Below are 53,587 nucleotides of genomic sequence, written 5' to 3' on the forward strand. Positions count from 1 at the left end.
ACACACACACATTGCAAAACCTAAGTAAACCAAAAAACTGGCATGGAATGGGGGCACCACACAACCCCTGCACACCATGAGTTAGTTGTCTTCTGACCCCCACGCCATGGAGGCCAGCCTGGGTTGTATAGGAAGATCCTTTTCTGAGGCTGGGAGCATTGCTGGCTCAGCACCAAGACCAAAGATGGGGCCCCCTGAATTTAGTATCAGGCAGATCCCAACCAAAGAGCATCTTCAGAAACCCTAGCTTTCTTTCCTGAGCACCTAACAAGAAATGACCTAAGAAAAACAAAAAACAAAAGAAAAACCAGCATAGATGAATAAAAGCAACTTAGGGTTTTTTTTTAGCTCATAGCTCAGGACACAGTGCACCTTCAAGTTAAGGCAGCAGGTGCTTGAAGCAGCTGACCTGTTTGTTGGGACAATGAAAACACCCTTAGATATCCCCAGATCAACCCAGGATACAGCCAAGTGCTTCCAGACCCTGCTGACAACTGATGCTAATCACTCCTGGCAGAGTTGGACAAAAAGCCCTTTGAGTGGGCCAGAGTTGGGAGCTGGGAGGGCCTATCTCCCTTCCCGTGCAAGTGGGAGGTGTTGGTGTGCTAGGCAATAACAGGCAGTAAAAAGGGAACAATGGGTGAGTACGTTGCAAAAAGGCTGTTCTAGGTAGGGACCTGGAGAAAACACCTGAGCAAATGCTGGAGATGAAGGGAACCAATCCTGATTCCAATTCTAAGATCCTGACACCTGCTCCAACTCTTACATGGGAGGGATGTGGAAGGTGGGGAATATATGGGACCAAGCAGAGAAACTGATCTTACTGTCAGGCTGCTGTGTACAAAAAGGTAGAAACCAGAGGACAAGAGGCTCCAAGGCTTGGGCCTATGCACTATTTGTAGTAGGGACATGACAAGGCAGCCTTACTTCAAGGAGAGCAGGCCAAGGAGAAACTGCAATCTGGTACTAGGAGTGGATCCAAGGCAAAGGGATGAGCCAATCCATCTTCTAGCTCAGGACCAGCTTAAATTAGGCACAATCAGGCTGACCTATATAATCCAAACTGGCATTCAATGGCAACTATTGGACCCAACTTCACAGGGCTGTCCATCTAAGATAGTGACTCACAACTGTCCCACTTGGACGCTCACAGGAAGCAGCTGCAGGCACTACCTAGGAACATGACGCAGGAAATAAATGAAAACAGATACATGGTCAGATTTTTATTTCTACAGATAGGAGGCCAAAGGTTTCCGACTATTTCTGCAGTGCATGCTACACCACACTATGTTAAAAGCTTCTCCGCATTCTGCACAGCCTTCGGGGCAAGTGTGAAAGCCTTGTGGGGCTGGGCAGCAGGAAACAGGGCTGATCTTTTATGTTTGTATTCCACAAGTGCCTAAAAAGAAAGTTAAAAGGTTGACAGTCTTGTCTGGCATGAATCACATCTGGTTGAAATCTTATGCTTTGGCTTATTCCAAGGTACAAAGGCAAAATGCCTGGGAACTTCTCACTTAGAATTTTAATGTATATTTGTAAAGGTCAAAGAAATTCCAATGGAAACCTTTATTGCAACAGAACTGACCACACCTGTTCCTAATGTCTCCAGAACTGGGTGGAAACACTAACAGGACCTCACCTGAAAATCAAGGAAGATCAGACCAACAAATTGGCACCCACGGCTCCCTCATGCCTGCAGAAAGTAAGATGAAGCCAGTAAGTGAAAACAGATCAAAGTCAAAACAAAGAATTATTCCTGGGCCATTGCATCAGGAAAACTGGCTATTAGCTTACGAAATCAACAGGGTCGATCTGATGGGGAAAAAAGTGACGTCATCAGCTGCATTGGCCAAACTTCTATACTGAAAGATGGACATATGGGAACCACTTACCAATCCTCTCCTACTCCTGACTTCTATCCAAACCTGGCCTTGGCGGTCAGTAAACCTGGTAAAAAAAGCAGAAAACCATCGCCATTACCCTCCTGGAATAAGGGGCACAGCAGCAGGTGCTGCTCAAGCAGGCATGTCAGACAAACTGGCTTAGAACAATGCGATCAACATGGTCGATCTGATGGGGAAAAAAGTTCTGTCATCACACATGCCTGCGGGAGCCTAATCCCAGGAGTATCCGGCAGCTAGTTAGCAGGGCTAGATCCCTCCTCTACAGGTAATAATTACTGTAAAATCAAAAGTCTGTGACTAGCAGCCAGCAATGGGCTTGCGGAGACATTCTTAACTAGCTTGTCCAGGAAGCTGTCAGCATTCCTATAAAGCAGACCTTGCACATCCGAGACATGTCCCTCGGGAAAGCAGGTTGTTCCCAACACTGTTATGGAACACGGCACGGTTACAATGGTCCCTGTGGTCAAGGCCCACAATAAGCTGCACAACTGTCTCACCTAAACTCCAAGTCCCACTGGACTGGCACACTGTTCACTCACTTGCAAACAGCCCGTTTGTGCTATCCCATTGTTGTACGGAACACACAGCAGATGGCGGCTTATCATTTGGGGGGGGGGGCGTGAAATGAGCCAACTCACGACAAGCATATAAATGCATTTACTAGGAGTTCTCAGCCCGGCTTGCCGGCCCCAAAGGATGGGCAGAGAAATCAGGATGCAGAAAGAACCAAATGTCTGGGTTATGCAGTGAAAGGGGAGGGGAAGCCCCTGAGCTGCAAAGCTCAGGGTAGAGGGCAGGGGTATTGCCAGGAACAACCTTTAAGAGGTAGGGATTGAGGGATGCTACAAGAACCTGGCGGTCAGGTCAGCTTTGGTTGTAAAGTCAGCTGCTTGTCCAGGTCTGAAGCCCAACGGTTGAGATGAAAATAGACATTATGCCAAGAGGCATTGTAGTAACAGAAAAAACGTTCCTCTTAAACCTGTCCATTCATTAGGACCCACGGGTAATAAATATGAAAAGCTCATAGGCAGGACACATGCTTACTCTAACAAAGCAGGCTAAAACCGTTAATCTCAACATTAATCCTTGCAATTGATTTCAAATCACAGCCCACTTTTAGGCTCTTCACAGCACGTGTTCCCTCCCTACATTAGGCCAGAACACATTGAGTACTTACGAGATTAGGAAACCGAAGACGATGGGCGACTTCTCATCTTCCTGGATACGCAAAGGCGATGTCTCCTCCTCTCTCTCCAGCCTCCATTCTGTACCGATCGGCCAGGCCAACCTACAAAAAAAAAAAAAAGCGTCAATCGCCACATTCTTTCGACCCAGAACAAAGCAGCCTAGGGTCTTTTGGAACTGGTGTATCAGGACTAACTGGCAAGTATTTTAAGAAATCAGCACTGTCGATATGACGGGGAAAAAAGTGAGGTCATCATTTACACCAGGCCAAAGCTTTACAAGCTAACCCAAAAAGTGTGTTCTTTCTCCTCCCCGAAGGTCAATCTGGGGCTGGCGCTTAACACGCCACACAGTTACGGAGAGTAAAAGGAGAAGAGAAAAATGTGCTATGGAGGCCTCAACTCACCATCTGCAAACGATTCCCGCAGGGACAAGGCATATAACACCTACAAGAAGGCCTCATGGCGTCCGAGGAACGAAAGGGTGAAGGCGGCCGCGAACCTTCCTTATATAGACCAAAGCGGCACTTGCGCGTGCGCACTGGGCCTAAGGCGCGCAGCTTCCTGCGGCGGCCGCTATGCCCCCTGGGAAATGTAGTCCCCACGCCATAAGGCCACAGCTCCCTAATGGTTGTCCGGCCCGCGTCGAGCCCCTCCCCGTGCTCACTGGGCCACCGGGGCTGCTCGGCTTCCGCGCCATGTCGCACTTGGCACCCACGAGCCGCCCGCCGCGTACCCCCGGCTCCGGAGTGGGCCGAGACCTGCGGCTACCCGGGGCGCAATCAGCCCGCCCCCCGCCGCGCCCTCCCATCAGCCGCGCCCGCGGGAGCCGCCAGTCCAGCCGCCGCCGCGGGGGCTGAGGCGACGCCGCCCTTCCGCCCGCCCCGAGGGCGGGGGCGAGGCGAGCTCGGCCCAGCCTCTCGCTGGCGCCCCGGGCACCGCCTCCTCGTCCTGCGCGGCCTCCTCCTCCTCCTCCTCCGGGCCGCCCACCCGGCTCCTCGCTCCGCCCAGGGGCTGCGGGGACTGGAAACCGAAAGTGCGCGGCGCCGGGCGGGGCCGCGACCTGCCAGGGCCGGAGCTGAGCGCTAGCTAGCCCTGTCGAGGACGCGCCCGAGCCGGTGAGTGGCCTCCGCCCTATCCCGCACCTGCTTCTGCGGCGCTGCGACCACCGGCACCCTGCTCTGCTGGGGCTGGGTGTCAGGTTAGCCTTGGAGTCCCTCTCTGCCCCGCTCAGCGACCCCATCACCCCTGGAGTCCCTTTCCACTTCCCTCAGTTTTTCTAAATCCCCCAGAGTCCCTATCCCCTTCCCTCAGTTCCCCTATAGCCCCCGGAGCCCCTGTCCCCTTCCCTCAGTTCCCTTATAGCCCCCGGAGCCCCTGTCCCCTTCCCTCAGTTCCCCTATAGCCCCCGGAGCCCCTGTCCCCTTCCCTCAGTTCCCCTACAACCCCCTGGAGTTGCAGTCTGCCCCCTCAGTTTCCATATATTTCCCCCAGAATCCCATGTCTGCTCTTGTCAATTCCCCTATAGCCCTGGAGTCCCTGTCTAACCCCCTTAGTTCCCCCAGCATGCCCGGAGTACCTGCTCCTTTTCCTCAGCTCCCATCTACCCCTAGGATCTTTTTCCACTCTCCTTGCCACCCCTAGAGTCCTGCTTTCCCCACCTCCACCATCACCCGCTATCTTTCCCTTCAGTATAGTATACGTGGTTATCAGCAGCCCCCCACCTCCCACTCCCTGTTCCCTCTCCTCAGCAGCCTCACCACCCCTAAATCCCTGTACCTTCCCGTCAACGTCACCCCAGAGTTGCTGTCTCCTCTCCTTAGCAGCCCCCATCACCTCCAGAGTCAGTGTCTCCTGAGCCCCTAGCACTGCCATTACCTCCTCCCCTCTCTTGAGCTCACCCATCGCCACCCTGATCATTCCCTCTAGTGCCCCATCCTTCCTGGGAGCCTGCTTCAGCATCCCCTGTGGCTGTCATCCCCACAGTCCCCATCCTGCCTGTGGTCCCAGCCTCCTCGGAGCCTCACCATCTCCATTTCCCATCCCTATCTCTGTCCCGTTTCTGCCACAACCACCGCTCCCTCTGGCTTCACTCCCTTTGCTTCACTCACCCAGCCTCTACAGAGCACCTGGGCTCCCCGTTTCCTAAGCCCCCCACAGCCCCCCAGATCACTCTTGCTTTCTGTTAACCTTACTGTGTTTCTCTAAGGAATGTATGGTGTTGAGACTTTAGCTTTGGACTTGAAACTTACCCTGCAACCCAGCTGCCACCTCTTGCTCCATCCTCTTCCATCTCACCCTGTAATTATAGCTCTCTAAATGTTATCCCTGCAACTTCTTAACCATTGCTATCTTCTTCCTGCCCTCCCTGCCTTGATTCCCTCAAAACTCTAAACAAAGCATTACCCCTGCCATGTGCCTCTCCCTCTCCTTCCTTGCCTTTCTAGCACTTACGGTTTTTTCTTCTTCTCTTTTTTAATAATCCCAACTTGCTGGCATTTTATTTTAGTGTTTTTCAAAATGAGGAAGGAATTTCTTCTAAGAAAAAAAATTAAAAGCAAACACTAACCATTGAGCCTGCAGCATGAGAATGGGGTTTGGTAAAAATGAGAAAAAAAAAGACACCACAGAAATATTCCCAGGGGGAAGAAAAGAGACTGTTTTTCCTGATAAGAATAAAAGCTACCTCTCATACAATGCCAAATCTATTCACAGTTTCCAACTATGAATATTTTAAAACTGTGAGGACGGTCTCAAAAATCCGTTTGCTCAGAACTGAGTCACCACCACCCCACCCCACCCCCTGCACCCACATGATGTGCATGAGTTATATTGAGAAGTTCCCCGAAGGGGCTTCCTCTACACCCAGCAACAGAAGTTATCAAGATGGAAGAAAGGCAGGAACTGCTGACTTCTAGCTGGTCCCAAGGAAATGGCACTAATAGCTCACTTATTTTCACGTGCTAGAGAGTGCGGACCTGTAGGCTGCTGTGTCACAGGAATGCCTGGTAGTGTGGTGAGCGCCTGGGCAGTTTGGTGGTTTGTGGAAGCAGGGTCTCATGTAGTCCTTGTTGGCCTCAGACTCAGTGAAGGCTGTCTTTGGATTTCTGCCCTTCCTGCTTCTAGTTCCCAAGGGTTCTTCCAATTCCTGACCCCTCAACCGCCACCTCCCAGGGGCTGAGGGGAGATGACAGGCATGCACGCTGCAGCCACCTGGCACCTAATTCTGGAGTGACACATGTGGACTCCTTTTGCCCCAGCAGTCATTTTGTAAGAAAGGAAACGAAACCTAAGCAATGGATTAAGTAACTTGGCTGAAGGCAAGCCAAATAGTAGTTCGGGAGTTGATGATACTGTTTCTGTCCCCAAGCAAGTGACCAATCCCAGGAATGGGGAATTGGGTCCCTGGGAATTGCCTACATTGTGAGCTTAGTTTAGAGTTTGTATCATGGTTGGCGATCCACAAGGTTGAGTGCCTGTGCCTGTGATTAAAATCTGCATGTTACTCTTTGTTAATAAATCATTGACATGTAAAGGCAGAAGGCTGGCTGTTAGTAAACAAGCCACCCCAAAAGGCCCTGATGGCCGTGGAAAACAAGTCAACACCAAAGCCACCCCAGAAACTTGTCAGCTGAAACATGTCACCACCAGGTCCCCTAAGCCATGTGTGTGTACTTTCTGTAAATGTGATAAGTCGACTTAAAAAGGGAATTCCTCCCATCCCCCTACACGTGTACACCTTCTGTGCATGTGTGCACTTACTATGCATACACTAGGTTCACTTAGCAAGGGAATTCATCCCATCCCCCCCTCCCTCCTCCTTCCTTTATGTGTCTCTGTCTCTGTATTCCCTTCCCTTAATAAACCACTCACGTGGATCTGCCCAAGTGTGATTTCTGTTTCACTATACAGCCCCACCTCATACATCCTAATACGGGCTTTGTGGTGTTTGGGCATTTGCTGTGTTTGAAGGGTACTTGTGACTCTCACCCTGTGCAGTTACAGATAACTAAGTCAGGTGAATGTGGAAGAATTTCTGGGACTAAGACATGGAAGACAGAAGACCACATCTGGAGGGCAGGCCCAGGAATCCCCCTACCAACCACAGAGGTAAGCAGGGTTTCTACCCAGTGAAAGCGAGAAGCCTACTTAAGATGGCCTGTGTTTTTCAATTAATTAATACCTCCAAGCCTGGTGCAGTGGTGCACACCTCTAATCCCAGCACTCGGGAGGCAGAGGCAGGCGGATCGCTGTGAGTTCAAGGCCAGCCTGGTCTACAAAGCAAGTTCCAGGACAGCCAGAGCTACACAGAGAAACCCTGACTCAAAACAAACAAACAACAAAGGACTTCTTAGCTATAGTACGAATGGCATGAAAAGCAGCCTGTTCTCCACAGGAGAGCTGTGAATGGTGCTGTGATAGCAGGCCTGTCACTGCAGCAGAGAAGCCAGAGGCTGAAGAGTGAGATTAAGGCCATCCTGAGCTCCGTAGTGAAACCTCATCTCAAAAACAAGGGCTGGGCAGCATAGCTCAGTGGTAGAGCGTTTGCCTCAATGCCTGCCATGTGTAAGGCTCTTATTTGGACCCTGGCACTATGAGGGTGAGAAAAAAAATCAAAAACAAAACAAAACAAAAGATGGGATGTGAGAAACAAAATGACTTGCTTTGCCACGGGGCTATCCAATAGAAACTTGGGACAGCTAAAAACGACTTTCTAACATCATCATTGGGAAATTTAAAAGATACCCAGTAACATTTAGTTTTATGGTGTGTGTGTGTGTGTGTGTGTGTGTGTGTGTGTGTGTAAATCAGAGGACATCTCACAAGAGTTGGTTGTTTTCTTCCACCATGTGGGTGGGTCTTGAGGACTGAACTCAGATCATCAGGATAGGTAGCAAGTACTCTTATTAACTGAGCCATTGCACTTACCTTGAAATTTTAATTTAATGGCATCTTAATAAAATGTAGTGGTCTGATTTCTAAATTTAATCATACCCAAAATATTAACATTTTGAGAGAATTAATGCACATATAGACATACATGGGCCAAAACATTATATCATGTATCATAATAATGTTTTTAAACTTAGAGACCAACTTGGGTTACAGGATTAGACCTTATCTCCCCTGACCGCCCCCCGCAAAAAAAAGGCGAGGTGTGGTGGCACACGCCTTTAAATCCCAGCACCTGAGAGGCAGAGGCAGGCAGATCTCTGAGTTACAGGTCAGCCTGGTCTACAAAGAGAGTTCCAGGATAGCCAGGGCTATTACACAAAGAAACTCTGTCTCAAAAAACAAAATAAAAACAAACAACAAAAAAGGACCTAGCCGGGTGGCATGCATTTTTAATCCCAGCAATAAGAAGGCAGAGGCAGATCAATTTCTGTGTTTTAAAGCCGGCCTTGTCTACATAGTGAATTGCAGGCCAGCCAGTATTACACAGTGACCCAGCCTCAACCAACCAAACACTTCAGTGTTTTTGCTTCTGATGTAATGAAGTGGTCCTTCCAATCATCTTTGTTTTCAAGACAGGGTTTCTCTGTATAGCCCTGGCTGTATTGGAACTCACTTTGTAGACTAGGCTGTCCTTGAACTCGCAGAGAGAGCTGCCTGCCTCTGCCTCTCAAGTGCTGGAATTAAAGGCTTATGACACCACTGCCTGGCTAGTCCAGTCATCTTAAATCTTAATATTACATATATTGGTAGCTTTGCTAACTTTGTTTTATTTTGGTTTTTTGTTTTTTAAGACAGAGTTTCTCTTACAGTCTTGGTGATCCACCTGCCTCTGCCTCCCAAGTGCTGGGATTAAAGGCATGTGCCACCCTGCCTGGCAGCTTTCCTAACTTTTATTGTCAAATTGTACACAGTCTATGTTTTGCAAATCTCCACACCACTTTGCTAAGATCAACTCTAGAATCATCTTAGAGGAAAGGAAAGTGTTTGAGTGAGCGCGCACAGGGTGCTGGCTCCCAGGGGTGCTGTTGCGCCCCCCCTCCCTAGCTTCCCCTGTGAGGGGGGCTGTTGGTAAGTTGAGTACTGCGGGACAACTGTAGTTTCGATTTTCAGTTTCCTGAATCAAAGTTTGAGTTTCAGTTTTCATTTTTCTACAAGGAAACTAGATGTGCATGGTTTATTCTCTCCAGTCTGTTGGTTAGCCACAGAAAAACAAAACAAAACAAAAAAAAACCATCTTGGAAAGGGAAGCCTGCCTTTTTCCCATTCAAGCTGTATTTCCTGTTGCAAGGCAAAGGTCAAGTAATGCTTCCTACTTGGTTTTATTCCACTGGCCTTGTAGCCTATGATAACTGTTTAGCAGAGTAACTGCAGAAATCACAAGTCAGTCCCAGGAATAGCTTGGAGCATTTTATAATTTTTATATGTGTTAAAGTAATTTCCCTCTGTTTGTGTCTACAGGGCTTCATGCATTCAAGGCATGTGTCCTACCACTGCCTATACCCCATAGCCCCTCCAGGTTCTGCCATGTAGCTCAAGCTAGCTTCTAAGAAATTATGCTGTCCAAGTAGGCCTCTGTCTCTGAGGATAACAGATAGGAGCCACCACACCTGGTTCTTTTATTTGTTAAAAAAAAAAAAAAACTTAATAAGCTGGATATGGGAGCACATACCTTTAACCCCAGCACTAGGGAGGCAGAGGCAGGTGGATCTCTGTTTCTACAGAGTGAGTTCCAGGAATGTCAGGGGTACATCCTCGGGCTGTCTTAAAAACAACAACCAAAAAAGCCTTTTTTTTTTTTTTTTTTTTTTTTTGGTTTTTTGAGACAGGGTTTCTTGGTGTAGCCCTGGCTGTCCTAGACTCCCTGGCCTTGAAACTTACTATTTTTAACTCTATCTGTGTTTTGTGACATGTGTGCAGGTGCTTGCAGAAGCCAGAGACATTGAATCCCCCTGGAGCTGGAGTGCCAGCAGTTTAGTACTGCCCAGTGTGGGTGCTGGGAACTGAACTCAGGAAAAGCAGTGGATGCTCTTGCCTGCTGAGACATCACTCAGCCCTTAGCAGGAAACTTTTCACATTTCTCCAAGCAAAATCTGAGCTGCTTGTTTGTTCAGGAGGATGAAAGTTTGTTTGTTGTTCTCTCATTGGACTTCATTACCCCTTGACTCCATGCTTACGCAATGTCTCCATTGTGTTTAGGTCCTGTAGATGGAGAAGTGCCACCAAGAGCTAGAAATCAAACCAATAACCCAGCAGCCAGTGCGCTCCGAGGTGGATTCCACCATGCTGGACGGCATCCTAGGGCCAGCAACCATCCAGTTCCTTTCCGGCAGAGGGAAGAGAGATTTAGGGCTATGGGCAGGAACCCACATCAGGGAAGAAGAAACCAGGAGGATCATACCAGTGATGAAGCCAGAGACCAGAGACAAAGCCAGAATGACACCAGGATGAGAAATGACAACCAGGAGGGTAGGAACCACAGACCGCCATGGTCCAATGACAATTTCCAGCAGTGGCGGACACCACTGCAGAAGCCAGCAGAGCAGCCACAGCAGACGAAGAGACTAGGCTACAAGTTCCTGGAGAATCTCCTGCAGAAAGAGCCCTCCGAGGTGGCCATCACACTTGCCACAAGTATAGGGCTCAAGGAGCTGCTTTCTCATTCTTCCATGAAGCCCAGCTTCCTCCAGCTGCTCTGCCAAGTTCTCCGAAAGGCTTGCAGCTCCAGGATAGATCGTCAGAGCATCCTGCATGTGCTGGGCATCTTGAACAACTCCAAGTTCCTCAGAGTCTGCCTGCCAGCCTATGTGGTGGGAATGATCACGGAGCCCATCCCTGACATCCGGAACCAGTATCCAGAGCACATAAGCAACATCATCGCCCTCCTCCAGGACCTCGTCAGTGTCTTCCCGGCCAGCTCCATGCAGGAGACCTCCATGCTCATCTCGCTCCTGCCAGCTTCCCTTAATGCTTTGAGAGCCTCTGGGGTTGATATAGAAGAGGAGACAGAGAAGAATCTGGAAAAGGTGCAGACCATCATTGAACATCTGCAGGAAAAGAGGCGAAGGGGCACTTTGAGGGTGGACACCTACACTCTAGTGCAGTCTGAGGTAGAAGGCCAGGTTGAGAGCTACCGGGACATGCCCATCTATCCCACCTACAACGAAGTTCACTTGGATGAGAGGCCCTTCCTTCGCCCCAACATCATTTCTGGGAAATATGAGAGCACTGCCGTCTACCTAGACACTCACTTCCGACTCCTGCGAGAGGATTTTGTCAGGCCCCTTCGAGAAGGCATTTTGGAGCTCCTACAGAGCTTCGAGGACCAGGGTCTGAGGAAGAGGAAGTTCGATGACATCCGGGTCTACTTTGATGCCAGGATTATCACCCCCATGTGCTCAGCAACAGGCATCGTATACAAAGTGCAGTTTGACACAAAACCATTGAAGTTCGTCCGTTGGCAGAATTCCAAGCGACTGCTGTATGGGTCATTAGTGTGCATGTCTAAGGACAACTTCGAGACGTTCCTTTTTGCCACTGTTTCAAACCGAGAGCAGGAAGATCTGTGCCGAGGAATTGTCCAGCTGTGCTTCAATGAGCAGAGCCAGCAGCTGCTTGCAGACGTCCAGCCCTCCGACTCCTTCCTCATGGTGGAGACGACAGCCTACTTTGAGGCTTACCGGCATGTCCTGGAAGGACTGCAGGAGGTCCAGGAGGAAGATGTCCCCTTCCAGAGGAACATTGTGGAGTGTGACTCCCATGTGAAGGAGCCAAGTTACTTGCTAATGGGTGGCAGATATGATTTCACCCCCCTAATGGAGAATCCCTCAGGCACTGGGAAGTCTCTGAGGGCTGCCAAGGTCTTGCGTCGTCTTGGAGTTAATGTCTTAGACTTTAGCCAATGGCCCTCAAAAGAAGCCCTGAACCTGGATGACTCCCAGATGAAAGCCTTACAGTTTGCCCTCACAAGGGAGCTGGCTATCATTCAAGGACCTCCTGGAACAGGTAAGAGAATATCTCAGAGCCTGTGGTTTTGCAGTAGGTGTCTAGAATGCCTCATCTAGAAGATTTCCGTGAAATGCAATGAATACCATGCAGGCCATAACCACTCCTAGTGACTCCCACTAGAGACCATAGGCAAGCATAGTGATGAGTCAAGATCTCAAGCTCACAAGAAGACCACTGGGGTCAAAGAGAGGTACATCTTCTTGTCCAAAGGTTTGTTGGATTTGTGCTATTTAAATTAGTTAGTATAAAATATATAACCATAGCATGGTGTGCCAAGCACCACTTGACCTGCTCCACGTGCGTTAGCTCTCTGTATCGTCACACTAGCCCTGCTTGGTAAATACAGTCAAGGAAAGGTTAAACCTCCTCCCACTTCAGAGCCGTGAGGTGTTGGAAGCTCACACTGGTGAGCAGACCTAGGACTGGGACTTGAACTTAGGCAGCCCAGATGGGAAGCCTTGGCTCCTCTCTCTGCTGCCCTTCAGGATTCTCACTCACAGATGACTCCTGCTCTGGGATAGTACCTGTGGTTAGCAATCATCTGACCTGTACCTAGCTCTGTGTTTATGTGTACATTTTTATCTAACAACAAATGTAAGACCATGCTTGTATACATGGACTTCTATGTAATATACTCTGAGCATATTTATGCTAGCAGATATGCAAAAGCTCCTAAGTTAAATCCCCCCACAGCATATGCAAAACTAGGTAAGGAGGCAGAAGCAGGTCTTCAAAGTATTAATGATGTAAAGGCCAGGCGTAATAGGTTTTTTCTGCTTTTTTGAGACGGTTTCTCTGTGTTGCCTTAGCTGTCCTGGACTCACTTTGTAGTCCAGGCTGGCTTGGAACTCACAGCGATCCCCCTGCCTCTGCCTCCCAAGTGCTGGAATTAAAGGCTTGTGCCACCACGCCCAGCTTGTCTTTTCTCCATGTAGGTAAAATTCAGATGAATGTGTTTATTTAATAAGATTTGAAGTACACAGTTACTCACCTTTTAAGTTAATGAATAAAAATATTAAACTGAAACAAGTATACATTTTGTAACTTGTTTTTTCCTTATTTTCTAGGCAAAACATACGTGGGTCTAAAAATCATTCAAGCCCTTCTGACCAACAAGTCTGTTTGGCAGATTAGTGCCCAGAAGTTCCCCATCTTGGTCGTGTGCTATACTAACCATGCTTTGGACCAGTTTCTGGAAGGTAATGAATGTCTTCAGGCAAAATTGCTTTCTACTGGGGCTGGAGATGTAGCTCAGTGCTGGAGTACTTTCTCCTGTGTCACATGGCCCAGGCTCCATCCTCAGTACCACTCAAGCACAGGCAAGCAGGCACACGCACAGCGCACATGCACACAGTCAGCAACTTCAGTGGCTTTCTCATCTTTGTATACAGTCTTTTTTTTTTTTTTTTTTTTTTTTTTTGGTTTTTCGAGACAAGGTTTCTCTGTGTTGCCTTGACTGTCCTGGACTCACTTTGTAGACCAGGCTGGCCTCAGACTCACTGAGATCCACCTGCCTCTGCCTCCCAAGTGCTGGGATTAAAGGCGTGCGCCACCACTGCCAGGCTCTTGTACACAGTCTTTATCTTGACACAGCAGGGCTCGCTGATCTGCCCTGCTCTGCACCCTGAGCACCCTCTATCCTTCTGCTTCCCAAACCCAGGGGCACCAGTCACTTTCAGTCCCTGAGTTCTTCTCCTTTGACTGTCCCCTTTTTCCCTCCCCACCTCAGCGTAAGCGCATCTAACCCAGCTTGTACCAACTCATTCATGAAACCTTACCTTAAATATCTCACGTAGACTGGTCCCATTGCCAAGTTCCCTTTCTCCATTTTCTTTTTGTATTTTTTAAATTTTAAGTTTTTGAAGATTCATTTATTTTTATTTTATGTGTTTGGGCATTTGCCTGCATATGTGCCACATGCATTCCTAGTGTTATCAGAGACTAAAAGAGTCCAATCCCCTGGACTAAAGTTGCAGGTGTTTGTGTGGGTGCTGGGAACCAGACTCAGTCCTCTAGAAGAGCAGCAGTGATCTTAAATGCTGAGCCATCTCTGCCGCCCCTGTAAATTTGGGACAGGGGGTGGCAATCTGTGCCATGGACCATAAACATCAAGGGCTAGAGAAATTGCTGTATTTATTTAATCACTCAAAAAAATACTCATTAGGTACTGGAGAGATGGCTGAGTGGTTAAGAGTGCCTGGTGCTCTTCCACAGGACCTGAGCTCAGTTCCTAGTACCCACACTGAACACCTCTCAATCTACTTGTAATACCAACTCCAGCAGATTGGACACCATCTTCCGTCCCCCATGGGCCCCTATTGACAGTTACATATATATATATATATATAAAGATAAAATAAATCCTTGTAATGCTGTTTGGCCCAATGAATAAATAAGTATGCACTCCTCCTTTTGTTGAACCATGGCTCTGCATTTCTCTGTGCTTTTTCCACATACAGAAGCCCTTGTAGACTCTACCCCGCAGCCAGCTCCAGTCTCTTCTGTGTGTTTGCAGCAGCAGGTCCTTCAGTATTAGAGCTGTGGCTGTTGGAGTAAGTGGTTTAATGAGCCAAGATTGAAACAGGAAAGCAAATCAAAGCTGTGTCTCCAACATATAAGCAGCCGTTCCGTGTGTGGAATGGGTCACATGTCTGGCTGCTTGCTTGGGCCATGCTTGGAGCTGCAGAGATAGGCTTTTGCTTATCCAGACTGTAACTACACAGGGCCGTCACATAGAGTAAGCCACCAGTTCCATGCCTCACTACCTTTCTTGTGCTGTTACACATTATTAGAGCCAAGAGTTCTCTCTTCACTTGTCTAAGTCCATGTCCCTGCTCTTAAGCACTACACTTTTCAGCTTGGCAGCTCACATTATATTTGTAGCCTTCTCACACAAAATGAGGTGAGTGCCGGGCAGTGGTGGTGCACGCCTTTAATCCCAGCACTAAGGAGGCAGAGGCAGGCAGATCTCTGTGTGTTCAAGGCCAGCCTCGTCTACAGAGTGAGTCCAGGACAGCCAGGGCCATACAGAGAAACCCTGTTTCGAAAAACAAAAACAAAATGGGGTGAGTATCCTATAAGCTCAAGTTTATTCCCTTAAGCGACCAATTGAAGTAAGGTCCTGACATGCACAACTCTCACCTGAGCAAACTCAGCATCACTCTTCTGAGCTCTGGAATACTGCACATTGCTTTACAGGCATCTACAGGTGCCAGAAGACCAGCATTGTGCGAGTGGGCGGAAGGAGCAACAGTGAAATCCTGAAGCAGTTCACCCTGAGGGAGCTGAGGAACAAGCGGGAATTCCGCCGCAGCCTGCCCATGCACCTTCGAAGGGCCTATATGAGTGTAAGTCCTAATTCCAGAATAGGCAAGGGGCTTGAGGACCTCACAGAGCATAGCAGCTGCTTTCTGGCAGGCTCCTCAAGCCCTCTGAAGGGCCCAGCCTCCTTCTAGCATTTCATTCTGCTAATCCTTTGGTGCCCAAGACAAAGAGAGAAAAAGCTCCACTCCTGCCAGGACCTTCAGTCTTCTTCCCCCAAACCACCCACATTCTTAGCCAGTGACTGGAAGTGTCTTGATTTTTCAAGACAGGGTTTCTCTGTGTACTGTCTGCTATCGTGGAAGTAGACCAGGCTGGCCTCAACTCAGAGATCTGCCTGCCTTTGCTTCCAGAGTGCTAGGATTTAAGGTGTGCTCCATCAAGCCTGGCTTGGGAAGTAGCTCTTTTATGATCAGGGTTCCCACTCAAAATCACAACTGGATGGGATGGCACATACTTTTATTCCCAGCTATTAGGGAAACTGAGGCAGGAGGGATTGGTTAAGCTAAAAGTTTAGGAACAGCCTGGGCAATGTAGCAAGAACCTGTGTCTTGTGGAGAAAAAGATCCCAGGTCTTCTTATCAAGGAAGAAGAGGAGGCTATGGGGCGTGAAATTTGACCAGAGTGCCTCAGGTCTGTTTTCCCTGTTTCTTCCACCATGTCCTTTGCTCATCTTGCTTACTGCCAGGTTAGGCCGTTAAACACTAGTCCTTGGGTTTCAAGACCACATGATGTACTTGAGAAACTGGTTTGTTGGCTGGAGTGTTTACTTATTACTCACTCTTGTTTTTCCTTTCTTGACTTTATTTTCTCTCAGGGCAGAGGCTGGATTTGGGAGAGAATGTTTCTTCATTGCCTCTTTCTTTCTGTTCTTGGCAGATTGTGACAGAGATGAAGGAGTCAGAGCAAGTACTTCAGGAAGGGGCCCAGACCCTGGAGTGCACTATGCTTGGTGTCCTGCGGGAGCAGCACCTGGAGAAGTACATCTCTCCTCAGCACTGGGACAGCCTCATGAATGGACCCATGCAGGTAGGGCTGCCCAGAGGATGCTCAGCACATGGAGGCAGCTCCAGCATAGCCAGATCTGTCTGTAGACCTGATGCTGCAGGAGTGAAGCACTCCCTCCTGTGATGAGAAACAGTTGAGGGTCCTGGTTAGGAACAAGGCTGCGCAGTGGACCTGCTGGCTTTGTACCTGCATGAGTTTTGCTCTAAACAAGTGAATTCTTTTTATGTGCCTGTTTATTCTCTACAAAATGGGGTAACATTAAGTTGGAGTTTGGGGTTTACTGAGTAGAAGAGTACTTAACTAACAAGAGCAAGGTCCTGTGTTTGGTCCCTAGCACAAGCACACAGACAGACTGATTGACTGACTAACTGACATACACACACAGGAGCACACACATGGAAAACAGTAGCATTAGGTTGAGAACTGTGAAATTGCTAGCGCTTACAATTTTGGCTTAGGAAAACATGGCAATTTGAGTAGATACAGTAGCACATGCCTAACACCCAGCAGCAGAGACAAGAGGATGGCTGCAAGCTCTAGGCCAGCCTGGGTAGCACAGTGAGTTCTAAGGATGCACATTGAAGTGCTGTCCCAAAGCTGGGTGTGGTGGCACACTCCTTTAATCCCAGCACTCGGGAGGCAGAGGCAGGCAGGCAGATCACTGTGAGTTCAAGGCCAGCCTGGTCTACAAAGTGAATCTAGGACAGCCAGGGCTACACAGAGAAACCTTGTCTCCAAAAAAAGTGTCATATAGAAAAATTCATAGTCCATCTCAGAGACTTGGGAGTCGACAGGTGTGGAGCATATAGACTGAATGTGGGTTTGTATCAGAGTGATCCCAAGTAGGCAGGTGTGTGATTACACTGCAAGGAGTCATTAAGCCCCTCTCTGTCCTTGTCTCACTGGGCTGGTGAGAAGCAGTGGGACAGAGAGCTGGTGGCCACATGGATGGTGCAGCTGAGCTCCACCTGCCTGGTGCCATTTGGTACAAAGGCTTCTTGTTGCCCTGGTCCTCTTGACTTTGTCAAGACAGGCTAGATGTTTGGATTTGAGCATTTTGTGTAAATAGTATTAAATGTTCCAGTTTTGTAGCCCCAGAATTTAATTTTAAGACAGAGGTAGTGGTGGCTTCATGCCCTTTAATCCCAGCAGTCAGGAGGTAGAGACAGGCAGATCCTTGTGAGTTTGAGGCCCTCCTGGTCTATAAATTGAGTTCTAGGACAACCAGGGCTACACAGAGAAACCCTGTCTCCAATAAACAAACAAACAAGCAAACAAGGGCCCATGCTGGTCTCAAATTCACTATATACCTGAAGCTATCTTTCAGACCTCTGATCCCCCTGCCTCTACTCCCCAGGTGCTAGGATTACAAGCATGTACGACTAACTCAGCAGCCTCTGTTTGTCTGTCTGTTTGTTTTCAGAGACAGAGTTTCTCTGTATAGCTCTGGCTGTCCTGGAACCAGCTCTGTAGACCAGGCTGGCCTCAAACCCAGAGATCCACCTGCCTCTGCCTCCCAAGTTCTGGGACTAATGGTGTGTCCCTCTGCCACCCTGCTGCAGCCTCTGAACTGTAAGGTTTGGGGGTTAGATTTTCTGTGTGCTTGGGTTAGAACCCAGTGCTTCACACAAACCAAGCAAGAACCTGCTCTTGATATTTATCCTCAGGAAAGATTTTCATCTTTCTTGTTTTTGTTTTTCAAGACAGGGTTTCTCTGTGTAGCCTTGGCTGTCCTGGACTCGCTTTGTAGACCAAGCTGCCCTTGAACTCACAGTGATCCGCCTGCCTCTGCCTCCCAAGTGCTGGGACTAAAGACGTGCGCCACCATACCTGGCTAGGAAAGAATTTTAAATCCTTTGAGAAGACACTGTCTTCATACTGGCTGTCACAGAATTCTCATGACAATTCGTCTTTCACAGGATGCTGACTGGGTCTGTGTCCAGCCCTCGAAGCATTCCATGATGCTTGAATGGCTGGGGCTTGGTGTGGGCTCTTTTGCTCAGAGTGCTCCAGCAGGACCTGAGAACACAGGTAAGATGACACCATCAGATGGAGTGCAGTGGAAGCCAGAACAATACGGCTCAACTGCAGTGCCCATCTTGACAAATCTGAGTCAGTCAGCAAAAGACTTAGCAGGAAAGTGAGTCGCAAACTGATGGGGAGCACTGCAAATTAGAGAGTATTGTTCAGCATGCATGGAAAGTACTGTTTAGAAACTGAAGAGTCAGAGCGGTGGGTGCAGCTCAGTAGACTGCTGGCCTGGCAGGCACAAAGCTGTGGATTCCATCCTCAGCACCCTGAAGCCAGGCAGCGGGGCACATGCATGTAATCCCAGGATTCAGGAGGTAGAGGCAGGAGGACCAGAAGTCAAGATCTCCCTTAACTGTGTGTAACAACTACAAGGGAGGCATGGTGACACACACCTTTGGTTCCAGCACTAGGTAGGCAAAGGCAGACAGAACTCTGTGTCTTCAAAGCCAGCTTGGTCTACATAATGAGCTTCAGGAAAATTAGGGCTGTTGAGAGACCCTGTCTCGTGGCTGGAGAGATGGCTCAGTGGCTAAGGGTGCCACTTGCTCTTCCAAAGGTCCTGAGTTCAGTTCTCAGCAACCACATGGTAATTCACAACCATCTCTAATGTGATCTGATGCCCTCTTCTGGCCTACAGGTGTACATGCAGGCAGAACACTGTCTACATAATAAATAAATTAATTAATTTTAAAAAAGAGAGAGAGACCCTGTCTCAAAAAACCAGGCAGTGGTGGCACATGCCTGTAATCCCAGCACTTGGGGAGGCAGAGGCAAGTAGATCTCTGTGAGTTCCAGATCAGCCTGGTCTACAAACTGAGTCCAGGACAGCCAGGGCTATATAGAAACGCTGTCTGAAGAAAAACAATAAAACAATAACAAGGCTGGGCGTGGTGGTGCATGCCTTTAACCCCACCACTTAGGAGGCAGAGGCAGGTGGACCTCTGAGTTTGAAGCCACCTTAGTCTACAGAAAGAGTCCAGCACAGCCAGGGCTCTGTAATACAGAAAAACCTTGTCTGGAAAAAAAAAAAAACCCAACAATAAAAAAGAGCCTTCTTTTATTATGATTTTAAAAAAAGGTTTATTTATCATTTATACAATACTCTGCCCACATGTGTGCCTGCCCACCACAAGAAGGCACCAGATCTCAATACAGGTAGCTGTCAGCCACCATGTGGTTGCTGAGAACTTGGGATTTTTTAAAAATTATTTATTTATTTATTTATTATGTATACAGCATTCTGCCTGCAGGCCAGAAGAGATGGTTGTGAGCCACCATGTGGTTGCTGGGAATTGAACTCATGACCTTTGGAAGGGCAGTCAGTGCTCTTAACCTCTGAGCCATCTCTCCAGCCCCTGAACTTGGGGTCTTTGGAACAGCAGATGGTGCTCTTAACCTCTGAGCCACATCTCCAGCCGCCTTATTATTATTTTTAAACCATCATAAAGTATAAGAAGCAAACAGACAAACTGTTAAGTCTGTCCCTGGCATTCCTCCCACTTTCCCTTCCCAGGACTACTTAGGGCCATGAGACAGCTTAGTGTGTGAGCTTTTATAGCTGCCCTGTCCCACCTGCTTCCTCTCTTAGCCCAGGCAGAAGGGGAAGAGGAGGAGGAAGGGGAAGAGGAGGGTTCCCTAATCGAGATTGCAGAGGAAGCTGACCTGATTCAAGCGGACCGAGTGATTGAAGAGGAAGAGGTGGTGAGACCCCGGAGAAGGAAGAAGGAGGAGAATGGGGCAGACCAAGAGTTGGCTAAAATGCTTTTGGCCATGAGACTAGACCAGTATGGACCTGGAACTGCAGCTACACAGGAGCAAGCTACAGAAGAATGGGAGGTAAACTAACTTCCTTTCCTAAAAGCCCCAACAGAATGGAGAAGAGGATTCTGTCTTACCAGGCAGACCTGGGTTAGACCAGGCTCTGGAGGGTTTGGCCACTGCTGTTACCACTGTTAAGTGGTCACTTCATCGTCACAGCTGGCTGCTGTACCATTCATGCCTAGCCCGAGGGTAGAAACCCTATGATGTTGCCTAGCAAAACCAGCAGCTTAGATGAGAAGCAGGTGCCAGGATGCTCCTTTGGGTGGGGCTTTCAGAAGCACGTGGCATGTGGGCGTCACCCCACGTCCTGTCCCTGCTCATTATTTCACCTGCCTTGTCAGTCACGTTGTCTGTGAGCAGCCAGTGCAGGTATAGAGGATGAAAGTAAAACCAGAAAGCAGATGCCATGCTTGAGTCAGCCTGGGATCGCACTTATCTTATCTTAGACCTAGAGTGGTGTGAGTTAGTCTCCTGTAAACTTTCTTCTGCTTTTGGTCAATCATTTACTATGACAACAGGAGACTGGCTATGCCAAGTACCATTTGTAACCCTTACTGAGGGTGAAGGTCTCTCTCTCTCTCTTTTTTTTTCAAGACAGGGTCTCTCTGTATAGCCTTGGCTATCCTGGACTTGCTTAGTAGACCAGGTTGGCCTCGAACTCACAGCGATCCACCTGCCTCTGCCTCCCCCTAACCCTAACCATAACCCTAACCCTGAGTGCTGGGATTAAAGGTGTGCGCCACGACCGCCCCGCTGAGTCTAGTTCTTAAAACTGTGAATTGGTCTTCTCTCTGTTGTGTCACCTGGGGTTGAGAGCTTTAGGGTGGTGACATCTGTTTCACATGACAGTCTTCATAAAATCTTGACGCCTCATTCAGTGGCAGATCCAGACAATAGTACTTTCTCTTAAGATATTGTGAGTGCCCTGGACCATTGTAGAGGCCTGTATTAAGTACCTGCTCCTAAGCAATGGCCCAGAGAGCATTCACCAAGAGCCCACTCTCCTCTACTTTAATGACACACCTCATTTTAGAAAGATAAATAGATGGTAGCCAAAGTGAGTTCAGAGGGAAGCAGTAGGGAAAGGGGCAGAGCACAAACACATTTGTTAGAAAATGTCATGATGAGCCAGGCATGGTGGCACATCCCTTTATTCCCCACACTAGGGAGGCAGAAGCAGGCAGATCTCTGTGAGTTCGAGGCCAGCCTGGTCTACAAAGTGAGTCCAGGACAGCCAAGGGTACACAGAGAAACTCTGTGTCGAAAAACAAACAAACATCATGATGGTATCTGGGACATTGTGTGTGATTTTAAAAGGCAAACAATAAGCTGGCCAGTGTCAGCCGTGTCTGGCCAGTGTGTGTCAGCCATGTCTGGCCAGTGGGGTCATTCCCAGTGCTCTTCACATTGCCAAGCTGGCCCCCGGGTCATACTGCCTGAAAAGAGACAGGACAGGCTTGGGCCCGGGCAGCTCTTGGGAGCTTTGTGTAGCTTCTCATGAGGGAGAAGCTGTTGGAAGAGTGAGACAGAGTTCACTGGGTTGGCAGCCCCTTAGCATCTGTGTTGGGGCCTCTGCTCACCGCCTCTTGCTTGGTGTTGATGTCTGCAGATCCCGCGTGAACAGAAAAAGAAAATGAAGAAGAAAGTGAAGGTTGAGCTTGGCAAACTGAACACCATGACTGAGGCCGAAGCCAATGCCATCCATGACGTCTGGCAGCTGGACCTGAACTCCCGCTGGCAGCTCTATAGGTACGGGTGTGGTGCCCAGCCAGCCTGTATCACGTGCTGTGGGATTTCTGCTCGGTTCCTAGGATGGGTCACACTAGGCAGGACCTCATGCAGCTCAGGAGAGGCAGATTAGGCCGTTGGGAAGCTCTGATAACAAAGCTGTGTCTCTATTCTGTGTCCTCACCTCCTCCTGACCTCTGAATGACCTTGCACGTCTTTTAAGGGACATTTTAGTCTCTTGGTTTCTGTAATTCTGGGTCTCTGAGTCTCTCTATCTGGCCTATAAACCCGGTAGGGTTTTAGCATTCACTTCTGGAACTGGCACATCACTTACTAAAGAAAGGCTTCCTTTCCCTGCTTCTTCATTCTCCAGGCTGTGGCTGCAGATGTACCAAGCTGACACACGCCGGAAGATCCTCAGCTATGAACGCCAGTACCGCACATCAGCAGAAAGAATGGCCGAGCTAAGACTCCAGGAAGACCTGCACATCCTTAAAGATGCCCAGGTTGTGGGCATGACAACCACAGGTAGGAGGGTATGGGGGATTACCTGTTGAAGCCAAGTTCACCTTGCAGCCAGATCCCATCAGATGAAGAAAAACATGGTGAGAGCTGTTTCAAGCTGCCCTTCCTTATCTTGGGAACTCTTGGTGATATTTTCCTACTTGTTGCAGAGCTTAAGACTCAACCAACAAGCATAAAGCTCAAGACCACTCAGTGCCCTTGGTGCCCATTCTCTCATTCAGTGCCCACCTCTCACTCGGTGCCCACCTCTCACTCGGTGCCCGCCTCTCACTCGGTGCCCACCTCTCACTCGGTGCCCGCCTCTCACTCGGTGCCCGCCTCTCACTCGGTGCCCGCCTCTCACTCGGTGCCCACTCCAGCCCCAGATGAGCAGGAGGGCTTAGTTTCTACAAGCGCAGGAAAGATGCAAAAGAGGTGGCCCTTTGGGTCTTGTGCCACTAGTTCAAGGGAGCCTCTCCCATCTTTCCTGATTTGAGGTGCTGCCAAGTACCGCCAGATCCTGCAGCAGGTCGAGCCTCGGATCGTCATTGTAGAAGAGGCTGCTGAGGTTCTTGAGGCCCACACCATTGCCACGCTAAGCAAAGCTTGCCAGCATCTCATTCTGATTGGGGACCACCAGCAGGTAAAAGCAAGAATTCTTAGAAGATGGTGTGTTCTCTGGGGGATAGGACAAGCAGAAGACCCTGGCCTCTCCACTTAGCAGTGCGTAAGCTTACTGGTAACTCTTTGTGCTTGCTTGCTTCTTTCCTTTCATCCATGTTCTTTCCTCCTCAGCCCCATGACTAGAGATGCCAGGCAGGCATTCCACCTTACCCCTGAACTCTCCCTAGCCATACAGACCAGGTTGGCTTCAAATTTTAATCCTCCTGCATTAGACCACTGGGTTATAGAACTGTACCACCAGCCGGGCGTGGTGGCGCACACCTTTAATCCCAGCACTCGGGAGGCAAAGGCAGGCTACAAGGTGAGTCCAGGACAGCCAAGGCTACACAGAGAAACCCTGTCTCCAAAACCAAAAATAAGAAAAAAAGAACTATACCACCTTGCTTACTTCAATATGCCTTGGGGGGAAAAAAACTTGAGCGTGGTGGTGGTGGTATATGCCTTTAATCTCAGCACTTGGGAGGCAGAGTAGGTGAGTTTGAGGCTAGCCAGGGCTACACAAAGAAACTCTGTCTTGAAAAAAAAACAATAATAATATTAGTAACTTATTTAAACTGTGTCTTTTTAAATTTCATGTGTATGGGTGTTTTGCCTATATGTCTGTGTCCCACATACCTGCAGTGCCTTTAGAAGCCAGAAGAGAATATCAGATCCCCTTAGACTGGAACTACAAACAGTGAGCTGTTACATGGGTGCTGAGAATTGAACTTGGGACCCGGCAGGAGCAACCAATGCTCTTTACTATAGAGCCATCTCTCCAGCCCTCACATAGTTCCTTAAGTCTTTTGTTGTATTTTTCTTTTTTTTCTTTCTTTTTTTTTTTTGTTGTTGTATTTTTCTTTTTTCTTTTCTTTTTTTTTTCTTTTTCTTTTTTTCTTTCTTTCTTTCTTTTTTTTTTTTTTTGTTTGTTTGTTTCCTGACAGGGTTTCTCTGTATGTGTCCCTGGCTGTCTTGGCCTCACTTTGTAGACCAGGCGGGCCTCAAACTCACAGGAATCCACCTGCTTCTGCCTGCTGAGTGCTGAGATTAAAGGCACGCACCACCACGCCCAGCTTGAGCATGTCACTCTTAAAGCCCTCCAGGGGCTTCTCACTGTTCTTGATGTTAAAAATCAATCTCCTTTGGTTTTGAGATGGTCTCATGTAGCCCAGGCTAGCCTCAAACTCACTTTGTAGCTGAGGATAGCTTTATACAACTGACCCTTGCCTCCACCTCCCAAATGTGGGATTACAGGGACATGCACATACCTGGCCTAGAAGCTGCTAATAGGAAGACCCTCTCAAAAGCCAGAGTGGGCCTTGTCCTGTGTCTCTGGCTTACCTCATCTGCTCAGGGCTTTCCTTCATTGTCCTTCCTGTCCCTTATCATGGCTTTGCAACTTCCTTCATGCTGTTGTCAACTCAGATGCCACTGTTCAGAGGTCTAGCCAAAGAATTGCCACCCTCAGGCTCAGGCTCTCTGTTACATCATCTTGAATTCTTCATGGTCCTCCTCACTATTAATGCTCAACCTGTCAGCATCTAGACTAGTCCTGAACCTTCAACAGAAGGTGCTTGAAATACATGCTGCTGGGTGATCAGTGTGTTTCCAGCCAAGAGTTCTCAGACATGTTTCTTTCCACAGCTGTGCCCCAGTGCTAATGTGTATGATCTGGCCAAGAACTTCAACCTTGAGGTGTCCCTGTTTGAACGGCTGGTAAAAGTGAACATCCCCTTCGTCCATCTGAATCACCAGGTGAGAGGCTGAGCTTGTGTTACTATATAGACTTGCAGAACGCACCTGGGTACATGCCAGCTGCCAGCAGCTAGAACTGGTTCATCGCTGAAATAGTACATCAGCAATACTGTCTGAAACCATTGCAGGGTCCCCTGCTTCTCGGATGAAGCCACTGGCTCTCTGCTAGTGCTCTTGAGTGTTACCTCCCCTGCGGGAACTGTAGCCTCCAGAGAAATGGCCCTTTGCCTAAGACTTGTTGCTAATAACATGTGTTGTTTCAGCACCGCATGCGTCCTGAAATCGCCCGCCTTTTGACCCCCCACATTTACCGGGATCTGGAGAACCATCCCTCTGTTCTCAAGTATGAGCAGATTAAGGTCAGTCTGTCCTTTCTGGTCATCTCTGATGGTGTCAGCAGCCTAGGAGGTTTCTGTTCCTCAGGAGAGGAAAAAAAAAGGCTTTTGAAAGTAGTAGAGGGGGCCTGGAGAAGGCTCAGCACTTGAGAGTGTGTACTGAGCCACGTGGTGGCAGCGCACGCCTTCAATCCCAGCACTCCGGAGGCACAGGCAGGTGGGTCCCTGTGAGTTCCAGGCTAGCCTGGTCTACAAAGTGAGTCCAGGACAGCCAAGGCTACACAGAGAAACCCTGTCTTGAAAGAGTGTGTATTGAAAAGAAAAAAAAGTGCATACTGTCTTGTAGAGGACCCAAGTTCAGTTCCTAGCACCCACACTGGGTCCTCCAAACTGGGTCCCTTAGCTGCCTCTAATCCAGGAGGGGATCCAACACTGATCATCTCTTGGCCTCTCAGCATCTTTCAGTCTTTATGGGTACCCACACTCAGGTGCACATACCCACACATGGACATACACACATATTAAAATTAAAACAGAGGGGGCTGGAAAGATAACTTAGTGGGTGAGAACGCTGGCTGCTCTTCCAGAAGTCCTGAATTCAATTCCTAACACCCACATATTGCCTCACAACCATCTGTGATGGGATCTGATGCCCTCTTCTGGCCTGCTGGCACCTATGTACAGATAGAACACTCATACATATAAATTTTTAAAAATCTGTGATAAAAAGCAGGGGAGAGCCAGGTGTGGTGGCGCACGCCTTTAATCTCAGCACTTGGGAGGCAGAGGCAGGCAGATTGCTGTGAGTTCGAGGCCAGCCTGTTCTACAAAGCAAGTCCAGGACAGCCAAGGCTACACAGAGAAACCCTGTCTCAAAAAAAAAAAAAGGGTGGGGAGGCTGGAGGATAGAGCCAGCTCAGGATTGCTGAGCCTTAGGAGGAACACTTGGCAGCTGTTACCTTGAGCAAGTCAGGCAAGAGAGCCAGGTGCTGTGCAGTGAGAACGATGGCTCCTGCCCTGTCCCCAGCCCTGCAGAGGAGCCCGTGTGCAGCAGTCAACAGTGGAGTGCTCAGCACAGCACCAGCTACTGCTTGTTCCCTTGGCCATGACAGCTGATCAGCTACTTGGAAAGCTGAAGTAGGCCTGAGGATTCTCCATCTCAGTGCCATGGCCTAAGATAAAGCACAGGGTGACTCACTTCAAAGTTAAAGATTGTGAGGTGGAGGGCACAAAAAGCACAAAGTCAGCCAGGCGTGGTGGTGCACGCCGTAATCCCAGAACTTTAGAGGCAGAGGCAGACAGATGGTTGTGAGTTTGAGACACCCAGGGCTACACAGAGAAACCCTGTCTCGAGGGGGGTGGGGGAAAGCACAAAGTCTCTTCCTGTGGGTCAGTGTCCATGAGATGAGAAAAACAAGTGCCAAGACCTGGGGTGTAGCTCCGCGGTATAGCACCTGCTTAGCATATATATGAGGCTCTGGGTTCAGTCCCCAGTGTTGAAGGGAAGGGGAAAAGTGTTACAAGGGAGTCTCTGATGTGTTGCCGCCTTGCTTTTCAGGGGGTCTCCTCCAACCTTTTCTTTGTGGAGCACAACTTTCCTGAACAGGAGATCCAGGAAGGCAAAAGCCACCAGAACCAGCACGAGGCACACTTTGTGGTGGAACTGTGCCAGTACTTGCTGTGCCAGGAGTACCTGCCCTCCCAGATCACCATCCTCACCACCTACACTGGGCAGCTCTTCTGTTTGCGCAAACTTATGCCTGCCAAGAGATTTGCTGGCATCAGGGTCCATGTGGTGGACAAGTACCAAGGGGAAGAGAATGACATCATCCTCCTCTCCCTCGTGCGGAGCAACCAAGAGGGCAAGGCAGGCTTCCTCCAGATCCCCAACCGCATCTGCGTAGCCTTGTCCCGGGCCAAGAAGGGCATGTACTGCATTGGGAACATGCAAATGCTTGGCAGGGTGCCCTTGTGGAGCAAGATCATCCACACACTTCGAGAGAACAACCAAATAGGCCCATCACTCCGCCTCTGTTGCCAGAACCACCCTGATACCCACACTCTTGTATCCAAAGCTTCTGACTTCCAGAAAGTGCCGGAAGGAGGCTGCAGCCTACCCTGTGAGTTCCGGTTGGCCTGTGGGCACGTATGCACACGTGCCTGCCACCCCTACGACTCTTCCCATACGGAGTTCCAGTGCATGAAGCCATGCCAAAAAGTCATATGCCAGGATGGGCACCGGTGCCCACTTGTTTGCTTCCAGGAGTGTCAGCCTTGTCAGGTGAAAGTGCCCAAAACCATTCTTCAGTGTGGTCACCAACAGATGGTCCCTTGTTCAATGTCAGAGTCAGATTTTTGTTGCCAGGAGCCTTGCCCCAAGGTACTAAGATGTGGCCACAGATGCAGCCACCTGTGCGGTGAGGATTGTGTGCGTCTGTGTTCAGAAAAGGTCACCGTGAGACTTAACTGTGGGCACAATCAACTGGTGAAGTGCGGCAATGTGGAAGATATAAAATATGGTCTGCCAGTCAAGTGCACCACCAAGTGCGACACTATCCTAGACTGCGGCCATCCTTGCCCAGGCTCCTGCCACAGCTGCTTTGAAGGGCGATTCCATGAGCGCTGTCAAGAGCCCTGCAAGCGCCTGCTCATCTGCTCACACAAGTGCCAGGAGCCCTGCATTGGTGAGTGTCCACCCTGCCAGCGGACATGTCAGAATCGCTGTGTGCATAGCCAGTGCAAGAAGAAGTGTGGGGAGCTGTGCAGCCCCTGTGTGGAGCCCTGTGTCTGGCGCTGCCAGCACTACCAGTGTACTAAACTCTGCTCAGAGCCCTGCAACCGGCGCCCATGCTATGTGCCTTGTACTAAGCTGCTGGCTTGTGGCCACCCTTGCATTGGTCTGTGTGGGGAGCCATGTCCCAAGAAGTGCCGTGTCTGCCATCTGGATGAGGTTACCCAAATCTTTTTTGGCTTTGAGGATGAGCCTGATGCCCGTTTTGTGCAGCTTGAAGACTGCAACCATATCTTTGAGGTACAAGCCCTTGACCGCTACATGAATGAGCAGAAGGATGACAAAGTTGCCATCAAGCTGAAGGTCTGCCCCATCTGCCAGGTTCCCATCCGCAAAAACCTGAGGTACGGAAGCAGCATCAAACAGCGGCTGGAGGAGATAGAAATGGTGAAGGAGAAGATCCAGGGCTCTGCAGGGGAGATTGCAGCCAGCCAGGAGCAGCTTCAGGCCCTGCTGGAGAGCAAGACCCTCTTCTGCCAGCTGCGTCCTCAAGAATTCCTGGGCCTCCAAGAGAAGCTAGCCCAGAACAACCTATCCATGAAGGACCTGGGCCACGTGGAGAATTCCATCAGCTTCTATGACCGCTTGGCCAACCTCGAGGGGTCCCTGGAAAAGGTGCATCCCTTAGAACGGCAGAGTGTCAGGACTCGTCTGGAACAGGTTCATGGGTGGCTGGCCAAGAAGCGCTTGAGCTTCAGCAGCCAGGAACTGAGCGACCTCCAGAGTGAAATCCAGAGGCTCACCTACTTAGTGAACCTCCTGATGCGCTGCAAGATGGCAGAGAAGGTGAAAGGCAGCACAGCAGAAGAGGTCTCCAGCATCCGGAATATTCTCGAAAAAACATGTAAGTTTACCCAGGAAGATGACCAGCTTGTGCAGAAAAAGATGGATGCTCTGAAAACCATCCTTCCCTGCTCTGGCCTGGGCATCTCAGAGGAAGAACGGGTGCAGATTGTCACCGCCTTAGGTGTCCCTCGTGGCCATTGGTTCAAGTGCCCCAATGGCCACATCTATGTCATCACTGAGTGTGGTGGAGCCATGCAGAGGGCCACCTGTCCCGAGTGCCAGGAGGTGATTGGTGGTGAAAATCATACTCTGGAGAGAAGCAACCAGCTTGCCTCCGAGATGGATGGAGCCCAGCACCCTGCCTGGTCAGACACAGCCAACAACCTGATGAACTTTGAGGAGATCCACAGGATGATGTAGAAGTTGACACCCCAAGCCTTTTGCCCTGCCACCTCAGAGCCAGGGTTGGCTCCCTGTGGGAGAACCAGCTTATTAGTGCCCTGTGTAGTCTTCGCACTTGTTCAAGGATCCACTTCCAGGGCTTGCCCACGTGATTCTAGGTATACCCCTGCACTAGAGTAAGTCACCTCCAGCACTGAACAGAGCCCGCAGCTCGCAGCTCCTCTCTTGCAGCAAGTAGGACTCCTGGGAGCATCTGGCCTCCACCCAGGGCTATTAGGATAATTGGGTCCTAGTGTGGACAGCACTTCTGTGTGTTCCCAGGGTGCACTGCTTCACATGGCCAGTCCCTAACTTGCTGACTAACTTCCATTGTAATAACAGCAGCCCAGAGCTTTAGGAACCACTTACCCTTCAAGGAGCACAAGATCCCTAGCATCCCATTCCATGGGCTCCCGCCCTCCTGGAGACGGAGGCCTGTGACAGGCACTTTACCAACTCTTGACCCAGTTACATAGTCATAGACATCCCAGTGGGGTGGGGCTCTCACAGCAGGCACAGGCTGAGTGACCCCTGCACCCTCTTGAAACTTGCACTCAAATAACGGGGTGGGGTGGTGGGTGGGAGGGTGTCTCTGTAGGAGAGACTCTGGTGGTGCTGCCTGCGGGTTCAGTGTCTGCAGCACCTCCTGTGAGTCTTGTCCTGGCACCCTCCCTTGCAGCCTTTGCCTGGGTAGGGTTAGCATGCCAGCAGCTTCTGCAGGCCCCAGGCCCACTACCTGCATCCGCATCTCTTTCCATGTTCCTTAGAACAGAGTTAGGCATCTCAGGTCCTTTCTAATGTTGACCAGGAAAGCCCCTTTCTTATGTATGCATCTCCTTTTTTTGTCTTTACTATGCACTTTAGCCTATAAAGCAAATTAATAAAAAAAACAATGATTTTAAAAAGTCTGTGGTCTGTATGTGTGCTTGTCTTTTTGCTGTACTGGTTAACTGATGAGCATAGGGCTTCAGCTTTGTTCTACAACCATCACCATCCTAGCCCAGTGGTTTGTCTACTTTCCTAACTTTGAGTAGCAACATGGGTGGCCAGAGAATTGTGGGTGATACATGCCTATGTCGAGGCATCATTTTTTTTGTAGTGGGGGTCATTTAGCTATTGAGCCAAATTTTACTCATGGTAAGACATTTTATGACATTCTACAGGGCTGGAGAGATGGCTCAGTGGGTAAGAGCACTGGCTGCTCTTTCAGAGGTCCTGAGTTCAATTCCCAGCAACCACATGGTGGCTCACAACCATCTATACTCAGATCTGGTGCCCTCTTCTGGCTTGCAGGTATACATGAAGACATAGCACTCAATTAGGAGGGGAAAAAAAAAAAAGACATTCTACAATGTCTTACCATGAGCAGAAATGTCTCAGGAGTGCCCTGAAACAATCTGTACACCACTGCATATCCCTAATGAGTTCTGCACTTGGCTATTTAGACCACATCTATTGTTTGTTTGTGGTTGCATGTGTGGTCCAACAGTAAGACCTTGTTTTCTTCCTTCCACTATGTGGGTCCCCAGGAAGTAGTCCAGGCCAGACTTTGCCTTTATTGGCTAAGCCTTCTTGTTGGCCCCTGCCTTTTAACATGGAGATCTTTCTGCCAAAGACATAACCTGGTCTGAATCACACTCTGGCACCAAATGAGCCTCGACTTCCTAAACAGAAGCCTATGTTGACAAGTGTGGGTGAGCTTAGAGTTTCTGAGCAGACCAAACCGAGGTGAGGGAATTTGAGCTTACAAATAGACTTCTTGCATAAGATATGTCGAAGCAAAGCTAGTCAGGAAGGGAGACACAGCCTGGCACAGCAGGTACATTTGTAATCCCACTAATCTATTGTGCCACAAACTTGAGACCTAAATCATAGGTTCCAAGCTAGCCTGGGCTGCACAGTGAGACACTGTCTCAAAATTTAAACAGCACCTAGATACTAAATCCCTAAGACAAAAACAACAGTTGCACACGTAGATAGCAGGTTTGTTAAACAAGGTTTATTGTTGTTTTACAAATGGAAAAGAACCAGACCAAGACAAGATGACTTCCCACAGGGAAGGGATATAAATCCGTCCCACCAGCTTCTTCACGCCACTGGAGTTACTTCTTCCTCTTGTACCTATTTTTAAAATGGACAAAATTAACAACAGAGAGGAGGAACAGTGCTGCCTCGACAGCTTGCTTCTCCAGCCCGGTGAGTACCACCTCTGCCCTCCACAGTGCAACATTACCTGGACTTGGATTTGAAGTTCCCTCTTCTCTGGAGGGGCAGACCCAACTGCTTCCTCTCTTCAAACGAAGGGCTGTAAGAGAGGGGAAATTTAAGATGGGCAGGCTGTGGGGCATGCGAGTGGCATCACTACATCTCGGCTTCATAGAAAGGGCAGCATGGGCAGGATGGGTGCAGCCATGTGAGGTTCAGTGTCTGGGATTCAGGCTCCTATGAGCTTGTATAAAGCAATATCCATTTCTGGAATCCAGCCACCAGCTTTTTTTTTTTTTTTTTTTTTTTTTTTTGGTTTTTCGAGACAGGGTTTCTCTGTGTAGCCTTGGCCATCCTGGACTCACTTTGTAGACCAGGCTGGCCTCGAACTCACAGCGATCCACCTGCCTCTGCCTCCCGAGTGCTGGGATTAAAGGCGTGCGCCACCACACCCGGCTTTCCAGCAACCAGCTTTAAGGACAGTGGGTAGAGGCCTTTCCCAAGAAGCCACATGGAGAGGTCTAGATCAGGCAAGCTTATACAAGGGCACACTTAACGCCTCTCCTGCTTTTGCACACAAGGCCGAGTCACAGCACTGTGAAGCTCTAGGTAAGAGCGGGCAAGGACACACATACACCGAGGGCTGAGCAGCACTTAAAACCCACCCAGCTCGATACTGTTTCAGGGCCTTCTTGCTCGTGTTGGTGAGCTCTTCATCAAACACAGACCTCTTCTGCTGCTTTTGTTTCTTGGCTGCACACAGAAAAACATGGGTCAGAGGCTACTAAGTCACCTGACGTTCTGGGCGAGGATCCCAAAGTCAGTGGAAGGCGAGAACACTGGTATGCCCCACTTCCTCCAAAGCTTGGCCACTGCCATCCTCATGGATTTCTGCTATGGTGCAGGCATCAGGGTGGACTCCCCATCCCTTACCAGGGCCTGCTGCAGGCTCTTCCTCAGGCATTGCCCGTGCTCGCTTGGTTCTGCGGTTCCTCTTGGCCAGCCGCTCTGCAAACATCTGTGCCTTGAGGATTTCAAACTGGGACCTCTCCTCTGCCTAGGGGCAGAGAGAAGGATGAGCAAAGAACAGCAGGGCTCCATGGGACCTAACTCCAGAAGGAGGCCACTCACCGTCATCTCCCCCTTTTTCTTAGCATCCTTCATAAACTTCTTTCTTTTCTTCTTCCCTCTTAAGGCCAAGTCAAACTCCTGCAGAGCCTTAGCAACTGGAGTGAGAGCAGAGCATGGTGTTTCAGTATGTCTTTAAAGATGAAAAGTTAACTGGGGGAGTGACGGCTCACTTAGGAAACTGCCTGTCGGGTAAGAACGAGGCCAAGGGCTGCCCAGTTAATAGTTGTGGGAAGAGGGGAGTCACATTCCTCAGGAGTGCAGCCCTGGCAAGCTGCCCTTGTTCAATAACCCCCACCCATGTTCATGGCAGACTTAATTAAATGCAGCGGCCATGAAAAGTGACCTTCAAAGCAGGAGGGAACTTGTTGGAAAGGGGTTCAGTACAGAGTGGGGGGGGCAGCATGAGATGTGGGGGTATGATCAATGTATACTACTAATACATGATCAAATTGTTCAGAATAAATATACAAAGTTTTAAAAGAGTAAGGACCTGAATTTCATACCCAAAACCAACTTGGTTTTTTGTTTGTTTTAAAGATTTATTATGTATACAGTGTGCATCAGATCACATTATAGATGGTTGTGAACCATCATGTGGTTGCTGGGAATTGAGCTCATGACCTCTGGAAGAGTAGTCAGTGCTTTTAACTGCTGAGCCATCTCTCTAGTCCCCTAACTTGTTTTTTAAACTGGCTTTTGACACCGGGTCTCTTGTAGCCCTGGCTTGCTTGGAACTCAAAGAGATCCACCCACGTCTGCCACCAGAGTGCAGGGGTTAAAGGTAAACCCAGGCACCTAGAACCCATTAAAAAAAAAAAGGAAAGAAAGAAAGAAGAGTGGGTGGTGGTAATCTGTTTATAATCCCAGGTCTGGGGTAGCAGGGACAGGCTGATCCCTAGGGTTCAAAGGCCAGCCCAACTAGGCCATTTGCTGAGTTCTAGACCAATGGGAGACTCTTGTCTCACAACATAAAACAGGGTGGATGACACACGCCACCTGAGAAAGACAGCTGAGGCTGCCTCTCCCCTGCTGAGCACCTGCAGCTCACTAAGCCCAGCTGCCTCAGGACTCAGGAGGTGCACATTGTCTCAATACCTGCTACCAAGGACAAAGACAGCTTTACCTTGTGCTCAAGACCCTCCACCAGCAGCCATGCCCCCTCTACAGGAGAAGCAAGCCTAACACGCTCGCCCTTCCTGCCTACCATCAAATAGTGGCAGGGTCTCTGAAATTGCAGCCATTGCCTACATGGAAGATTATTTTGAAATTGCCACTAGAATTAGAAGTATGTATACTTTTTCACCCTCAGGAGTTTGTCCTATGAAGCAAACATGCCTGCTTAACTAAGGGACATATGTTCAAATATGACATCCCTACCCCTTCTGCCTAACAGCAGAAGGTGGAAAAACCTTCCCTATCCCTCAATAGGGAAAAGTTACATCTACTCATGATAAAGAAACATGCTGCCATTTTAATTTCTTAAAGCTGTGAGGCAGGTTCTGGAAATTCAAAGTCAGGTCCTTAGGTTTGCACAGCAAATACTTTACCCACTAAGCCTGGATGGTCAGCTGTTGGTCTGATGTATTTTGATGCTAATTAATAAAAGGCTGTTACAGCGGGCAGGACAAATGGATAGGGTGTGGCTAAGGCTCCCAGGTGTGGGAAGACAGAGAGAATCTTGGGAAGGAGGAGAGACCGGAGAAGGGAGGAAGAAGGAAGCTCGCCATCATGGGTTAGGTGGAAGAGAAGCACAAGGCTGGCATGGACGGGGATTTGGCCCAGATGAAGAGCATTAGCAAGTATATGGGATTATGGATGGGAGGTAGCTTGATAGGAATTATTAGAAGCAGATGGCGTGGGATTGGGCAAGTATCCCATACCTGCCCCACTACGGTAAGTAGTCTAGGGTATTAATATCTGCCCTGCCCCAGGTTAACTAAGGCCAATTTAAAATATAACAGGTGTCCGTGTCTTGATTGATCGCTAGCGGGTTATACTGCCATAATACTAACTCCAGGCCTAGTGATAAACATTTTTAGGCCACACTGATGACTTAACGACAACAGTCAGTCTGATGAGACCCTCCAGGACGTACTCTTTTCCTTCTTCCTCTCTTCCTTGGTCTGGAACCAGCTCCTCTCAGGCTCCTGGTCCGCTTTCTCCTTTCCCTTCTCTAAGAGCCGCTTTGCTGTGTCAATCTGTGGGGACAGTGACTGCCAGGTGAGCACTACAGCTGTCTCGGAGCAGCACGAGCGGGGAGATGGCCACAGAGCCTCACCTGGGCTTCCGACTGCTGCATCTCCTTCTCCTCAGCCTCCAGCTGCAGCACTGCATACACATCTTTCTCCATTTTCTCAATTTTGTCCCGGAATTTGAGGATAACATCTTACAGGAAACAAATAGAGAATAAAACTGAGGGTGAGTACTAGGGAGTTAATGAAAATAATGCAGACACAGGCCAGTGTGCTTCCTTCCTGAATACTTCGCTAGCCTATCACCCTGGTTACTCAGGAGGCAGAGAGCGCTGCTTCCTGGAGCACAACAGCGGCAGAACTCATCTCAAAAGCAAAGAAAGGCTGGGAGATGCCAAGCAAGAATGAAGGCACACATTCAGATCTCCAGACCCCACATCAAGGCAAGCACAGCAGCACACACCTGTGATTCCAGCTGCTCCAAAGCCAGCTGGGAAGTAAAAACAGAATCAGCAGCTTTTTTGTTTTTGGTTTTGTTTGTTTTGTTTTCCGAGACAGGGTTTCTCTGTGTAGCCTTGACTGTCCTGGACTCACTCTGTAGACCAGGCTGGCCTCGAACTCACAGCGATCCGCCTGCCTCTGCCTCCCAAGTGCTGGGATTAAAGGCGTGCGCCACCACGCCCGGCCTTCAGCAGCTTTTTTAACCTAGCTCCTCTCCTCCTCTCACTCAGTCACACTGAGTCATTGACTCTCACACCACACCACCAGCTGTTCTGTACCCTGCTCCATCCCAGCTGCTAGGACAGTAGCACTGAAACAAGGCATACAGAAGGAGCTATTCCCTGACTCACAACCTGAAATGAAAATGGGGGAAGGGGCGGCTGGCAGAGCACTGGCTGTTCTTCCAGGACCTAGTCTCAGTTCTCAGCACCCACTACCATCTGTAACTCCAGCTCTAGATGATCTGATGCCCTCTTCTGGCCTCAGAGCATCACACACATCTATTACATGGACATTCAGATAGACAGAATAAAGTAAGTAGACGCTCAAAACCGAAAGAAACTAGAAAACTTCTACAAGTAGAAGAGACACAGCAGGATGAGCTCTTTGATTACAGACTTTTTGTTTGTTTGTTTCAAGACAGGGTTTCTCTGTGTTCCCTTGGCTGTCCTGGACTCACTTTGTAGACCAGGCTGGCCTCAAACTCACTGAGATCCACCTGCCTCTGCCTCCCAAGTGATGGGATTATAGGTGTGTGCCACCTCACCCGGCTACAGACTTCATTTTTATCATCACTAATGCCAACGAGTAGACTCAACTTGGCAACATTAAAACAGGTAAGCCAAAGCCAGGCATGGTGGTGCACACCTTTAATCCTAGCACCCAGGAGGCAGAGGCAGGCAGACCTCTGAGTTTGAGGCCAGCCTGGTTTACATAGCATAGCAAGACCCTGTCTCAGAAAAGAGAAAGAGAGAAAGGGAGAAAAGAAGGAAGGAGGGAAGGGAAGAAGGGAGGGAGGGAGGGAGGAAAAAGGGAAAGAAGGAAGAGGAAATTAGTAAATGGGTAAATCCATATTGAGCTACAGAACCAGGGCAGCCTGGATAACTGAGGCGACCCTGTCTCAAAATAAAACAAGGTCTGGGGATAAAGCCCAGTGGCAGAGTACTTGCCTAGCATGCCAGGCCCTAGGTTTCATCTCTAATATTGGTTTTTAAAATAAGAGGAGGAAGGAAGAAAGGGTGGATACCCACATGAACAGAATAAAAAGAGCCAAGAATGAGTGTCAGCCTCACCTTTTTACCCACCAGCAGAAAGGGGGTGGGGGAGGGAGTTGACAAGAAGTTCTGATGAGCTGGACCCTACCTTTACCTTCTCTCATCACTGCTTGGTACATAGCTGGACACATAGGTGGGGAGGGAGGCCTGTCCAAGGGTCTCAGGAGGCAGTAGCGCTCAAGCGCCTGACCACCCTGTGCTGCTTACCCTGGGGAAGGATCCGTGCCTTCACTGGAGCCTTGGCAGACTTTACAATCTCCTTCAGCATCTTCCGCTCCTCTTCTCCCACCAGAGAGACAGAGCGTCCAGCCCTACCAGCACGTGCAGTTCGCCCTACCCGGTGCACATAGTGTTTGACAGTGTTGGGCATGGTGAAGTTGATCACCTGAGCATCAGACAAAGAATCAGCGAGGTGCAGCAGGCAGGCACAGGGAGGCAAAGGGACAGAAGAGTCACTCACTGTTTTCACTCCTTCAATGTCAAGCCCACGGGCTGCCACATCTGTGGCCACCAGGATGTCAATCTGTTCATCCTTAAACCGCCTAGAAAGAGTCAGAGATGTTTGATAAGATACCTCAATCAGGGGGCTGGAGAGATGGCTCAGTGGTTATAAGAGCACTGTCTGCTCTTGCAGAGGTCCTGAGTTCAATTCCCAGCAACCACATGGTGGCTCATGACCATCTATAATGAGATCTGGTGCCCTCTAGTGGTATATAGGCATACATGCAGGCAGAATGCTGTATATGCTATAAACAAATCAATCTTTAAAAAAAAAGATACCTCAATCCAAAACCAGGCATGGTGGCGCACGCCTTTAATCCCAGCACTCAGGAGGCAGAGGCAGGTGGATTGCTGTGAGTTCAAAACCAGGCTGGTCTACAAAATGAGTCCAGGACAACCAAGACTACACAGAGAAACCCTGTCTTGAAAAACAAACAAACAAACAAACAAAACAAAACAAAAAAGATACCTCAGCCCAACACCATGAAATGGCTCAGCAGGTAAAGGCACTTGGTACCAAGCCTGAGGACCTGAGTTCAATCCCTGGGATACACATGGTGGAAGGAAAGAACTGATTCCAGCACGTTGTCCTCTGATCTCTACATTCACACCACACACCCAAGCACACTGAATAAGCAAAAATAAAAAACAAACAAACCATAACAACAATGATAATGATAAAGCACCATACATTCTCTTAAGAGTGCAGGCAGCAGGGTATGGTTCATCAGCGTGTATACTTTTTAATTTATGCTGGTAGATGAACAAGGTTGAGCTAGGGGTGTAACACTGGGTCTCGTGTAAGCCCTCTAGCAGAGCCACATTCCCACCACCACACCCAGCCTTAACAGTACCTGAGCACGTCACCTCAGGTGTCCACTCTCTCACACAGCAACTGCCATCACACTCAAGTCTCTCTAGACTAAAGAGCAGGGGTTGGAGCGTCCCTGCTTCACAGCTCTCAGCTTGTGATGAACAGGAGCAGGAGTGAAGGAGCGTCCTGATGGGTCCCTATCCTGTAGCTCTCCTCTGCTCTATGAAAATTAAATGACAAATCCTACAGAAACCATGTAGCACAGTGGTGGCAGTGTAAAAGTAATTTTATTCTCCTGGCTTTATTGTCGTCTGGAAGGCTTACTGCCTCCTTCTGCAATCTAGGCCTAGTCCTGGAAGCTTTTGTTTGTTTGTTTTGGCTTTTTTGGTTTTTCTAGACAGGGTTTCTCTGTGTTCTCTTGGCTGTCCTGGACTCATTCTGTAGACCAGGCTGGCCCTGAACTCAGTGATCCACCTGCCTCTGCCTCCCAAGTGCTAGGATTAAAGATGTGCGCAACCACACGCGGCCCAAGTGTGAGTTTTAACCAACTTAATCAAGCATGCTGATTAAGACGTTGAGAGCTGCTCTGCGAAAGCCCACACAGACCATGTATGTTTCCTGATGTGGATCCAGAGGAAAGCAGTGAGGACAACAGGTGAGTTCTAACTACATGCAACCATAAGGTACTCAGGTTAACTGTCAGTGATTCCCACTTCAGTTTTCCAAGCTGCTGGGATTACAGGTGTAGTGGCAGACACTGGCGCAGATCAAGTGTCCCCCACCACTAAAGCACAACTCCCAGGATCCTATCTTCTCTCCACCCTGAGTATTACCGGAGGGCCTCCAGCCGCTGTGTCTGTGACAAGTTGCCATGGAGCTCACCCACTTGCAGGCCCAGTAGTCCCAGGAGGATGTGCATGCGGTGGGCCTGTTTCTTGGTCTGAGTGAAGAGCATCACATGGTCGGTGAAGGTTCTCATCAGTAGAGCTGCAGGGAGAGGAGTGGCTCATATGCCAAGGCAAAGACAGAGAAGCCAACCCCAACGAGTAGTTAACACCATGGAGCAAGGAAAACGGGAGGCCGCAGGACAGCTGGCCTCTCTGAAGAGGTGACGTGGGCCAGGTAACGAGCAGTGCCACTGTTTGAGCTAGGGGACAATGGATGGAAGCAGCTAGAGGACACAAAAGCAGGAAGGAGCTTGACTGCAGATGCCACCCTGTCCAGCACAGCCCTGGGCCTTCACCTGCCACAATGGCTTCCCGGTCCCCTTCCCTGTTAGGCCGGATCCGTATGAACTCTTGCCGCAGGAAGGGAGCTACGTCCGTGTTGCTGTTCACAAATATCCGCACAGGGTTCTTTAAGGAGACCGAAGCCAGATCTTTCACCTGCCGAGCACAGGATCAGGGACGCTTGGCTATGTGAGACGGAGAACAAGAAAAGAGGGCTTGCCCAGCGGGGGTCCTCTGCATCCCTGTAGGTACACCCACCTCATCTGTCATGGTGGCCGAGAAGAGCATAGTCTGGCGGTGGTGGGAACACATTCGGATAATCTCCTTCATCTGTTCCTCAAAATACTCATCCAGCATCCTGGAAGAAGGGGGCAGACAAGCTGAGGAAGAGCTCTGCTTCAAGCATGAGGGCCAGGGAACCACACAGGCCAAGGCTGTCCTGACACTCACGTTTACCCAGTGACTGCATCATCCTGCCCTCACAGAGTTATCGCTGAGCCACAAGGTCTCTGCCCGCCCATCTATTCTGCAAGGCCTTGAGGTCCCGGCAGCTTGTCCCCCTGTGTCCCCACATGTACTTCTGACAGATAACAACCTGCTCCTACAGAACCACAGTGTTAAACAACCTGGCAGACACTGCAGTGTCTGGACAGGACCAAATCTCCTCCTCTGTTCCATGCTTGTGCTGCAGCTGCTGGTGAGGCTGCTTTAGTCTCTGTCTAGAATACCCCCTTAGCCTTGCTCTCTGCATATGTCGAGTTGTGTCGTGGTGCCTGGACTGATCAGCCATCCTAGGGACAAGGCTGCTGGTAAGGGCTTGCACAAGTGTGAAGCAGGTTAAGGAGATGGTGCTGTGCTGAGAAAGGGGTGCATGGTGGCTGCTAACAGGTGCACCACAGATATGAAACACAGAGCTAACAACTGGAAGGACCGGGCTGCCGTTAGCTGAGCTGAGGAGAGAGCTCATGTGAGGCACTGCTCAGTTCTTCCATACTCCATGAGAGAGAACCAGCTTCCTAAGTGACCTTGTCAGTGGTCCACTTGGGACATAATGAGCAAGAGAAGGGCAGTATGGAGGGGGTGGGATGTGTGGAGGGGACAGGAAGTATGGAGGGGGAGGGATGTGTGGAGGGGACAGGAAGTATGGAGAGGGTGGGATGTGTGGAGGGACAGGAAGTATGGAGGGGGTGGGATGTGTGGAGGGGACAGGAAGTATGGAGGGGGTGGGATGTGTGGAGGGGACAGGAAGTATGGAGGGGGAGGGATGTGTGGAGGGGACAGGAAGTATGGAGGGGGTGGGATGTGTGGAGGGACAGGAAGTATGGAGGGGGTGGGATGTGTGGAGGGGACAGGAAGTATGGAGGGGGTGGGATGTGTGGAGGGACAGGAAGTATGGAGGGGGTGGGATGTGTGGAGGGACAGGAAGTATGGAGGGGGTGGGATGTGTGGAGGGGACAGGAAGTGTGGAGGGGACAGGAAGTGTGGAGGGGCAGTCCTGGAGATGGCCTGTGGAAGCCCTACTGCCTTGCCTGCATGAACTGCTCCCTCTTGAGTACCCAGCCTGAGATGGGCACATTTCTTATTTCCATGTACAGACAAGAAAAAGATTTTTTCTAAGGATCTCAGTAGTAGTTTCAAATCTTGGGAAATGGTAGAGCTCACATTATTTGAGCTTTTTTTTGGAAACACAGTTTCACTGTGTGCCCAGGCTGGTCTGGAACCTGCTACACCCTGTGAGCTAGACTCACACTCTGGGCACTCTTCCTGCCTCTGCCTCCCGGCCTTCCATTGCTGGGATTACAGGCCTGCAGCACTGTTCCTGAACGACCCCTCCTATCTCTTAAGCAGCCCACTCCAGGGGGAGGAGGAAGGGAGGAGGAGGAAAGAAGAGGTGCGGGGGGCGTGCGTGCACATGCATACCCAGGGGAACCTGACCTAACCCTGGACAGAGATCCAATGCGAACAACAGATGCTTTATACACCAGTGACCAAGGGCTTAGAGAGCACACAACCCTGGCCCTGCACCTCAGGCACACCTGTCAGCCTCATCCAGGATGAGCACCTCAATGCTGCTCAGGTGGAAGGAGGGGCAGTTGTGGAGGTGGTCAATGAGCCGGCCGGGGGTGGCGATGAGGATATCTGGTGCTGCCCGAAGAGCGGCTTCTTGGGACTTCACATCCAGGCCACCTGCAGACAGGAGACACCCGAGTGGATGGTCGGGTCTAGTCAGCACTCCTCAGTGGCGCCACCTACCTGGGGCTCTGGCCAATGCAGAACACACACAGGGAACAAGAGCCCGAGGCCCTGGCAATACTATTTCTCAATGAGCATTGAGACAGATGCATTCATTACAGCTGGCTGAGGGCAGACACCAAAACTTCGAAGGTCTCAGAGAAGCACCTACACTACTGATGTCCCTGTGCGTGAGGACCAAGATCATCCCCGACTCTCACCTCTGTCTAAAGGGTAAAGACAGACTAGATGGACACTGTGACTTCACCAAGAAGTCTTCCCAAAACACGGTTACTCACAGTAAGTAGAAATTCTATCCTCAATTGATTCAGTACCAAGAAAAAGTCTGCTTTCTTTCTGGTTTGTTTTTGTTGTTGTTGCTTTTGAGACAGGGTTTCTGTGTAGCCCTGGCTGTCCTAGACTTACTTTGTAGACCAGACTGGCCTCGAACTCATAGATTCATCTGCCTCTGCCTCCCAAGTGCTGGGATTACAGGTGTGCGCCACTGTGCCCAGCTTCCTCATCTTTTTTATTGGCTTGAGTCAGGTCTCACAATGTAGCCCAGGCTAGCAATGAGGCCTACCCCATCTTCCCAAGTGCTAGGATTACAGAAGTTTTTATGAAATATAACACCATTTTTGTGTGTTAGTAGGAACTGAACCCAAAGACTGGCAGAAGCAACCCAGCACAAATCCTCTACCATGGAACCACATCCCCACACCTAAATTTTCTTTTTCAAGGTTAAATCTTTAGATTTTTTTTTTTAATTTATTCTTATTATATCTCAGTGGTTATCCTATCCCTTGTATCCTCCCATTTTCCCCTTACTCCCCTCCCCTATGACTGTGACTGAGGGGGACTTCCCCTTTATATGCTCATAGGGTATCGTCTCTTCTTGGTGTTTTTTGTTTTGTTTTTGGTTTTCTTTTTTCTTTTTTCTTTTTAGACAAGGTTTCTCTATGTTATCTTGGCCATCCTGGACTCACTCTATAGACCAGGCTAGCCTGGAACTCACAGCGATCCACCTGCCTCAGCCTCTCGAGTGCTGGGATTAAAGGCATGCGCCACCATGCCCAGCTCAAATCTTTGGATTTTTGAACAGTATCTCACTGTACAGTCCTGGCTAGTCTAGAACTCACTATGTACACCAAGCTGGCCTCCAACTCAGAGATCAGACTACCTCTGCCTCCTCAGTGCTGAAAAGGCATGCACCACAACGCCAGGCTTTTTTGTAAAGGTCTGTATCATTTTAATATGTGTATGAGGCTTGCCTCCATGTATGATGTACACCACGTGTATGCCTGGGGCTGGTGCCCCAGAGGTCAGCCTCGGTGTGCACACCTGGGGCTGGTGCCTCAGAGATCAGAAGAAAATGTCAGATCCCCTGGATCTGAAGTTATAGACAGGTCTGAGTTGCCACATGGGTGCTGAGAACTAAAGCCTAGTCCTTTTGTAGAATAGCACATGTCCTGAACCACTGGACCAAATCGCCAGCCCCAAGGTCAATTTTCTGAGTAGAAATGCAATGCAGGAATACAGTATCATGAAAAAGCCCTAGATCCAATCCCCAGTAACAAAATCAAACAGGTCAAGTCCTACTGAGTGTGCTGGCTCATACCTGCAATCTCTCTCAAGCAGGAGGGTAAGGCAGGAGAACTGGTGTATTTGAGGACAACCTAAGCTACACTGTTAAATTCCAAGGCAATCTGGGATACAGAGTGAACCCTTACCTCAAAAAATATAAAACAAAGCAAAAAGAGTTAAGACTTAATGAAATCTTTCCCCTTGCCTCCAGTATCCACTATGAAAGTGTCAACTGTTTTTTAGGAGGATTCAATCAACACCAGGCCTTTCCTGACATCTGTGGGTGGAGGAAGCACACACCATCCTCTATCTGTCACATCTTATCTCCCAAAGGCCGGTGCCTCTCAACTCACCCACAGCCAGGCAGGTAGTGATGTTGCAGAACTGGGCCAGCTGCTTGGTGACGGAGTGCACCTGGATGCCCAGCTCTCTGGTGGGGACCAGCACCAGCACTCGGGTGACCGCAGCCTGGCGGGGCTTGTAGATCAGACGCTCCAAGACAGGCAACGCAAAGGCTGCAGTTTTGCCTACAGGAAGAAGAGCAGGAGACCAGAGAGCAGGCTCAGCAACTTCCATGCTTTGGTTCCACCTGAGTACAGGCCCCCGTACCTCTGCCTACAGAACACACAACTTAGGCGTGAAAGTGCTTTCTTGCTGCCAAACAATGCCAAATGTAAGCTTAAAAAGAAAGCATCAAGACAATAACTAGGCCGGAGCGCTGGCTCAGCAGTGCCCACGCCAGCTGCTCTGTCAGGGACCCAGCTGTCATCCTACTCCCAGCCCAACACCAGTGGATGCCAGAAACAAAACTTAACATTCTTAGAGACTTAGTTATTATTTGGAAGATTTTTTATTTTACATGTACGTATATGTCTGTGAATGTATGCCATATGTGTGCCCACAGAGACCAGCAAGGGCATTGTCTGGAACTGGAGTTAGAGACAGCTATGAATGGCTATGTGGGAATTGAGAATTGAACCCGGGTCCCATTGACAAGCAGCCAGTACTCTTAACCACTAGGCTATCTCTCTAGCCCCAATACTTATTTATTTTTATATTCTTTATGTATATGACTATTTTGCCTGTATGTATGTATGCCTGATACCCATTAAGGCCAGCAAAGATCTGGTGTCTGATCCTCTGGAACTGAAGTTATAGATGGTTGTTAAGCTGCCAAGTGTGTGCTGGGAACCAACCTTTGGTCCTCTGCAAAAACAGCCAGTGGTCTTTACTTCTTAGCCATCTCCCCAGTCCCAAAGTTCAATGTTCTATAACATGCAGCTATAAAGACAAACTGGCATCCCCATAGAGTTAAAAGCTGTTAAAAAAAATCACCAACTGAGGGGCTAGAGAGATGGCTAAGTGGTTAAGAGCACTGACTGCTCTTCCAAAGGTCCTGAGTTTATTCCCAGCAACCACATAGTGTTGCCCTCTTCTGGACTACTGGCATACAAGCAGACAGAATATTGTATAAATAATAAATAAATAAATAAATAAATAAATAAATAAATAAATAAATAAATCTTTTAAAGCAAAAATCACCAACTGAGGGGCTAGGGAGATGGCTCAATGGTTAAAAATGAGTGCTATTTTTCTAGAGGACAAATGCAGCTCCCAACACCCATACCACGCAGCTCCAAACTGCCTGTAACACCAGCTCCAGGGGACCTGTCATCCTCTTCTGGTCTGAAGAAACATCAGCACGCACACATACACATAACCCATATAAGACATATACATATATAGATAATTAAAAATAAAATAAATATTTTACTTTCTTTTATTTATTTATCTTTTGGTTTTTCGAGACAGGGCTTCTCTGTGTAGCCCTGGCAGTAAAAAGAAAAAAAAAAAAACTTTTTTTTTTTTCCGAGACAAAGTTTCTCTGTGTACCCTTAGCTGTTCTGGACTCACTCTGTAGACCAGGCTGGCCTCAAACTCACAGTGATCCACCTGCCTCTGCCTCCCCAGTGCTGGGATTAAAGGTGTGTGCCACCATAACCGGCTTATAAAATAAATCTTTAAAAAAGACAAAAGTCACCAACTGAGTACAGACTTCTACAGACTTTTTTCTATTTATTTATTTCATTTTTATTTTGCTTTTTGTTTGTTTCTTGAGACAGGGTTTCTCTGTATAGCCTTGGTTGTGCTGGACTCACTTTGTAGACCAAGCTGGCCTTGAACTCAGAGATCTGCCTGTGTCTGCCTCCCAAGTGCTGGGATTACAGGCATGCACCACCACACCCAGTCAGACTTTTTCCTTTTTAAGATAGTCCTTTCTACCCGGCACAGTGGTGCATGCCTATAATCCCAGCACTCAGGAGGCCGAGGCAAAGGCAGGCGGATCTCTGTGAGTTCAAGGCCAGCCTGGTCTACAAAGCAAGTCCAAGCTACACAGAGAAACCCTGTCTCAAACAAACAAAACAAAAAAAACCCAAAGACTTTTCTATAGCACTAGGCTGAGCAATAATTTACAATCTTTCTGTCTACATCCTGGGATAGAGGAATACACCAACACATCTAGCTTTATCAACTCTTTCTGAAGTTGAAAAAGCCAAGTCGAGAGGCTGAAGAGGGGCTCGGTGGTTACGAGAGCCTGCTGCTCTTGCGGAGGACCTGAGTTGGGTTCTCAGCGCACACACGGCAGTTCACAGTCAACTCCAGCTACAGTTACACAACGCCCTGTGCCATGCCTGCACACATACGGGATTTACACATACATGCAAACAAAATACTCATAATCTTTATTTTAGGGTTTTCAAGACAGGCTATCGCCGTGTAGCCAAAACTGTCCTGGAACTCTCTCTGTAGACCAGGCTGGCCTCAAACTTAGAGATCCATCTGCCTCTGCCTCCCAAATGCTGAGATTAAAGGCTTGCACCACCACCCCAGGCTCACAAACAGATCTTTAAAAAGCCAAGTGTGGTTAGCAAACTGGAGCCCTAGTATGCTCTGGCCTCCTAGTCCCGCGCATCCTTTCACCTGTTCCAGTGGCTGCGCAGGCGCAGATGTCTTTCCCCAGCAGACCCACAGGGATGCACGCCTTCTGGATTGGGGTGGGCTGCTTGAACCCCATGGCTGTAATGGCCTGAAAAGAAAAGTTACAGTCAGACGGCAGGTGGGCAGGGAGTGAGTGTCAGCAAGCAACAAGGTAACTACACCATGCCTCCCGGGGCACACAACCTCCTGAGTGCCTTCCCTCCAGAGTCTAAGGCACCAACTGCACTCTAGACAGCAGGAGACAAAAAAAAAAAAAGCCTTGCTCTGGGAACCGGCAGAAAGAAACAACCCAAAAGACAAGCACCCATTCTAGAGAGATAAATGCAGCCATGAAGGAGCTGGAGACAGCCAGGAAGGACGGGTCAGTCACAACAGGCATGTCAGGGAATGACTCCCTGAACCCTGGTGGGATGAGGAAGCACCCCAATAGACTTCTGGAAGAAGAATCTTCCAAGCAGAGGGAACAGAAAGTGCAAAGGAGAAAAGTGCTACAACTATCCTCAAAAGGGCACAGAAGGGAAAAAGTCTGTAAGCCACTGTAAGGACTCCGGCTTTATCCGAAGTGAGAGTGGGAGCCATGAGAGTCCTAGGACTTACTGCTCAAGAGGGCTCTCTGGAAACTGAGCAGACAGCAGCGTTGAGGTCAAAGAGGGAATGAAAGGCGCCTAGATGGAGCCTACAGCAAGAATCAACTCTTGTCAGCTGGTTGTGGTGATGCACACCTGTATCCCAGCCCTTGGGAGATGAAAGTAGGAGGACCAGTTCAAGGCTGTCCTCGGCGACACAGCAAGTTCACAGCAAGTCTGGACTACCTGAGACCCTGTCTAAAATGAGCAGGCTGTAGCGATGGCTCAGCAATTAAGAGTACTTTCTACTCTTGCAGAAGATCTGAATTTGGCTCCCAGCACCCAAGGCAGCTCACAATCACTTGTAACTCGAGCTCCAGGGAATTCAATGGCCTCTTCAGGCTTCCACAGGCACCAGCACACATACATGCACATGTTTTACATGAATACATGCATGAACTCACACATATAGACACACAAAGAAGAAAATCACTAAGAATCAACCCTTGTTGCCAGAGCTTGTACCTTGAGGAGGGGCCGGGACAGATTCATATCCTGGAAGGAGAGGTTTTTGTCGTAGTCAGATGCATCTTCAAAGAATCCTCCTGCTTCCTGTACCAGATCAGACGACAGACGAGAACTAAGCAAAGCAACCTGAGCCTGCACATCCTTTTAGCTGCCCAGCACCCTCACACCCCTGCTCACCTGGCCCCCCTTTTTCTTCTTCTTCTTCTCCTTCACTTTGAGTGTGTCTATGGGGAAAATATAGCAGTGAGCATAGTCCTTACCCAGCCTCTGCTTCACACATCCTCAGCGCTGCCATCTATACCCAGGGAGGCCACTCTCCCAGCCTCCTTTCACAGATAAGGACAAGTGCAGACAGGACACTAGCCTGGCAAGTACAATGTAGACAGTAGGTTCTCAACAGAACACAACACTGTGACACGTTAGTGAATTCTACCAAAATACTCATTGAGCCCCTGACTGCAGAGGTAAACTTGCTGCAACTGAGTCACCCCAAGTAAGTAAGCAGTAGAAGAGCCAACACTTTATGGAGCTGAGGAGAAAGAAAGAGGCAGCCAGCTGCAAAGAATAAGCACCTGACACAGTGACAATGTAGCACATCCCAGCACTATTAGAGACAGCAGAGGCCAGCACAGAAGACTGCACAATTGGGCTGGAGAGATGGCTCAGAGGTTAAGAGCACTGTCTGCTCTTCCAGAGGTCCTGAGTTCAGTTCCCAGCAACCACATGGTGGCTCATAACCATCTATCATGAGATCTGGTTCCCTCTTCTGATGTGTAGGCGTACATGCAGGAAGAACACTGTATATGTAACAAATAAATAAATCTTTAAAAAAAAAAAAAAGACTGCACAATCTCTTACAGAGCCTAGGTCCACCCATTTCCTGCCCCATCTGGAATGTTCAGCATTGACCTACCTGCTTTGGTGAGGATCTCCTCATCCTCAGAGGAGTAGTCAGTTTCAGAGTCTTCCTCCTTGGAACCTGCCTCATTCCCTCCCAGACGCTCCTGCCCCTTCAGATCACAGCCTGCACTGCCTTCTTTCTCCTCCACCTTGCCAGACTTGGCTTCCTTATCCTGAGGAAAAATACAATCAATTAGGAGTGACTACACACACCAGGAAATTCAGAACCTAAGAGAAACCGCACTGAGCTCCACAGCCACCACCAGGCTGTGTGGCCAAGGAGTAACAAGTAAGGAACACCCAGACTGCAGCACCTTTTCCTGCCACCCACTACTCTCAGACAGTGAGGCGGAAAGGCACAGCCCAGGGTGTGGCTTCAATTCTTACCTCTGCTTTCCTTTTCTTCCGAACTTTCTCAATCTTCTCATCTAGGGTGGTGGCTGCCCTCTACAATAAAATCAAGACAGGAAAAAGACACGTATAATGCAGAAGGACAACAAACAGGCTCAGGACTCAAAGGTTAGCATAAATAAGGTTTGTCAGAGCGAGGCATATGGGCTCGCACCCATAATCTAGCATTTGGGAGGCTAAGGCAAGAGACCATGAAGCCAAAGCCAGCCTGGCCTGTAAAGTGTCAACACTATCTAAGGTTGGCTCAAAGGCCATTAGAGAAGCCTGTCTAAGACTTAGTCTAATTTTGGAAAATTTTTTAAAACTTTTTTAAAAAAAGATTTATTTTATTATTATGTATACAGTGTTGTCTGCTTGTTTACCTGCAGGCCAGAAGAGGGCACCAGGCTACATTATAGATGGTTGTGAGCCACCATGTGGTTGCTGGGAATTAAACTCAGGACCTTTAGAAGAGCAGGCGGTGCTCTTAACCACTGAGCCATCTCTCCAGCCCTAATTTTGGAAATTTTAACCAATTTGCAAACTATTCAAAACCGAAAGAGGCAGAGAGTGGTGGTGCAAGCCTGTAATCCCAGCACTCAGGAGGCAGAGGCAGGCGGATCGCTGTGAGTTTGAGGCCAGCCTGGTCTACAAAGTGAGTCCAGAAAAGCCAAGGATACACAGAGAAACCCTGTCCCGAAAAAAAAAGGAAAAAAAAAAAGGATTTGATCCGAATACATTACATGTACATAGGATCATTAAAAATTTAAAGATATTAAATAATTTTTAAAAATAAAAACAAAAGCTGGACGTGACGGCACACACCTGTAATTCCCCAGCACTCGAGGCAGGAAGATTTCTGTGAGTTTGACGCCAGCCTGGTTTACAAAATGAATTCAGGACAGCCAAGACGACACAGAAAAACCCTGTCTCAGGGAAAATAGTAGCAGTAGCAGTAGTAGTAGTAGTAGCAGCAATAATTATAATAATAATAACTAGATTAGTAAGAACCAATACAAACACATTTTTTTGTTTGTTTCTTTGTTTTGTTTTTTTTGAGACAGGATTTCTCTTGTAGTCCTGGCTGTCCTGGACTCACTTTGTAGACCAGGCTGGCCTCGAACTCACAGAGATCTGCCTGCCTCTGCCTCCCAAGTGCTGGGATTAAAGGCATGTGCCACCATGCCCAGTGTACAAACACATTTTTTTTAAGACTACTTTAAAAGGGCTAGAGAGATGGCTCAGCAGTTGGGAGCACTGGCTGCTCTTCCAGAGGTCCTGAGTTCAATTCCCAGCACCCACACGGCAGCTCACAACTGTCTGTAACTCCAGTTCCAGATGATCTGACACCCTCACACAGACATACATGCAGGCAAACGCCAATGTAAATAAAATAAATAAATTAAAAAAAAATAAAAGACTACTTTAGAGGCTAAAGAGATGGCTCAGCAGTTAAGATCGTTTGCTTCTTAAATCATAGGGCCTTTTCCAGCAACCACATTGGGCGGCCCACAAACATCTTTAACTCCAGTTCCAAAAGATCCAGCTCCCTGTTCTGGCCTCTGTGAGCATCTGTATGCACCTGGCAGATACACACACACACACACACACACACACACACAAATAAAATAAATCAATCTTGGTGCTATTGCTAGAGACATGGGTCATCATTTCAGAACACCGGGAGCCCTTCTAGAGGACCCTGGTTCCATTCCAGCACCCACAAGGCAGGTCAAACATCCGCAATTCCAGCTCAAGGGGACCTCACACCCTGTAGCCCACATGGGCACTGCATGCACTTACATAGGCAACTCCACCTGTGTTGTGCCAGGATGACAGGCATGTGCCACCATGCCCAGGGGTGGGCATTTAGTAAATAAATGCATAAAATGTACTTATTTGTTGAAGGTATGGTGGAGCCACAGAGGGCATGTGGAGGTCAGAGGACAACCAGTGGGACTCCGTTCTCTCCTTCTACCATGTGGGTTCCAGGGGTTAACATAGGTCATCAGGTGACAAATGCGCTTACCATCTCACTAACTGATACTTCAACCCATTTCACAGGCACCCCAAAAGCTGCTGAACACAACGCGAAGGCAAAGGCCATGAGATAAGGGTTGTCCTAATACCCACTCACTGTCCACCCTTAACAGCCCATCACCTGAACTGCTTCCCTGTCAGTCTCACCTTCTTCTTGAGCTGGCTCATGACGTCAGCCATGGCCCAGCTGCCATCATACATGCCCTCCTTCTCAGTGAAGACAAAGTCAGGGTTGAAGTCGGCACTGCGGTTCTTCTGCAAGGCTTTCTGCTTGCGGCCCACCACAATGGGTCCCTGCAGAGAGGAAAGGTGAGAGTGGCAGGCTGAGGTGGGGGAACAGCAGAGCAGGAAGAGGGGAAGGGACAGGGCCTGATAGGAGAAACCTACACGTGGGAGCATGGGTCAGTGAGGAGAGCCTGCCTAGCGAGCATGAGGCCCTGGGTTCAAATCAACGCACAGAATGCCGAAGAAACATATCAGGCAAATATAGACAGACAGCTTCCAACTGTCTGGGAAGGTCTGTTTTTGTTTTTTGAGACAGGGTCTCTCTGTGTAGCCTTGGCTACTCAGCTGGCCTGGTCTCACTTTGTAGACCAGGTTGGTCTTAAACTCAGAGATCTGCCTGCCTATGCCTCCCCCAGTACTGGGATTACAGGCCTATGTCACCACGCCTAGCATCCTGGGAGGTTTTGAATACACCTGTCAGTGGATAGTCACAGTCTATAAAGGCGGCAAGTAAGTCCACAGAAAATCTGATCAAACACCTAACAAGCTTCTTTCCAAATATCTGTCCAGTAGCCGAGCACAGTGGCGCATGCCTATAATTGCAGCACTTGGGAGGCAGAGGCAGGTGGATCTCTGTGAGTTCGAGGCTAGCTTGGTCTACAAAGTGAGTCCAGGACAGCCAAGCCTACACAGAGAAACCCTGTCTTGAAAAACCAAAACCAAAACCAAAACAAAACAAAAATAAAAAACACACATCTGTCCAGCATTTTCTTGATTAATGATTGACCTGGTTTGGCCCAAGCCACCATGGGACCACCCCTGGGCAGGCGGCCCTGAGTTGTATAAGGAAGCAGGCTGAACAAGCCAGTAGGAATTCCTCCATAGCTTCCGCTTCAGTTCCTGATTCTAGGCTGCTGCCCTGACTTGCTCTGATGATGGACTATGATGCAGAACTACGAGCTGAAATAAACCCTTTCCTCCCCACAGCATCAAGACCCAACTAAGACACATGGGCTGGGGACTATAGTTTAGTTATACGGTATTTGCCTAGCATGCATGAGGCCCCAGGTTCAATTCCCAGTTCTGCCAGAAGGAAAAAAAAAGACTAATTTCACAATAAAACTATAAATATATACATATACATACACACTGTCCAGGCACAGTGGCACACACTTTTTTAAAAAAAGATTTATTTATTTATTACTATGTATACAGTGCTCTGCCTGCATATATATTTGCAGGCCAGAGGAGGGCATCAGATCATATTATGGATGGTTGTGAGCCACCATGTGGTTGCTGGGAACTGAACTCAGGACCTCTGGAAGAGCAGTCAGTGCTCTTAACCGCTGAGCCATCTCTCCAGCCCTGGCACACACTTTTAATCTCAGCACTTGGAGCCAGAGGCAGGTAGATCTCTGTGGGCTTGAGGCCAGCTCGTCTACAAAATGAGCTCCAGGACAGGTAGAGCTGTACAGCCCTAACTCAATAACGATGATGATGGTAACAATTCTATCAAATCATCATATTATATGCCTTATATTTACAAAATCACATTAATATACCTCAATAAAGCTGAGAAAAAAAATCATAGCTATTAAGTACCAAATGTACACAAGGTTCCCCACTAGGTGCTAAAGATAAGTCATCATCTGGGCGAGAGAGATGGCTTCGTGGTTAAGAGCACTGGCTGCTCTTCCAGAGGGACTGTTTGGTTCCCAGTACCAACATGACAGCTAACAACTGTAATTGCAGTTGCAGAGGATTCAACACTCTCTTCTGGCTCCTCAGACGCTGCAAACATGTGGTACACACCATACCATACAGACAAAACATCCATACACATAACATAAAAATAAATAAATCTTAAGCTGGCTGTGCTGACACACACCTTTAATGCCAGCCCTTGGGAGGCAGAGGTGGCAGGCAAATCTCTGAGTTAGAGGCCAGCCTGGTTTGTTCCAGGATAGCCAAGGCTACAGGGAAAGGCTTTCGATAGATAGATAGATAGATAGATAGATAGATAGATAGATAGACAGACAGACAGACAGACAGACAGACAGACAGACAGACAGACAGATATGGGACGACAGGACCTGACCCACTCTGAAAGGGTTGGAACTGCATCAAGGTCACTCCGCTGCTAGGTGAGGACACCACTAAAATGGGATGGGACAAAGTTGGAAATGGAAGTCCGTGAGGGCTGCAGGTGACTGGAGCCTTAGAGTTTAGCTTTCTCGGCATTGGACTACGGAGGACGGGGGGGGGGGGGGGGGGGGACATCCGAAGGGCCGGGTCAAGCAGGCAGATGACAGCTTGATGCACGCACGATTTCTTGCTCAAGGCTACATCCCCATCACCCAACACCACGACTACCGCCTCGGAGGCCTGATGGATAGATGAGACTATGTAACCCACTGGGCAGGAAGCAAGGCTGACTTGGCCTGCGGAGGCCGACTTCGCAAAGCCTGAGTGGAACGAGCTGCACGGGGACACAACTCTCAGGCTGAGGAGGTCAGTGGCTCCGCAGCTCGTTCCCGGCCGCTCCCGCCCACGGCTCCTTCCCCGTCGCTCCCACCTCCTCCTCGTCGTCTCCGGAATCAGACTCGGGCTCAACCGGCACCTCGTCATTTTCGCCGATGGTCCCGATGAACCCGAGCTCCGCAAGCATGCTGAAGAGGTAGCCACTTCCGGAAGCGACGCGGCGTGCCGGAACGACCCGCCTTTTCCGCCTCTAGGTCGTGCCCACGTGAAATACGTCACTTCCGCTATCGAGGCACTGTAAGAATACGCCAGCTTGGTTTCAGTTGATGAAGTTAAATCGGTGGGGTTTTGTTTAAGTTAGAAAACTAGGTAGTCAGTTTTTGAGAAATGAAAGTCAGAGTGTGCAAGAGTGAGGGAAAAGTTAGAAGAGAAGTATGTGTATACTTGGGAACAAAACAGCAAGGGCCGCTGAGATGGTTCAGAATGACAAAGGCATTTGCCACACTACACTAAGGACCTCAGACAGGGGGGCTGGAGAGATGGCTCAGAGGTTAAGAGCAC

The 53,587-nt window shown here is 49.0% G+C and overlaps 2 protein-coding genes and 1 long non-coding RNA gene across 4 annotated transcripts; 1 reads left to right on the forward strand and 2 right to left on the reverse strand.

Moving 5' to 3' along the window:
* Positions 1 to 1,210: 1,210 nt before the first annotated feature.
* LOC311594956 lies at positions 1,211 to 3,645 on the reverse strand. Its single transcript, XR_014778255.1, has 5 exons — positions 3,496 to 3,645; positions 3,082 to 3,192; positions 1,893 to 1,947; positions 1,640 to 1,693; positions 1,211 to 1,399 (listed from the first exon to the last, which is right to left on the reverse strand). It is a non-coding gene; the product is annotated as an uncharacterized lncRNA (long non-coding RNA).
* A 342-nt stretch (positions 3,646 to 3,987) lies between these two features.
* On the forward strand, positions 3,988 to 30,141 carry ZNFX1 (zinc finger NFX1-type containing 1). 2 transcript variants are annotated; one of them, XM_084777168.1, is made up of 14 exons: positions 3,988 to 4,289; positions 7,088 to 7,198; positions 10,241 to 12,046; positions 13,117 to 13,248; positions 15,248 to 15,396; positions 16,250 to 16,399; positions 18,298 to 18,409; positions 19,998 to 20,245; positions 21,840 to 21,979; positions 22,332 to 22,486; positions 22,960 to 23,105; positions 24,770 to 24,880; positions 25,144 to 25,239; positions 26,774 to 30,141. In XM_084777168.1, the coding sequence occupies exons 2-14, from the start codon at positions 7,138 to 7,140 to the stop codon at positions 29,210 to 29,212; spliced, it is 5,745 nt and encodes a 1,914-aa protein (XP_084633294.1). In that variant the 5' UTR covers positions 3,988 to 4,289; positions 7,088 to 7,137; the 3' UTR covers positions 29,213 to 30,141. The 2 variants fall into 2 exon arrangements, with proteins under 2 accessions (XP_084633294.1, XP_084633293.1); XM_084777167.1 differs by having other exon boundaries at positions 3,988 to 4,206.
* Positions 30,142 to 31,210: 1,069 nt separating this feature from the next.
* DDX27 (DEAD-box helicase 27) lies at positions 31,211 to 53,274 on the reverse strand. Its single transcript, XM_084777175.1, has 21 exons — positions 53,121 to 53,274; positions 50,468 to 50,614; positions 48,278 to 48,337; positions 47,904 to 48,063; positions 47,168 to 47,214; positions 46,988 to 47,074; positions 45,879 to 45,984; positions 43,250 to 43,423; positions 41,117 to 41,267; positions 39,339 to 39,438; positions 39,095 to 39,236; positions 38,685 to 38,838; positions 36,997 to 37,078; positions 36,744 to 36,921; positions 34,848 to 34,954; positions 34,665 to 34,767; positions 32,570 to 32,664; positions 32,372 to 32,495; positions 32,104 to 32,191; positions 31,467 to 31,538; positions 31,211 to 31,354 (listed from the first exon to the last, which is right to left on the reverse strand). Exons 1-21 carry the CDS (start codon positions 53,211 to 53,213, stop codon positions 31,336 to 31,338), a joined length of 2,289 nt encoding a protein of 762 aa, XP_084633301.1. The 5' UTR covers positions 53,214 to 53,274; the 3' UTR covers positions 31,211 to 31,335.
* Between the last annotated feature and the right edge of the window lie 313 nt (positions 53,275 to 53,587).

This window comes from Acomys minous (genome assembly GCF_964271855.1).
Source record: "Acomys minous genome assembly, chromosome: 3".
In the NCBI taxonomy this organism is placed as follows: Eukaryota; Metazoa; Chordata; class Mammalia; order Rodentia; family Muridae; genus Acomys; species Acomys minous.

Coding starts and splice junctions, on each gene's coding strand:
- ZNFX1 (XM_084777168.1), top strand. CDS start 7,138: ATGGAAGACAGAAGACCACATCTGGAGGGCAGGCCCAGGAATCCCCCT. Junction 12,047..13,116: donor TCAAGGACCTCCTGGAACAG/GTAAGAGAATAT, acceptor CTTATTTTCTAG/GCAAAACATACGTGGGTCTA. Junction 22,487..22,959: donor TGTGGGCATGACAACCACAG/GTAGGAGGGTAT, acceptor TCCTGATTTGAG/GTGCTGCCAAGTACCGCCAG.
- DDX27 (XM_084777175.1), bottom strand. CDS start 53,213: ATGCTTGCGGAGCTCGGGTTCATCGGGACCATCGGCGAAAATGACGAG. Junction 45,985..46,987: donor TGTCCCGGCCCCTCCTCAAG/GTACAAGCTCTG, acceptor TTTTCTTTTCAG/GCCATTACAGCCATGGGGTT. Junction 39,237..39,338: donor CGGCCACCATGACAGATGAG/GTGGGTGTACCT, acceptor TGTGCTCGGCAG/GTGAAAGATCTGGCTTCGGT.